This window comes from Thamnophis sirtalis, unplaced genomic scaffold (genome assembly GCF_051295495.1).
Source record: "Thamnophis sirtalis isolate CommonGarterSnake01/CBP01778 unplaced genomic scaffold, rThaSir2_p1.2 scaffold_3, whole genome shotgun sequence".
NCBI classification, from domain to species: Eukaryota; Metazoa; Chordata; class Lepidosauria; order Squamata; family Natricidae; genus Thamnophis; species Thamnophis sirtalis.
The window spans coordinates 16,424,661-16,485,608 of record NW_028261383.1 but is presented as its reverse complement, the minus strand read 5'-3'; the positions used below and the strand labels follow the sequence as shown (position 1 = coordinate 16,485,608).

Below are 60,948 nucleotides of genomic sequence, written 5' to 3'. Positions count from 1 at the left end.
TCTACCTGCTCAGGGGGAACTTTTGCTCTGTGTTCGGATGATCCATTTGGGCTCCGGGCAGGTTGTGTGAATCTACCTGTGTGTCAGAGGTTGACTCGGCCACCCTTAAGAAGAGAAAAGGGCATTTCCTGGCATTTCGTGGGTTATGAACTGATCTTTCACAGCTCATCTGTTTTGTGTTCGGCAGGTTTCCAATTCTCGGAATATATTTTCCAGGTCAGATCTACAAACTGCAAGTTATTTATACATCTTTGCATATAGAGACAAAATTGTCCCTTGTACAAAGAGGACCAAATGGGTTGCCAGTGTCAGTCCTGGGATAATAGAAACCATCTGAAACCAAAAACTAAGAAAAACAATCTATTTAAATAAAATTAAATAACAATGATGTGGCATGTATTAAAGCCCCTTTCTCTTTGGTTGCATCAAAAATTACTAATGTATGAAAATATTTGGAGGATTTTTTTTGGGGGGGGGGAAATGACAATTTTCAGGATTTCAGAAGCTCCTGCTGGGATGAAGCTGTGGAAGTAAATTTGGTCCGGATTTCAAGCTGTGAACGCAAATATGCTGGCTATGCTACTTGAAAGGTGGTTTATTTTTCAGAAAATCAGCCTCTAGAACAGTGGTTCTCAACCTTTCCAATGCCGCAACCCTTTAATACAGTTCCTCATGTTGTGGTGACCCCCTACCATAAAATTGATATCTCGGTTCCTAAGACCATCAAAAATGTTTTCCGATGGTCTTAGGCGAACCTTGTGAAAGGGCCGTTCGATCCCCAAAGGGGTCCGGACCCACAGGTTGAGAACTACTGCTCTAGAAGCTAGGCTACAACATGGGGAAAGCTCTAGTAACAATTTTCCTTGTTTATCTTTAGCATTCTTATGGACCTGGAAAAAGACTTCATTAAATTAAGCGATGATTGAATTTCTTCCTTTAAACCAGAGGTGTCAAACTCATGGAGTCATGTCATCTCGACAAAAGGCACATCGAGCTGGCCACGCCCCTCCCCAGGTCAAACACAATCTTTATATCAGTCTTTTTTTCCACTTCCACCTGGCTCAGGAGGAAACCTTCGGCCAGGGCCACTGCCTGAGAACTGGTCTCTGCTCCACACTCCCGAATCCAACTCTCAATTTCTGGGGGCAAGATGGCCAGGAGCTGCTCCAGGGTAACCAGATCCAACATCTGAGCTTTAGTGTGTCTTTCTGGCTGTAGCCACTGAGGGCAAAGCTGGTGAAGGTGGCTACAAAATTCTCTGGGAGCCTTAAAATCTTGATACTGGATGCTTCCAAAGACCCTGTGCTGGACTTCTGAACTGATAATGTCCTCCTCTAGGACCTTCTGCTCAGTTTTTGCCCAGATATCCCTACAGGTCCCAGAATGAATATCTGGAGGGTCTTTTCCACCTCCATCGCATACTAGATGTTCCCCCATTTTGTCTGTCCTTTAGCACAACTTCAAATATAGTCAAGAAATCTTGTAGTTCCCAGTAACTACACTGTGCAAAACTCCTGGAGAAGACTCAACAGCTTCTTCACCCTCTCTTTTCTCACAAGTTATTTTGGCACCTGTATGTGGATGAATGGAATATAATACTGTAGGAAGTTAGCACCCACCCGTCCTAGAAAAATGAAATATCCTGGGAAATATTGAAAAGGCAGAATATTATATTTACCCAGATCATAAATAGAGAAACAGGTAGGAAACAAACTCACTAGAGAGTTACCCCTGCATGGCCCTATGGGAGCCTGACAACCAATCAGAATACATTTCTTACATAGGAACAGGAAACAGAGAGGTGGGGCCGATCAGAGAGTATAAAGCCAGGAACTTTCAGCTTCTTCATTTTCTTCACTCAACATCTGGAAGCATGTGATCCCCCTTTTCTGTTCAGGAGCTCAAGCCATGTGATCCTGTCCAACATTAAAACCATCTTTCCAAGCAGCCTCCATGTTTCCAGTGTCTTTTCCTCCCACTTGGAACTGAACCCTGAAGGACATTTCTTCCAACAATACTTTATTTGGCTAAGTGTGATTAGACACACAAGAAATTTGTTTCCAGTGCAGCAGCTCTCAGTGTATATGGGAAACAACAGAGTAATAATCATAACCATACTAATAAGAAATTGGGTACGGCCAGCTTAGAGAAAAGAAGGACTGGGGTGACATGCTAGAAGTTTTCCAGTGTTTGAGGGGCTGCCGCAAAGAGGAGGGATTCAATTTATTTCCCAAAGCACCAGAAGACATACAAGAAACAATGTATGGAAACTAATCAAGGAGAGAAGCAACCTAGAATTAAAGGGAAACTTCCTAATAAGTGAGAACAATTAACCAGTGGAACAGTTTGCCTTCAGAAGTTGTGGGTGCTTCATCATTTGAGATTTTTATGAAACGACTGGACAGCCACCATCTGAAATGATATAGGGTCACCTGCTTGAGCAGGGAGTTGGTCTAGAAGATCTCCAAGGTCCCTTCCAGCTTGGGGAGGGTAGGGGCAACATGACTGGTCTGGAGTTTCGATTCTCACCCTTCAACTCGCCTTGGGTGATCCCAGTGAGGTCGTACTTTTCGGTGGTGTCATTCCTCTCCTTTTGTACCAGGAGAATCTTCAGAAAGGAATCGTCCCTTTCCCTTTGTAAACCGGGCAGGCGCATGCTCAGTTGCCCACTGAAGCTGGGAGGCTGCAAGAGGGAGCCCCCTAGCGAGCTCTCTGCAGAATGCAGGCGAGGGCGGGGGGGGGGGAGTGGAAAGGGGGATTCTCTTTCGCCTCATAAAATGTTTTTCCACGATGGTCTGTGGAGTCTTAAAGCTTATATCGACCGACTGAAGAAATTGAAATAATCATATATATGAACCCCCCAAAGGCTTCTTTTTCACTCACAAATCCGTTTCTCTCGAGGATCTTGTCAAAGAGAAGGATGGACCCAGATTAAAAAAGTTGATTACTGATGAGCCGTCATGGCGCCAAGAGGGGGGACAAGATGGTGGCCGTGACAGGGGAAGAGTCACGCAAAGGCTAACATTCCCAGAGGCGAACGAATATTTCGAGAAAAGAACCTTGAAACGCGAAAAGGACTCCCAAGCAACGAAGCTCTAAAAGTTTTACCTCAGAAATGTCAGAATTTGTGCACAAGTTATTTGCCATAGCAGCACATTTCACTTTTTAGCACTATCGGGATAAAAAGAAAGGGAGGCTGGACGTTTGGTGACGTCACTCCTCCCCTCCCCCACCCCAGGGGAAGTGGATCTTTCATCTCGCTCTCGGTAAAACGGGAGGGCGCATGCTCAGTTTCTTCCCTCGCGTAAAACGGGTGAACGCATGCTCAGTTCCTCACTGAAGTTGGGAGCCTGCCAGATATTCTAGTAGGTACAGAGGGAGCCCCCTGGTGGGCTCGCTGCAGAATGTAGGAGGTCCTTCTGTGGATAAGGAGGAAAGATGCTTTTCCCTCATAAAACGTAATTTGGTTTCTCCATGTTGTTCTGTGGAGACACATATATTGATAAATTGAAATAACTAGGCTTAAAGAACAATTGCATAGGTATAGAAGGGGTGGTACCTGCCTCAAAAGCACGAATCCTGAGAAAGATCTTGGAATCCTAGTGGACATTCACTTACATATGAGCCAGCAGTGTGTGGCAGCTGCCAAAAAGGTTAATACAACCCTTGGTTGTATAAACTGAGGCATAGAATCAAGATCACATGAAGTGTTTGTACTGCTTTCTAATGCCATGATAATACCATACTTGGAATACTGCATCCAGTTTTGGTTGACACAATCTAAATAGGATGCGGAAACTTTTTTTTTTAGATGGATGGGGAAACTCATCCAATTTGCAGATGACACCAAGCTGGCAGGAGTAGCCAACACACTTTGGAAAATAGGCTTAAGATACAAAAGGATCTTGACAAACTTGAACATTGGGCACTATGTAACAAAATGAAATTCAGCAGTGAAAAAAATAAGGTGGTGCATTTAGGCAAAAAAACAAAATGCACAAGTACAGTATAGGTGGTATCTCACTCAAAAGTAGTAACTGAGAGGGATCTTGGAGTCCCCTAGCGGACAATCATTTAAATATGATCCAGCTGTGTGCAACACCTGCAAAAAAAAAACACCCAACACAGTTCTAGGCTGCATTAACAGAGGAATAGAATCAAGATCATGTGAAGTGTTAATACTACTTTATAATGCCTTGATAAGGCCACTCTTGGAATACTGCATTCAGTTTTGGTCACCATGATGTAAAAAAGATGTTGAGACTCTAGAAAGTGCAGATACGAGCAACAAAACTTATCAGAGGATTGAAGTCTGAAAGATACAATGGTTGCAGGAATTGAATATGTCTAATATAGTGAAAAGGAGTGGGTTGACATGATAGCAGGGTTTCAATATTTGAGGACTGCCACAAAGAGGAGAGTGTCGTCAACCTATTCTCCAAAGAACCTGAAGGCAGGACAAGAAGCAATGGATGGAAACTAATCAAGGAGAGAAGCAACATATCCAAGGTCACAGAGTGCCAAGGACCCATGTTCCACAGCATTAGATCCACCACTGTTTTTTGCCCATATTCCCATTTGATATAGGTATGGTACCCTAACTAGGTCCTTTCTTGGTGGCCTAATAAATGGGCTGACACATTTTAGATAGTGATTCCTAAAATAACCCTGGGCCATTCTGAATTGGCTTTGTAGGTAATAACCCACACCTTGAATCAAGCCTGACAGTCTATAGATCAGGGGTGTCAAACTTGATCGAGTCATGGGACATGTTTTTTGCCTTTACGGAACAGGGGTAGGTATGCCCAGCACATGATGTAGCTGTCCAATGGTCCGCCAGTTTGACAGGCCTGTGGTAGATTTACCCCCACCTTCCAAGAGTCATCATTCAGCAAAAGCTGCTTTCACTTGCTAACAATCTAGCCAAAGTGTTCCTCAACCTTAGCCATTTTAAGATGTGTGAACTACAACTCCCAGAATTCCCAGCCAGTCCAGAATTTAAGTCCTAGAATTCTGGACTGGCTGGGAATTGTTTCCACATGTCAAAGCAGCAAAGGTTGAGCAAGTTTTAAAGAGGAGATTGGACAACCATTTGTCTAAAATGGTATAGGGTTTCCTGCCTGAGCAAGGGGTTGGACTAGAAGAACTCCAAGGTCCCTTCCACCTCTACTATTCTGTTAAACAGTGGCTCTGAAGTAGCTTCTGAGTTATCTTCAAAGGCATCTTTTAGTTGGAGGAATAGAAATTGTTCAAAGCAGTCTGCCTCAATGTGAAATTTAGCTCTAGCTGGCACAACAAAGACTACAAAAGGAGTGTCTTTTTGAAAAGCAAATGAAAAAAGAGGAAGAGAAAAAGGAGAAAAGGAAAGAAAAAGAGGTAACTGATCAACTTTATGGGAAACCTATTAGTGTATCCCAGTGTTGCCAATTCTGGGAGTTGAAGTTCACACATCCTGAAGTTGCCAAGGCTGAGAAACATGGATCTATCCGGATTCTTTTACAAATATATATTTGTCTTGCAGTGGTGGGTTGCAGGTGGTATACCCCGGTACGGGCGTACCGGAGCCTGCCTGGAGCACCGGGTACCATTCCGGTACGGTGCTCCAAAGGACCCACCCGCCCGCCCGAGCTCCTTGCCTGTCCTTTAAGCCTTTGGCACTTCCACACATGTGCATGGCGCGTATGGCACCTGTGCAATGCTCTGCCGAGCAGCTGGAGCATTGCAGAGGCATCACAGGCAGGTATGACACATGTGTGCGTCTGCCACGCTCGTCCATGTGGGTGATACCAGGGGGTTCCAACTGGTACAGGAACCCACCAGTGGTCTTGCAGCAGAGGTGTCCAATCTTGGCAATTTTAAGATCTGTAGACTTCAACTTTCAGCCATGCTGGCTGATGAATTCCGGGAGTTCAAGTCCACAAGTCTTAAGTTGCCAAAGTTGGACACATGTCTTATATATCTCCTATCATATAGTATCAGTCTTGTTAACTCTCAAGACATTTTTCTTCTATGTATTCAAAATGGACTGTGATTAATATACATATATACATGTGCTGATCTATACCATATGTATGTGTACACATATGTGTATGGTTATATGTTTTTCTTTTGTGAATGGGCATCAACATTTCATTTTTAAATGTGTTCCAGTGTGTTCACACAAAAGAGTGACAATAAAGGTTACCCTATCCTATCCCACCCCATCTGCAAAACTGATGTAAGCTTCCTTCTTTTATAGAAATGTTGTAAATCAATGGCTAATATCGAGTTTATGGTCAGAAGAAATTCCTTGACCATTTAGGAGTGAAGATCTGATTTTCTTGATTTTTATGTTATTTTATTTATGTTGGGCCCATGGATTTCCAAGCATCTCTTTTTCTTCCTGCTTGATTATTTGAAATACCAGCATACTCAACCCTTTAACCTTTATTCACCTGTGCATCAGAATCAAACTCATGAGAAATTTAAGGCACAAACCCTTCAAGGCTTGTAAGATTTGAGTATGTACAATTGAAGAAAATAATCCTAGTACTTCTATAGATTAGTACTCAAGTGGATCCTTGTATGTGATTTCTTGGCGGAATATCTTTCCACACTTCATGCACTTTTACAGTTTTTATCCTATGTGGATCATGTATGCGAATTAAGGTTACTACTATTCATGAAGCTCATCCCACACTTTCTCCCGTGTGGATCTTTTTATGGGAAATAAAGGACCCATTTTCATGGAAAGCCTTTCCACATTCCAGGCATTTTTATGGTTTTTCCCTGTGTGGATTCTTTTATGGATATTGAGGGTCCTGTGTTCATGGAAGGTCTTTCAGCATTCCAGACATTTATATAGCTTTCCCCGTGCGGGTTGTTTTATGAGAAATGAGATTACTTCTGTGACTGCAGCTCTTTCGACACTCCAGGCATTTGTACAGCATGCCAGAATGGATCCTTTTATGGGAAGTAAGCTGAGTGCTCCCCCTGAAACTCTTTCCACATTCCAAACATTTCTCCAGGGTGGATACTTTGGTTGGAAATAAGTGAGCTGCTTTGTTGAAATATTTTCCCATATTCCCCACACTGATATGATTTCTCCATTGTATGGATTTCTTTATCAGATGTAAGATGACTATTCCACCAGAAACTGTTTCCATATTCAAAACATATGTAGTTTTCTGTACTCTGCGGGACAGAAATGAGTGTAGAGATTTGACTAGAAGTGTTTCCACGCTCTGTGCATTTATAAGGCTGCTCTCCTGAATGGATCCTCATATGAATTTTAAGGGACCTATTTTCGCTAAAGCTCTTCCCGCACTCCATGCATTTATAGGGTTTTTCTCCAGTGTGGATCCTTTTATGAGATATAAGGTTGCTGCTCCGACTAAAGGTCTTTTCACACTCGGTGCATTTATAGGGTTTCTCTCCTGTATGGATCCTTTTATGGGATGTAAGGGAACTGTTCTTGCTGAAGCTTTTCCCACAATCTGAGCATTGGTATGGCTTCTCACCTGTATGGATTCTTTTATGGGAAATAAGGTCACAGTTCCAACTGAAGGTCTTTTCACACTCCGTGCATTTATAGGGTTTCTCTCCTGTATGGATCCTTTTATGGGACCTAAGATAACTGTTCTGGCTGAAACTTTTCCCACACTCCATGCATTTGAATGGTTTCTCCCCTGTGTGAATTATTTTATGGCAAACAAGACGACTCCGCTTAGTGAAGCTCTTTCCACACTCTGTACATTTATACGGTTTCTCCCCTGAGTAAATTCTTTTATGGGAGATCAATTGATTGCTTTGACTAAAGCTTTTTACTACACACTCTGTATATTTATAGGGTTTTTCTCCTGTGTGGATCTTCTTATGGGAAGTAAGGGACTTAATTAGCTGGAAGCTTTTTCCACACTCTATGCATTTATATGGCTTCTCCCCAGTATGGATTCTTTTATGGGAAATAAGCTGGCTTCTCTTTCTGAACATCATTTTACATTCTGTGCAATTGTAGCCTTTCTCTCCTGTATGGATCTTTTTATGGAGAGTAAGGGTGCTCCTCCGACTGAAGGCCTTGTCACACTCCGTGCATTTGTAGGGTTTCTCTCCAGTATGGATCCTTTTATGATATATAAGGAAACAGTTCTTGTTGAAGCTTTTTCCACACTCTGTGCATTTGTATGGTTTGTCACCTGTATGTATCCGTTTGTGGGAAATAAGCAGACAATTCCATTTGAAATTCTTTCCACATTCTGTGCACTTATAGGGTTTATTTCCCATATTTTCTTTTCCAGGTAAGGGAAGAACAAGGGTTCCACTGTAACTGTTTCTGCCTTCCTTGTATCCATATTGTTCTGTAGAGTGAATTTGGTAATCATTCTTTATATCTGATTTCTCTTCGAATGTTTTCACTCTGTTCTCAAAATACTCTTCGTTTTTCCACCCAGTTTGATTTTGTCGTGCAGTAAAATCATTTATACACCAAAAAGGCTGGGAAATTAAGCTTTTCTGATTTCCAATTTGTGATAAATTTCTTTGGCGGCATTCTGTTTCCTTTTGATTTGCCATTTTTTCTACTCCCTTCATGGGCCAACTTGTCTGTTGTGTTATCTCACAAGTCTCGAACTGCTGCTCATTCGCTCCTTACAAGGAAACAAAAGTAAGATGTGGTGAGATACAAAGAAATAAAAGTTAAGGACTAAGAAGTGATTCTAAACATCTGGATAGAAGGTTGACATAAGCAGCATTTTCAACATCAGTCATGTTGACCAACAATAGTCTAAAATTTACTGAACTCCGACTTCTGATAACAGATCAAATTCATAAGTGAAAATTCTGAACCGGTAGCAAAGGTAAGAGGATTTCATGCCTGATCCAAACCAATGTTTCTCACCCTTGGCAATTTTAAGATGTGTAGACTGCAACGCCGAGAATTGAAAGGAATTCTGGGAATTGAAATCCATGCATCTTAAAATTGCCATGGTTGAGAAACATTGATGTAGCCCTAACCATAACTCTAACCTAAGCTACTGGCCTCATTTCATTCTAATAGAATAACAGTTGGAAGGGGCCTTGGAGATCTTCTAGTTCAACCCTCTGCTCTGGCAGGAAACCTATACCACTTCAGACAAATGGTTGTCTAATCTGTTCTTAAAAACCCCCAGCATTGGGAAGCATTCACAATTTTCGGAGGCAAATTCTAACTGTCAGGAAATTTCTCCTTAGTTCTAGATTGCTTGAACAGTTTCCATCCACTGCTTCTTGTCTTGCCTTCAAGTGCTTTGGAGAATAGCTTGACTCCCGCTTCTTTGTGGCAACCCCTGAGATTTTGGAACACTGCTATCATGTCACACCCACTGCTTCTTTTCATTAAACTAAAGTAAAGGTTCCCCTCGCACATGTGTGCTAGTGGTTCCTGACTCTAGGGGGCCCTGCTCATCTCCATTTCAAAGCCAAAGAGCCAGTGCTGTCCAAAGACGTCTCCGTGGTCATGTGGCCGGCATGACTAAACGCCGAAGGCACACGGAATGCTGTTACCTTCCCACCAAAGGTGGTCCCTATTTTTTCTACTTGCATTTTTTACGTGCTTTTGAACGGCTAGGATTGTCAGAAGCTGGGACAAGTAATGGGGCTCACTCTGTTACGTGGCATTAGGGATTCGAACCATTGAACTGCCGACCTTTCTGATTGACAAGTTCAGCATCTTAGCCACTGAGCCACCACGTCCCTTGATTATTATGTCCCTCATTAAACTAGACGTACCCAATTCCAGCAACTGTTCTTTATACGTTTTATAATATATATACTTCTCTCTAGAAGTAGGGGTGCCTTTTAACCAGAAATAGCCAATTTCATCCCATCACAAAATGTCTGCTCTAAAGGCCCAGCAGAGGTCCTTACCTAGAGAGGCCACATTCTGGGAATTTTCCTGCATGACTTCTCTATGGAGGGCTTTTTGGTGGGGGTCCAGCTGAGACCATTCCTCTTCAGAGAAATACACCGCCACCTCTTCGAACGACACAAGACTCTCCTGAACATGGAAAAAACAGGGACATGTTAACCAACACCTCAAGGAATTACCTCTAGTTCTCTCCTTTGGCAACCAATTTTGAAAGCAGAGATTCGCACATAGGTGTTTCTGAAAGATGAGACCAAGAAGTCAATAGGGGCGTTCATAAACGCACCAGCGTGCCTAACGCCCATGTCCTACTGTCCCAATTGATTTGTACTCATTTCCTGTGTTCTTATTCATGTAAATTCTTATTCCTGTTATCTTGTACATGAGTGACAAACTAAATAAAATAAATAAATAAAACATTGTATGTGAAAATGGCATGGATAGCATGAAACATTTGTGGCAAAGATGATGGGACTTGTGAAGATGGCTAAATTAACTTGCTTGATTTGAGTAAAAAGAACCCCTATGTTTATGGTTAGCTGGAAACTCATTTTTTATATAACATGAAAAAAAAGTGCACTTGATTTGTGCTTTGGATAAGTAGAAAAAAACTGGATATTAGAAAAGAGTGAACTCTTTTTGCAATTTTTTTCTTTCTTTGCTGCTTTTAATTTTTCAAAACACAAAACTAATTTCAGTGAAAAAAATATTTATATTATTCTGGATCCCTCTCCAAATCCGGCCACTTCTCAGTGGCTCCACTTTTCCTTATCGTTTGCTATTTTGATTTATTCAGACAACTATCTCAAATGCACTTGAGGCCGTTTGCAACAATTCTGAGTTGATGAATGAAATGCCCCAAGATTACTGTGTGACATTTTAGGTGGAGACAAATGGAAAGATGTGCTTAAACCAGATGAAAAATAAAGGAATTTGGTATTCTAAAGTCTCTATACAGACTAGGTTTTGAAGAAAATAAAACATCTGTGAGGAACTCCTTTATATATCAGATCAAAACTCAAATCAATCTTCATTATGGTCATAAACAAGCATTTTTACTCTAACACATATGTGCTAGTCATTCCCGACTCTAGGAGGCGGTGCTCATCTCAGTTTCAAAGTTGAAGAACCAGCACTGTCCGAAGACATCTCCGTGGTCATGTGGCGATCATGACTAAATGGCGAAGGTGCACGGAACGCTGTTACCTTCCCACCAAAGATGGTTCCTATTTTTCTACTTGCATTTTTGCATGCTTTTGAACTGCTAGGTTGGCAGAAGCTGGGACAAATCACGGGAGCTCACTCCATTACGTGGTGCTAGGGATTCAAACCGCCGAACTGCCGACCTTTGTGATCAACAAGCTTAGCATCTTAGCCACTGAGCCACCGCATCCCTCTATGTCCCTCTTATGACCCTGTAGACATTTAATTTGGAGTAGAGTGGAGGAGACTGGATGGAGGTGAGCATTTACTGGCCAGATCCCCTTTGTGACGCCTACATGGAATTCACAGCAGATATTTTTCTTTGTGCCCTAACAGAGAAACAACTGCTGCTACCTAGGACTGAACTCTTAACCTTCCAAGTGGGAGGCGAGTGTCTTTACCACTAGGCCACCTCACCGCTCTTTTACAATATCATGTGATAATTTTAAGTAATGCCCCAAAGCTAGCAGGAAATAAACTGTACAGAAATTATTGAAATACTGAAAGAACAGAACAAAGAATCTACGGCAAAAAAAATTCAGAACCAAATTAAAGCAATATAAAACCATTAATGAGCCATATCGAAGACATTAAATGAAGAATTTCAAAAACCAAAGCAAAGATGTGTCTTACAGCAAAACTGGGTAACAGGTAGAAGTGATAATCAGCCAGTTCTGACAGGTTCTGGAGAACCGGTAGCGGAATTTTTGCGTAGTTCAGAGAACCGGCAAATAGGCTGGACCCACCTGCGCTGCCTCCCAGCTGATCTTTTTTTGCCCTGAACAGGAGAACGGAGCTGGAAAGCAGGTTACTGGGGTAGGGAACGAAGGGGGATTTCACGGTAACCTTACCCTAGTAGTGGGGAGGGAATGGGGATTTTGCAGTATCCTTCCCGAAATGCCCACGAAGCCACGCCACACCCAAAAAACAACAGCCACAAAACTGGTAGTAAATTTTTTTGAATCCCACCACTGGTAATAGGGCATTTGAAGGGGAAGGGCAAAAAAGAAATCAAAGCCCCAATCTTTTCGATACACGCATCACATGTGGCCTGTGGTATCTTAGCTGGGATTATCTCTCTCCTCACTCAAAGAGCTACATGAAACTGCCTAGGCAGCCCCTAGAGCAGAGCTTAACTTTTAAGCCATCTGGATTTCAACTCTCAGAATTCTGCAGATCTAGGAGATGGGTGGAATGCTGTCAGTACTTCCCAACAGAACTTCTGATGATTCCCAACAGAGAATTGGGTAACTGGTCAAGTACTGAATTCACATTTTCTCTTTCCTTGTTGAGTAGAAGCAACAATGTTATACGTCAACCCCACAACGTATCAGGAGGCCTCAAAACGGCTCTTTGTAGCTCCTTTGAAGTGCCTCCTCCTACCTGAGCAGCTGGTTCAGTTACTTTTACAGCTCCACCAGTACAAGGAGGGGATTCTAGGAATACCAGTGGAACTGTTCTATCTTCTGCAAAGGAGACAAAAATGACGAAAGAAGAGTTTTTAAAAGTTGAATTAATGGATGAGAAGATTCAGACCATGAGAGGTACTTGCAATCTTTCTGTGGAGTTTCGCAGTGCGTGGACGGAATACATTCTTACCCGGTGAAGTGTCCTCATGTTGAATTTCCTCGGAGAACTTCCTAGAAAGGTGGTTCGGAGAGGAATTGGAAGGATCTTGCATTCCCTTGGAATCGTCAGAGACTATGTCCAAGAATGACTTCTGGAAGGGAAGTAGCAAGTAGAAAGAAAGAAAAGAAGGAAGGAAGGAAGGAAGGAAGGAAGGAAGGAAGGAGCAAGCAGCGGAAGAACCACTGTTAGGCATCTCTTCATATTATCCTAAGGAGACATTTAAGGATTCCAACATTGTAACATTAACACCCCCTTTTACGTCTCAAAATGAAGGCCTCTCACCTGCATCTCCGTCTTTTTCTTCACTTCCACCTGGCTCAGGAGGAAACCTTCGGCCAGGGCCACTGCCTGAGAACTGGTCTCTGCTCCACACTCCCGAATCCAACTCTCAATTTCATGGGGCAGGACAGCCAGGAGCTGCTCCAGGATCACCAGATCCAACATCTGAGCTTTAGTGTGCCTTTCTGGTTGTAGCCACTGATGGCAAAGGTGGTGAAGGTGGTTGCAAATTTCCCGGGGCCCCTTAGAATCTTGGTACTGGATGCTCCCAAAGAGCCGGTGCTGGACCTCTGAACTGATAGTGTCCTCCTCTAGGACCTTCTGCTCAATTTTTGCCCAGATATCCTCACAGGTCCAAGAATGAGCATCTGGAGGGCCTTTTTCATTTCCATCAAATGCTAGATATTCCTCCATTTTCTCTATCCTCTAGCACAACTTCAAAGGTAGCTAAGAAATCTTGTGGTTCTCCAAGGGTCTTTTCATTCCAAGAAACTACATTGTGCAGAAGCCCTGGAGATGCCTCAACAGCTTCTTCATCCCCTCTTTGCTCACAAGTACCTGTATGAGGAGAAATGAATAGAATAAAATACTTCGGCCAAAACAGTAGGGATTTTTCTCCAGTGCTGAAGCTCTCAGTGTACAGGCAAAACAACAGAGTAATAATAATCCACAATGATACTAATAAAAGGAGAAAAGAAGAATTAGGGGTGACATGATAGCAGTATTCCAGTACTTGAGGGGCTGCCACAAAGAGGAGGGGGGGTCAACTTATTTTCCAAAGCACCAGAAGGCAAGACCAGAAACAATGGATGGAAACTAATCAAGGAGGGAAGCAGCCTGGAATTAAAGAGAAACTTCCTAACAACTGAGGACAATTAACCAGTGGAACAGTTGGCTTTCAGAAGTTGTGGGTGCTTAATCATGGGAAGTTTTTAAGAAAAGACTGGACAGCCACCTATCTAAAATGGTATAGGTTCTCCTGCTTCAGCAGGGGGCTGGACTAGAAGACCTCCAAGGTCCCTTCCAGTTCTATTCTGATTGATCGATAATAATAATAAGGCGTTAGAGGTGAAGATACTTCTTGGATGAGAAGCGAAAACGCCTTCAAAAAACAAGAAAATCTAGCTGCTTCCTGAAAAAGCACCTTTGGGACAACCATGACCTGGATGACCGAGAATCTCTACAGACACAGCTTCGAATCTAATTTACATCTTAATTGAAATTTTGTTTGTTCTAAAAGACAGAATTTGGGGGGAATCTGTCAATTTTAATAGCTTGTCCAAATTCACAATTCAGCTCTGATGGCACCTGAAGTCCTTTTAACCAACCAAGACACTTCTCAAATGATCTGATTATGCCACCGGTAGCCTCCCACCGTCCAGTGCGATCCCACAGAGTTGGCCTCCACAGGATGCCGTCGGCCAGACAGTGTCGGCTAGCAACCCCCAGGGGAAGAGCCTTCTCTGTGGGAGCGCCTTCCCTCTGGAATGAGCTGCCCCCCCCGGAGCTTCGCATAATCCCCGCCCTCCGGTCCTTCCGACGCACCCTAAAAAGTTGGCCTTTCCAGCAAGCCGGCCTGGCCTGAACAAAATAAAATAAATGATTATTTAATTGTTAATTTTAATCTATTTTTTAAAATGTTATTGTTAATATTAATTGGATTTGTTTTGGAATACTCTATCTAATTTCTTTTTTAACTTTTGTAATATGTGGTTTTTTAAAAATGTTGTATGCCGCCCTGAGTCCTTTCGAAGGGCGGCATATAAATCCAATAAACAAACAAACGAACAGACAGTTCTTTTAAGCCCCAAGCATCTGTTCCACATGAGAGAACGGGGATACCTTGGCCAGATATATATTTTATTATTGGGACTGAATGGTTATGAGTTTTTCATTTAAGCAATACATTCACTTACACTCTTTCTCTAAGATCCAGTCTCAGAGAAAACTACTCCTAGGTAAAGGAAGATGTTAACTTGCATATTTATGACATAATAGCAGTGTTCCAACATCTCAGGGATTGCCGCAAAGAGAGAGTCAGGCTATTCTCCAAAGCCCCTGGAGGCAGGACAAGAAGAAATGGATGCAAACTAATCAAGGAGAGAAGCAACATAGAACTAAATAGAAATTTCCTCACATTGAGAACAATTAATCAGTGGAACGGCTTGCCTCCAGAAGTTGTAAATACTCCCAACACTGAAAGTTTTTAAGATAACCATTTGTCTGAAGTGGTGTAGGGTTTCCTGCCTAAGCAGGGGATTGGACTAGAAGACCTCCAAGGTCCCTTCCAACTCTGTTATTCTATATTCTGAAGGCAACTTGGTTGATTGTTCTCACTGTCAGAAAATTTCTCCTTAATTCTAGGCCGAATCTCTTCTTGATCAAACCCTCGGAACACCACAAGACAATTAAAGATGCTGTTCCCAGTCTTGGCAACTTGATGATGTGTGGACTTCATCTCCCAGAATTCGCCAACTGTCTATGTTGACTGGGAAATTCTGGGAATTGGAAGTCCACATATCTTTAAGTCACCAAGGTTGGGAAACGCTGATTTAGGAAACTCTTCTTCTTTGGCTCCAGGATGATAGGAAGCTTTCCATTTTTTTTATAATGGACACACTGACATTTTCTCTCTCACACGCACACAACTAAAACCAAAACACAGGATGACAAACCACCACGGATGAATTCATGCAATGCAACCTCAGCTCCATCAGCAGCTGCTTTCCTTCAATGCTTCCTCCCTTTCCAGCTGGAGTTTTGCAATCTCTCTCTCCTTCCCTCCCCTCTTCCTCCCTCCATGCAGCGTTTCCCTCCCCCCGCTGGGAAATAGAGGAGAAATGGCTCCCCTGATTGCCTTCTTTTGGGGAGGGGGATTCTGCATTTATTCCTGGGGGGGGCATGGGTAGTCTGGAGCTTTGATTCTCCCCCTCGCTCCTCCCCCTGCCTTGCCCTGCATGCAAAGGAGTGGCAGTGCAACATGGGACCTTGGGCTCCCCCCTCTTCCCAGGATTCCGATTCTGGATGAAGATTTTGCAAGTTTCCGCTTGCACGCTTTTGCACCCCCAACTCACAGCTGAGACGCGTCTGGATTGCTCTCCTTGCAAAGCGGGGAAGCTCCCGTGAAAGCTTCCAAGGCGAAGAATGCAGGGTTCTTAAAGAGGCCCGGACGTCCGGTTACGTCATTCCCATATTTTCCCTCCCCCGAAAACCGATAGGAGAAAGGATTCTTCCCTTTCCACCATGCAAAACGGGGAGGCGCATGCTCTCCCAGTATGACGCTAGGAGGCTGCCTGCCTTTATAACGAGGGCAGAGTGTGCCCCCTGGTGGGCTCTCTGCAGAATGCAGGCTTTGCTTAAGAGAGGGCGGGGCGTGGTGGAGTGGAGAAAGGACTCGCTTTTACTTCATAAAATGTAACCTGTTGGTTTGTGGAGACCGTGTTTGTCTGTGGAGAGTTAAGACATGTTGACCGACTGAAGGAATTTAAATAATAAATCATAAATATGATCCCTCAAAGACACTCTCTTTCATGCACAAACTCCTTTCGCTCCAGGATCTTGTCAAAGAGAAGGATAGACCCAGATTAAAAAAGCAGATTATTGAGGAGCCGTCATGGTGCCAAGTGCAGAACAAGATGGTGGTGGTAACAGGTGACAGTCTTGCGAAGGCCACGAAAATTCCCTCAGCGGCGAAGTAATATTTCAAGAAGAGAGCCTTGAAGCAGGAAAAGGACTCCAAGTGAGACAACGCCAAACGTTTTACCTCAGAAATGTCACAGTTCGTGCACCATTATGCACTGCAGAAACCTAGCACCCACCCCTCTCAAAGAGTAAAATATTTTGAGAAATATTAAAAAAAATTTAATTATTATTTATTTATTAAATATATTTATATGCCGCCCAATCCCGAAGGACTCCGGGCGGCTTACAAAAAATATAAGAAAAACACATAACAATAAAGAAAACAATTTAAAAACAACAAACACCCTCATACATTCATTCTAGTCGGGGCTGGACCTCAACAATGAGGTCAACAGCCCCAGGCCTGCCGGAACAGCCAGGTTTTTACAGCTTTCCTGAAGGCCATGAGAGTGGGTATAGTCTGGATTTCCGGGGGGAGCTGGTTCCAGAGAGTCGGAGCAGCCACAGAGAAGGCTCTCCTCCGAGGGCCTGCCAGCTGACACTGTTTGGCTGACGGCATCTGAAGTAGACCCAATCTGTGGGATCTTACTAGCCGCTGGGAGGTATGTGGCAGCAGGCGGTCTCGAAGGTATCCTGGCCCTAAGCCATGTAGGGCTTTAAAGGTAATAACCAACACCTTGAATTGAGTCCGGAGACCAATTGGTAGCCAGTGCAGCTCACTGGCAGACTATTATATTTCCCTGGATGAGAAATGGAGAAAAATGTTCTTGGAAAGCAGCTCCCAACTTCCTTAATAGCCAACAGCAGATGTCAGCACTTAAGAGATAAAGAGATAGATAGCTCTATTCATAGACAAATACCCTCACCCAAGATCCAACAAAGGTAGTGTAGAAAGTTAGCACCCACCTCTCTCCTAGAAGGATGGAAATATTAAAAAGAAAAAATATTATATTCCCATAAGGGAGAAACAGGCTCTTGGAGAGCAGCCCCCCACCTTTCTTAATAGCCGTAGCAGGACTGGACCAGCCTATCTACAAGAGAAAAGACCTTCAGTCCTCACTCAAGATCCAAACCAGGGCCAAGTCATTGAGACACAATAGGAATTACTCAACACCCTTTCAGACATTTGTGGGATTCAAATAATTTAGCAACTGGCTCTGTCCTAATGACCGGCTGGGTAGGTGTGCCTGGGGTGTGTGTCATATGACAGGGTGGACATGGCCAACTCGAAGTCATGCACCTGCCCCCACCCCTCCCCGCCACTCCTTGCCACTGGAGAGTGTCCCATTGGGGACAGACAGCTAGCCCTGGCTGGATTCCTAACCACAGCCAGATTGATATGCAGCTGGTCTAGCTTCGTGCCTCTATTTGCGTGTTAGGCTAAGCTCAAAAAAGTTGGGAAACCAGCTGTTTTGGCTTAGAGGGCTGCACCAAACCACAATCTGGCTGCTTTGGGGATCATGCATTAGCCGGTCTGCATCCTGTACGACCCCCCCCCCCACTTCATGGAAACAAATGAAAACCGATTTTGTGCTCCAGGGCAACGCCAAACTCTCTCGGGCACAGCTCCCCCAGATGTTGCAATGCAGGGAGTATGCAAAGGAGGAAGCAGACTTCAGCTGCTTCCAACCATGGAAAAGGAGACTGGCCACCTGCTCTCTTCTCTGCCCTGCTTCTTGCCCCTTCCATCTCCCCAATAAACTGGGGATCGGTGAGAGTGAAGCTCTCCCAGGCCACCCTCTTCCGTCACAACTTGCCTCCCTGGCCTGTGTGTTTTTGCGCAACGCTTCCCTGTTGCACCCTGCTTCAGGGAGAAGTTGTTCTGCCACAAACGGGCAGAGAATGGGCCCAGTTCTAGGCTTCTGCCAGCCCTCTGAGCAACTGCCACCCATTTGCCCTCCCCTCCGCCTCAGGTTCTGCATCCATCACAATTCTCGTAGTCAGAACAACTTGTGAGCTGTGATGGCAGGCAAGTGGGTGAGGAGCAGGTGTGAGCAAAGAACAAGAGAGCAGCTGGGCCGCGGGTGTTACTCTAGGCAAGTGGCCAAGATGGGCAAGGTAAGGAGTGGCTGGGAGGGACAGGGCGGAAGGAACATGGTGGGGAGAGCCAGTGGTGTGATTAGCCACCGAAGTGGGCAAAAAGTTAACAAACAGTTTGGCCAAACAGGTGCGAACCGGCTGAATCCAGCCTCCGATTAATATATGGATATCTAATTGAAAAGTGAATCACAAACAGGTCCTATTCTTAACATTAGGCAGGGTTCAAGGTTACAGATTTCTTTCTTAGCATTAGTAGACAGGCAGCACTAAAACTAAACTTCAACAATCTAAGGTGGCACCAACGTAGTGTTCTATAGTTCTGGGTGACCTTGCCCAGAAGTCTCTGGAGACAAGAGAGTACATTGAAGGACAACACCCAATTTCCCGAGTGTTGAACTATCTTCTTTCAGCATCACTTTCTAGACATGTCCATAAAGGAAGGACCACAACTCCTTCAAACCAATGCCCTCTAGGGGTATATCTATGATTTTTCACCATGTTTTTCTCCAGCTTCTCCTCCGCATATGGAGACCCAGAAGTAGTTCAGGTTCCCCAGAGGAGATGTTGCTTCTTACAGTAATTATGAAAATCCTGGTCTGTGATATCTCTCCTGATATTTCCCCAGCGATCGCCCTTGACGTAAACATCAGACTGAAGCAACTTGAAAGGGATCTTGCAACAGGAAAGGATACATATCTCAGGTCACACTCCGTGTGGCAGAAATTTTGGGACATTCAGGGACTTCTTGAATCTACCTTTCCTTTCTCTCTTTTCCAGGTGAACGTATCTCTCTCTCAGCCAAGAAAGTCACTCTCATTTCCATCTTTAAATGGTGTTTTGAATTCTTCGAACTCTCTTGTTCTTCCTTAGAAACAGGAAGGGGATTGATTCACCCCATGAATTATGGATCTCCTCCTTCTACTTCTGCTGCTGCTGCTGATGTCCCAGCCAGTCTCTGGGAAGCTGAGAATGAAGTGCTTGCTGAATTTGGAGGAGCAGGAGGGAAAAAAACTACGGAGCTATTACAGGCCAGGAGACCACCTCATTGGCATAGTCTCCATTGCCACTGTAATATCCCACATAATGCTGTCTTTCAACACAGCTCCTTATACTCAATCTCCCTCGTAAGTCATTCAGTGGGATGGAGGTGCATTCTCTCCATTTGCACTCTTCTTCTTTTCTTTCAGTTCCTCCTATATTGCAGGACCTGTTTAATTTCTTGAATCATTTGGTTTTCCATAGCTTCTCTCTTATGTCTGATTTTAAGACAGTCAAATGCAACCCCCCCAAAATATAAACTATTTTCCTCCCTTGTACAATCCTAAGTTAATCACAACTAACTTATTGAAAAGTTTGTAGCTGTCCCAGCCCAACCCATTTCTCTATTTTAATAACCATTCATTGATATGAATGGTTATCAAGGGATCTTGGAGTCCTATTGGACAACCCTTTAAATATGAGCCAGCAGTGTGCAGCAGCTGCTGAAAAAGCCAACACAGTTCTAGGCTGCATAAACTGAGGGATAGAATCAAGATCACGTGAAATGTTAATATCACTTTATAATGCCTTGGCAAGGCCACACTTTGAATACTGCATTCAGTTTTGGTCTCCACGATGTAGAAAAGATGTGGAGACTCTAGAAAGAGTGCAGAGAAGACCAACAAAGAGGATTAGGGGACTGAAGGCTAACACATATGAAGAACGGTTGCAGGAACTGGGTATGTCCAGTTTAATGAAAAGAAGGACTAGGAGAGACATGATAGCAGTATTCCAATATCTCAGGGGTTGCCACAAAGAAGAGGGAGTCAAGCTATTCTCCAAAGCATCTGAGGGTTGAACAAGAAGCAATGGATAGAAACTAATCAAGGGGGGGAAGCAACTTAGAACTGAGGAGAAATTTCCTGACAGTTAGAACAATTAATCAGTGGAACAACTTGCCTCCAGAAGTTGTGAATGCCCCAACACTGGAAGTCTTTAAGAAGATGTTGGATAGCCATTTGTCTGAAATTGTGTTGGGTTTATTGTATTGTGTTGACATTCAATGCCCGATCCTAGTAAGAATAGAGAATGGCTTGTTTTTAGAATTGCTTTTCTGGATCATTTATAAGTCCTCTTTGCTGATGATTCTATTTTGAATCTTGGTCATTGCACAAATGAAAAACGAGCACTATTACAAATAATGATATTTTTGTGAATATAAAATCTCCAAGGAACAAATGAAAATATGTTTTGTTGTTGTTAGAGATGATGTTATCATGAACATTTTTTGCAGTAGTTCATTTAATTATCCAGCAAGAATCCTAAGCTTCATTTTTGCCATTCAACAAGTCAACAAGAATTCTCAGCTTTTGTACAATCTCACCCTTGGCTACAATATCCACGACAACTATATGAACACCCTTGGGACTTCAGATGCCTTGCTGGACATGTTGTCTACTGGAGAAGCCAATATTCCCAACTACAGCTGCGGAAAGAAGGACAACCTAATGGCTGTTTTTGATGGATCTCTGGATGACATCTCCATTCAGATGTCAACGTTAGTAGGCACCTACAAAGTCCCACAGGTTTGTTTTTGTGTTTCTCTATCTGTTGGTGGTTGGGTAATAGATTCAATCATATATTTTCTATGGAATTCACGAGTTGATTTTCACCAGGGCCATTGACATGGCTAGGGATTGGGATCCACAGTGGGGAGGGAGCCTTAACATTGACTTGAGTAAGACTTGAGCAACTGGACACAACGTTAAATATGGAACATTTAAGCAAATCTCTAAAATGAACTGATTTGCAATTGCAGTGCTCTAGAGATAGAAGATAGGGATTGGTGGCTAAGTGTCTAAGACACTGAGCTTGTCGATCAGAAGGTTGGCAGTTCAGCTATTCGAATCCCTAGCGCCGCGTAACGGAGTGAGCTCCCTTACTTGTCTCAGCTTCTGCCAACCTTGCAATTTGAAAGCATGTAAAAATGCAAGTAGAAAAATAGGGATCACCTTTGGTGGGAAGGTAACAGTGTTCTGTGCACCTTCGACATTGAGTCATGCCGGCCACATGACCACGTCTTTGGACAGCACTGGCTCTTTGGCTTTGAAACGGAGATGAGCACTTCCCCCTAGAGTCGGGAACGACTAGCACATATGTGTGATGGGAACCTTTACCTTAGAGATAGAAGACGTAAGACGCCTATTATCTGAATGTCAATTTTATTAGAAAAGAGAAAGGGCAATATCTTAGACCCCGGATTAGACAAATGATTATATTCAATCTTACTAATATTCCACATTTTGTATTCTTTATTTTGATACAGCTTAACAGTTAAGAAAGATAGAATATTCTAATGTGTTCGTGAGAAGTGTTAAAAGCTTACATTTTGGACTTGATCTGATCTAAATATAATACACTGTTCTTCATTGCTTCTTCAGATCAGTTATGGAATTGTTTCAGAGGCTCTGAGTGATAAAAGACAAATTCCTTTTTTCCATCAGATACTGCCCAAAAGAGGGTTCCAATATGCAGGAATTATCCAAATTCTCCTCCATCTCAGATGGACTTTGATTGGTCTCTTTTCAACAGACACAGAGGAGGGAGAGAGTTTCATGAGGACTTTCACTCCTATGCTTGTCAGGAATGGAATTTGTGTCGTTATCTCACAGCAATTCTCAATGGCTGGAGGTATAGAACTTCTCAGAAGTGCCATTTCTAAGTGGAAACAAGTCAATGTCTTTGTTCACTTCATAGAATTTGTTTCCCTTGTGGATAGAGTTCGCCACATCCATTTAACAATTGAAGGTTTGCCGGGACCCATTGAAGGGAAAGTCTGGATCACCACAATCGTGGAGAAAGTGGCAATGACAAGGAGCACATTTTTCAAACATATCCATAGTATTTGGACCTTTGCTTTTCAGGAAAAAAAATGGCCAAATGATGATGCTTTTCCATCCAGCCTTTTTAGGAATTCCAAATTTGAAGAAAAAACTTTCCACTGTTTTTTTTCAAAGCATGTCCTTTCGGTCAAGGCCCGGAGACGATGTACCCAGATAGCCCAACTGGACACACAAGAGAAAAAGAACAGAATTCCAATGAAAAGCGACCACCATTTTTACAATATTGTTAAGACTCTGGCCCATGTCTTGAATGTTGCCTATTCCTCAAGATCTAGGAGGAGAAAAACGGACAAGAAAGAGAGATTGGGAGTGCCAAGGCTAGAGCCATGGCAGGTAGGGGCTCCTGACAAGGATCCATCAAACCTGGTTCCTACTTAGAAAAAAAAATCCAATGCCCATGTAGGGGAGCCATTACAACATACTTGTTCTTCCAAACACCAACAAGTTTGCCCAAGCTGAGGCCAGATTTAGTTTGCAAGAGTATGTTCCAAAGAGCAGGCACTGTGAGGATTATATTTTGATATTAAACAGTGCTATTATAAAATCATTTAAAATATATACATTGTAAATAAATTCCTGTACTTAAGAGTTTTTAATTAGCATGATAGAATTTTATATTCATCAATTTCAGCCAGACCTGGAAGGATTAAGCCTATCTCCTCCTCTCTCTAGGAAACTAACTAAAGCTTTCCAGGCTGATGGCTGCTCAGACTTTGCATTCAGCCGTGGTGGCGCAGCAGTGCTGGGATTCAAAAAAATTTTCTACCGGTTCTGTGGATGGTGGCTTGGTGGGCATAGCAGGGAAGGATATGGTAAAATCCCCATTTCCTCCGGATCAGCTGGGACTTGGGAGGCAGAGAATAGATGGTGGCAGGGCCAGTCAGAGGTGGTATTTACTGGTTCTCCAAACTACTCAAAATTTCTGCTACCGGTTCTCCAGAACTGGTCAGAACCTGCTGAATACCACCTGTGAGTCGTAATGGTTAGAATGCAAATATTGCTGACTAACTCACTGCTCACTGCCAGGAGTTCGATCCTGACAATCTCAAGGTTGACTCAGCCTTCCATCCTTCTGAGGTCGGTAAAATGAGGACCCAGATTATGGGGGCAATATGCTGATTCTATAAACCACTTAGAGGGCTGTAAAAGCACTGTGAAGCAGTATGTAAGTCTAAGTGCTATTGCTATTTAGGCAAATAATGAAGGCGTTCACAGGCTCAGCTTTAAAATTGCTTCTTCTTGTAGGATGTTTCAAGTTGCTTTCAAATTTCCTGGATGTTTCCATTCTAGTTCCATCCCTTTCTGGAGAAGAACGAATTTTGCAATTTTTCCTGGGAGAAACTATACTTGGACCAAAGTGGAAATGTAGCAGCAGATCTGAATATCATAAGTTGGTTGCATTACCCCAAGGAGGATTCCATCAAAGAGCAACTGGGGAGTTTTGAAAGACAGAGGCTTATTATCAACCAAGATGCTCTTTCACGGCTAAAGTTGCTCAACAAGGTGGTTGAAAATATTGGCAACTTTTCTCTGTCTGTATAGATGGTGTCAGTATCCCCTGAAAGAGCAGGCTCCGGTATTTTTAAAGAGCCATTATTTGACCAGTTATTTATGCCTCTGTCTCACCTGACTGGGCTAGGCCTCCTGCTGCTAGGAAAGTGATCCAAGATGTTCAGGCAAAGAGGAACCATAATGATGTCAGGATTCCAAATAGCATCCAAAAGTAAATCAGAGTCAGAGGCAAAGTATTGCTCAAAGTTCCAATTTATTAAAAGAGCCATGTTGGAACATCTGGGAAAACCGTCTGACATGAGATAATGCCTTTTTTTTTTAATTACATTTTTTTTAATTTTAATTTGAAACAAGTACAACATCTTTCTTTACATGCTATAGAAAGTGTATCAGTCAGTCACAAATAAACTTTGGTACATCTCCTCCTCAGTCAACAAACATAACTCATGTTAACTCAAGCATTTTAACTCAGATATTCATACATATCACCATTGTCATATATCCATTTTCATTTGACTGTAATTATTATTTAAAGATATTGATAATAATAATATTCTTAAACAATACATACCCACACCAGTGGGGAAAAAAAAAAGAAAACACACAAAAAAAAGAACAAAAAAGACAAAAAGAACAAAAGACAAGGCAGGGAAAAAAAAGAAAAAAAAAGAAAAAAAAACGAACACAGGTATATATTATTAAAAAAAAAGTATATCAGCTGGTTACAACATGTTTTGGTGCATCTCTTCCATTATTTCATATTAATTCAAATATCTTAACTCAAATGTTTACCATATTAACATCATTATATCTCCACTTTTAGTTGACTATAGTTATTTAAACATCCTTCATTCTTAACTATGCCAAAGAATTAATCCATAACCACATGCTGACATTTCATTTACTTGTTTGTAAAATCCTCTATTAACATCAAATCCTCATATCCTATTTTAGCTGAACATCCATAATATTTAATACCAGAAATTCCATCTTCCATGCAGTATAATTTATTATCATTCTCTCTTCTTTATGTAGTTATATCATATATCATAACATTTTCCCCATATTAGTTAACATTTAACTGTATATATTTTATTTTATTTTTTAATAGTGATAATTATTGTGATTAATACCCTTTGTATATAATCCAAAAATATTTCCAACCTTCCTTTCTCATATCCAATTATTATTTACTATCAATATCAATTATTATTCAGCTATATCTATTGCAAATAAGAGTAATTAGATTTAGCTAATTTTCAATTATATTCTTCAATCTATCAGCCTATGTCTCTCCAATAGCAAAGTCCTCTTACCATTCTTAAAACAAGTTCCCCAAACGTTTTTATAGGCAAGTCCAAACAGAAATATCTTCGCACCTTTTTGCTTAGGGTGCCTCTGATGTAATAATGTTGTCCTTGGCTTGTTCCACTCAATTTGTCCTTGATTTTCAAGGGTGGTGTCGAAAATTCTGCAAATAATGTTTCATAAAGTATAGATTCTTTAATGCTTCTCATTCCTTCTGCGCTCTGTCTTTTGAAATACATTTTCTGTATGGCTCCCCCTCTTGCATGAGATAATGCCTTAATCTAGAAAAATGAAGGACTGAAAGTTACCTTGACCCCTCCAAAAAACTTTCTTGACTCTTGAAATAATGAGATAATGAGAGTTAATTTGTAATGAAATGCTACTTAGATTTGATCTTTGGCTTCTAAGCCATCTAAAAACCCTTTGAATGTAATTGTTTATTTTGATTGTCAGCTACCTTAAGTCTTCCACTGAAACAAAAATGATCTAAATTTAAGTAATAAATAAATGTGGGTCTGTCTTTCCATATCACCTATTTGTAGTTCTAATTTTGAGAGACGGTGGAGGATAAGTGGTTCTGCAGTGCTGTAGTTCTTGGGCAGAGATGGGATTCAGCAGGTTCTGACCAGTTTTGGAGAATGGTAGCAGATTTTTGAGTAGTTTGGTGAAGCAATAAATACCACCTCTGGCTGGTCCCGCCCCCATCTATTCTCTGCCTCCCGAGTCCCAGCTGATTGGGAGGAAATGGGGATTTTGCAGTATTCTTCTTCTGCCACACCCACCAAGCCACACCAACAGAACTGGTAGTAAATTTTTTTGAATCCCACCACTGTTCTTGAGGGCTCAAAGAGTTGGACACAATTAGCAATTAACAATTAATTCTTTTTTTTTTAAGGTTTAAATGTTTTATTCATTTTCATTTTCAATTTTGTACATTCACTTATATACTGAATATTTGCAATAATAATAATATAATAATAAGAAAAGAAAAACCCCAACCTGAACACAACTCATCATAAACCCAGCCTATCACTTTCATACACCCCTTCTTCTCCCCCTCCAACTTTCCTTTCTCCCTCCAACGATCACCCTTCTTACTTCCCTTTCCCCTCCTATCTTCCTTTCTCGCCTTCCTCACCCTCCTTCCCCTCTCATCCTCAATTAGCAATTATCAATTAATTTTTCAATGGAAAGGACATTTTCTTGAATACTTCACTTGGCCTTAGAAATATTCCCACACAGGGCTCATACTCATGTCCCATGTGCTGCAGAAAAAGGTGCCTGACCTACCCTTTTTGAAGGACATGTTCTCATGACTCACCTCCACTTGTCCTCACTATAATTCCAGAAACTAGATAGTAATCTTTAGTCTTTTTTCACCAGCATGCCAACTGCATGAATTGAAAATATAAACATACAAATGTAACTAAATGGTACTTGATTTGAGGTTGACAGCCCTAGTTTGGGAGGAATTTTTTTCTTTATTTTTTTAATTGGAACAAGGATTTGGATTATTTTCAAAGGGAAGTGGCTTTGGAGTGGTGCAATGGCCTAGAGGTGAAGCTCTCACCTCACAATCAGGAGGCTGTGAGTTCAATCCTAGGTAGAGGCAGATATTTCTCTCCCTGGAAACACTGAGAATATATCTGCTGAACAAAACTCAGCATTGGCAACAGGAAGGGCATTCGGCCATTAAACACTTTGCTAGCTCCATTAAGTTGACCAGACTCCACCCTGCAGGGGATTATGGGTCATTAAAAGAAGAAGTAGCTTTGAAGTATTTTATGTAGTACAGAAGAAACCTTTTCCTCATCTACTGCTCAGAAGTTTCTTTCTTAAGCACAGCTTCATTTTATAAAAATTTTGGCAGATATTTTGGAATGATTTTGGTTTTTTCTGCTTAGTCTCTGCCTCAGTCCAAATGTGTGGACAATTGTCACCCTGGATTTGTAAAACGGGGTCGGAAAGAAGAACCCATTTGCTGCTACGATTGCATTCCTTGTCCGGAGGGGACTATCTCCACACAGGAAGGTGAGTGTCACCAGAGAAAAGGGCATTGGATTCAACCAGAGCATTTGGTAAAAGTGCATGTTAAAAGAACGTGTGAACGTGACTCTTTTATTCTTCATTGCTCTTTTCAATATCTCCAATTTATTCCATAATGGGAGGAATAAGATCTTGAATAAGATCCAATCCATTTCTGTATTTTTCTAAATGCTCATTGATATTTAATGCCTGATCCTAATAAAAATAGAGACTGAATTCTTTTTAGATGATAAATAGTAAATAAAAAGCAATAAAATAAGGGGCTGTCACAAAGAAGAGGCAGTCGACCTATTCTCCAAAGCACCTGAGGGTAGGACAAGAAACAAACGACGGAAGATAATCAAGGAGAGAAGCAACTTAGAACTAAGGAGAAATTTCCTGACAGTGAGAATAATTAACCAGTGGAACAATTTGCCTCCAGAAGTTGTGGATGCTCCAACATTGGAAGTTTTTAAGAAGATATTGGATAACCATTTGTTTGAATTGTTATAGGATTTCCTACCTAAGCAGGGGGTTGGACTAGAAGACCTCCACGGTCCCTTTCATCTCTGTTATTCTGAATTGATTACCTGGCACTCTCTTCCTTTTATGGTGGTTCTATTTTAATGATTGAATGATTTTGAATCCTAGTTACTTGGCACATGAAAATTTGTATGGCTCAAATTGTTGCGTTTCCTACATTGTTCCATACTATACCACGACTGTCAGGTTTCCTAACAATGCCGTAACTGATTCATAATAATCGAACCAATGTTTTAATACAAAAACCAATGATTTATTGATAGCTTCATTAGGGAAGATTTGTTCGCAGCCAAATCTTTGCTATGTTTATCTGCTTCTGGACTTTACCCCTGTTCCTTCCCTCCCCTCAGTCTGTGTCATAAATCACGTTACCCAATAGATTTGAATTTGAATTTGAATTTGAATTTGAATTTATTAAAATTTATAGGCCGCCCTTTTCCCTGAGGGGACTCAGGGCGGCTTACAATCACAAGGGAGGGAAGTGCAACATCAAAAACAAAACAAAATGTGAACAAAGAAAAAAAATAGTAAAACACAACTTTCGTTCAACAATCAAACACTCGGGCGGGTGAATTAGGAACCTATCCCCAGGCCTGCTGGGAGAGCCAGATCTTGATACACCCCTCCCAACCAGGCAGCAGTAATCTGAGATCTTATTCCAGCCGACAGTATGTGTGGAATTCACTCCCACTCATTCTGTCCCCATGACAACATGGAGAGTTGACAACTGCTATGTAAGCTACACAGGCTCTCAGTTTCTCTCCAAGTGCAATTAAATTCACTTTGAAAGCCCTACTAGGTGTAGGAGCAGGTATCTCTGGGGCCTCTTCTCCCTGAGGATATCTACTTGTCCCACCATTGCAGATATAATAGACACTCTGTATGTTCCCTAAAACATTGACACCATACGGTTACTCCAAAACCTGTCCTTATTTGTTGCAGCTCCTGCCCTATTGAACACTCTCCCCATTGAAACCCTAACCTCCACTCATAAACCTCTGGAGATTGTTCTTCCAGGCTTTGGGATGAAGTGATTACAACAAGGCATATTGGTTCAGTGAAGAGTGATTGTGGTGTCAATGATTTCTCTTTTATCTCTTTTATTTATTGTTGTTGATATTTTTATAGAATAATATTACTTACTGTTTTCTCAGATACTGAAAAATGCACCAAGTGCCCAGATGATCAATATCCAACTGATGACAGAGTCCAATGTATCCCCAAAAGAATCGCCTTCCTGTCCTATGAAGAACATCTGGGCATCGTCCTAGTCTCCTTTGCTGTACTCTTGTTTCTAACAACAGGCTTTGTTTTAGCAATATTCCTTAAATATCTAGAAACTCCCATTGTCAAAGCCAACAACCGTGACCTCTCCTACATCCTTCTGGTTTCCCTCTTGCTTTGCTTCTTGTCCTCCTTTCTCTTCATTGGGCAACCAAGGAAAGCCACCTGCCTTCTCCGACAAACAATCTTCAGCATTGTCTTCTCAGTAGCTGTGTCTTCTGTGTTGGCCAAAACAATCATGGTAGTGCTGGCCTTCCTGGCCACAAAACCAGGGAACAGGGTGAGGAGATGGTTGGGGAAGAGCTTGGCCAACTTTATCATCCTTTCTTGTTCTGCTGGAAAAATTGTAATTTGCTCAATCTGGCTGGGAGTTTCTCCTCCATTTCCTGATTTTGATCTGCACTTGCAATCAGGATTGATCATCCTTCAATGCAATGAAGGCTCTGTCACCATGTTTTATGTTGTTCTCGGCTACATGGGCTTCCTTGCTGCCATTTGCTTCACAGTGGCTTTCCTGGCCAGGAACCTGCCTGGGGCATTTAATGAAGCCAAGCTGATCACTTTCAGCATGCTAGTCTTCTGCAGTGTTTGGATCTCCTTCCTGCCCACCTACTTGAGCACCAAAGGGAAATCCATGGTGGCCGTGCAGGTCTTCTCCATCTTGGCCTCCAGTGCTGGCCTGCTGGGCTGCATCTTCTTCCCCAAGTGATACATTATCATTCTGAGACCAGATCTAAATACTAAGCAACATTTAATGATAAAAGTCGGTATCTGACCATGAAGCAGTTTCTTAGGTTCATAACACTTGATTATTTATTGCAGTTATTATTGAGTTTGTATGCTTGTTTTGACAATTTAAAATAAAAGGAAATAAACATACAATGAATGTGTTTAACTTAAGATAACCCTCAAAGTGTAAAATGAATTAATAATTTAAATTGTCATGAAATTAGGGAAGGATAAGACAAGAAATAAGATTTTATTATTATATATATTATATAATATTAACATAATGCATCTGCAGAGGAGACAAGACTTCCCAGATTAGGGTGAGGGGGAGATATACGACATCATCTATCTCCAGTCAGCAGTCCCAAGAAGGCTTCATAACCATTTGCACTACTTCGGTGACTTAGAGGACACAGATAAATCTCCAAGCAGCCTCAATGACTCTCTAAAAGAATGCAAATGACCAGCTGTTTGCAAGGACTATAAATCCTTCCATTCCCCACTCAGAGCTGAAGAAGCTTCTTAGATGAGAAGTGAAATGTCTTTAAATAAAAACAAGAAAGTCCAGGTACCTCTTGAAAAAAGCATCTGTGGGACATCACCATACTACAAAGCTACACTTCAACTGTAGTTTCAAATGATGACGAAATTGAACAAAACGAAGCACAGGGTGAGCAGACAGCCCTTCATTGCAAGGGGTGGAACTTCCAAATCACTGTGGACAGTACCTCAAATTTTGGATATTATGCACATCAAATAAATATGATCTTTTGTTCCTTAAGCCTTAAGATATGTTTCTGTAGATAGCTTCAGATCCCAATGATGGACCATCACAATGGAGATGGTTGATGAACTAAGAGGGAACCCCCTCCCCCAAATATCTAGCTCCGTGATGATGAACACATGGCACGCATGCCAGAGGTGGCACACAGTGCCCTCTCTGTGGGCACATGAGCCATCTTCATAGTTCAGCTCTGCCATGCATGCACCTGTGCCTCCCACTAGCCCGCTGGTCTCTGCCATGCATGCGTTGGGAGTGGAGCACATGTGGGGGGCACATGCGCATGTGCAGGGATCATATATGGGGGATGCACATGCATGCACAGGGGGCAGGGCATATTCAGGGGGCCACATGTGCATTGTATTTTGGGGGAGTTCAGGTGTTCGCATTTGCGCATGTGCATATACTTTGGGCACTCGGTCTGGAAAAGGTTACCTATCACTGATCTAGCTCCTTCCCTCCCCATCGTTTAACTATAATTCTATTTTGAATGTAGTTTCCATTTTCATTGTTTTAGAAATATTTTTCTTTTATGATTTTAATGTTTTTAATGGCGTAAGCCTCCCAGAGTCGTTTCGAAACAAGGTGAGTGGCAAAGAAGCCGAATGAGTGAGTGAGTGAATGAATGAATGAATAAATAAAAAAAACACCCAAATGTTTGAAACAAACTTATCTGTCAGTCAGTGGGATCCTCTTCTGTCTATTTAAAAAGAAAACATCACATCTTTCTATCTTGGTAAAAACTTTTATGTTTTTTTTAAAATTTAATTTTATTTTTTATTACATAGACAACATCACATGACAATAGAAAAAAAAAACAATGGGAAAAGGAGAAGAAAAAAAAAAGGGGGGGAACCCCCCATCATCACATACAATATGTCATTTGACCACAGGTGCATCCCTACTAAGTTTATACATCCCGTATCTCTCTGTTGTATATTTAATAAACACCACAATAAGCTAGGGTTTTTTTTTTAAAAAAAAGGGGGGAGGAGGGGGAAGCCAAAAAAGACAAAAAAGACAAAAAAAAAATCATCACATGCAGCATGTCGTTTGGTTACAGTTGTTTTAACCTCTGCATCTTCAAATGATATATATTGTAGAATGAAAATAAGGCCTTTAGTTATATTAGATGAAATATTTGAGATGGTAAATATCATTTGAAGATGCAGAGGTTAAAACAACTGTACCAAATGACATGCTGCAAAACTTTTATTTTTTTTTGTAATCTTTTGTAATGTACAGCAAAGAGGTGAGTTGTATTTGGAAAACTTTATAAATGCTTTTTGAAACTATGAAGCTAATTACAAAGAATTTCTGGTGTGGGGAAAAAATTGTTCTTGTTTGCTAATCAATTGAAAAAAACAAAACCTTGAAAGTGGATTACCAGAACACAAGATGACTACTTTAAAGGGATCGTGTGATTTATGGTCCGGTAAAGTGCTTGAATTTTTTAACACTTTATTTCAACCAGAAATTACTAGTGAAGGCAAAGAAATCCTTTCGGGGACAACTGGAATAGATTTACTGGAGTTAGAAATGCACTTGGATGACCACTTAAAAATTGAACAGGACATTACAGATTACCCTTACAGACTACACACACACACACATACACACACACACACACACATATATATATGTTTGTTATATTTGTGCTGATAAATAAATAAAGGGAGACTAGTATAGATCTATTTCAAGCTATTTAGCTCTCATCAGCTACCCATACCCTTGCTGGGAATCGAACCTGTGCTCTATTCCCAGCAAGGGTATGCCTAGCTGATGAGAGCTAGCTTGAAATAGATCTATACTAGTCTCCCTTTATTTATTTATCAGCAAAAATATAACAAATGTAACAAAAAGGCAACAGTAAAAAATATTGGGTTTCTGTCTGGATGGTCTCTTGTGACAAGCCGAAGGACAGAGAATGGAAGTGTGATCTTCCTCCCATATTTGGGCATACCAGGGGTTGTGACTTTATATATATATATATATATATATATATATATATATATATATATATATATGTATGTATGTATGTATGTATGTATGTATGTATGTATGTATGTATGTATGTATGTTTGTTTTATTTGTGCTGATAAATAAATAAAGGGAGACTAGTATAGATCTATTTCAAGCTATTTAGCTCTCATCAGCTAGCCATACCCTTACTGGGATTCGAGTCACATATATATATATAAAGTTATTTCATGGAAAGTACAAGTGGATTTAAAGATAATAAGAATTTCAAAAAGAAGAAAAGATGATAGAAGAAAACAGGAGGCAGAATTATTTATTTATTGGATTTAAGAATGGTTGGGAGAAAAAAGGAATATAATATATACAATATATTCACACATACACACACATATACATGTGATGAATGGCAGAGTTCACACAGGCAGCTGCCAGTTCAAACTGCCCTTTTATTGCTCCAAACCAATCCCACGTTTCTGGCAAGTTCCAGACCAAAGGGCTCACACCCACCCACACACACACACCTCAAGCAGCCTCAGGTTGCAAATCGTCCAGCCCAATGCTGTGAACACCATGGCTGCAAAACAAGCAATCCAGCAGGGCAAATCAAGGAGTCCAGGAAGCAAAGGAGCAAGGCAAGGAATCCAGAAATCCAGAAAGAATGCAGAGTCAGGCTCTGATGAGGGCATGACAAATATACACATACATATATTGATGTGGAGCTCTTTTATCGGCTGCAGAGATCTTTCCGGAATGCCACTGATGGTGAAATGGAAGCCAGGGGGCGCCAGAACCGGCTTCTCAGCTGCAGAGGCACACACCCACACCCATCCATCCACCCACACACACACCCCATATTTTTCAGAGTATAAGATGCACCTTTTTCCCTCAAAAAAGAGGCTGAAAATCTGGCTGCGTCTTTATACACTGTATACAGCATTTTTTGCCTCCTGAAACCCCACCCCCTTCACCAAAATGGCCGTGCATAGACTTTAGGAGGCTTTCAGAGTGCTTCTGGGGGCTGAGGAGGGCAGAAATGAGTGAAAAACTGGCTGTTTTTTGCTCAATTTTGTCCCCCCCAGCCCCCAGGAGCACTCTATAAGCCTCCGAAAGGCTATACATGCCCATTAAAATTTTTTCGTGAAAATGGGCCATTTTTTCTTGGTTTTGCTCCCTCCCCCAAGGAGCACTCTATAAGCCTCCTAAAGGCTATTCCTGCCCTTATTTTGAAAAAAAACCAACAGGCTCATTTTCACAAAAACTGGGCTGTTTTGGGGAGGTCTGCAGAGTGCAAAAACTTCTCCCGTTTCCCACATTGTCCCATCTTCAAAGTTTGGAACCACAACTTTGAGTTCTCCCTTTGAGCACCTCCTATTGACCCATTCAGGACTCAGGTGGTCCCCTTCCTTGCAATTGTCCAAATTATAGTGATTTTGTTGTTAGGACTCTAGAGACCTTTCTGCAAACTTTCAGAACGTTTTACACAAACATGTCATAAGTTGGTTTGATACCAATGATATCAATTGGGTGGAGCCCATATTAGAAATACTAGATGCATACTTGACTCTGGAGGAAAAAAGAATCTGGAGCTGGATTCAGTACAGGCAGGTGCTGTGTTTATGTCTCTTGGCTGGATCTGAAGCTACTTCCCTGGAAGAGCTTAAAACTCTTCTGAGGTTAAACTGAGGTTAAAACCAATTTCGTTGTATTTAAGTACAATGACAATAAAGATTATACTTACTTATACTTACTTTCTTCCATCTCTTCATCTCATTCATTGTTAAAAACCAGGTGCCACAGAGAAGGCTCAAATCATGTTGCTGCTTCAACTCATCCTGCTTCTGTGGCCAAGAGGAGCCTGTGAGATACGCAAAGCCAAATGCCTCCTGACTCTGGAGCAGAGTGAAGTGGACCCAGACAACCATTACAAATTGGGAGATTATTTCATTAGTGGCATAATCTCTGCAAGGGACACTAGGTTTGAATCATTAAGCTTTGACCAAAGTCCTTCAATAAAGTTCCTTGAGTAAGTCCCGCACTGCATTAGAGCCACTTCATTTTCTTCTCTTTCTTTCTTTCTTTCTTTCTTTCTTTCTTTCTTTCTTTCTTTCTTTCTTTCTTTCTTTCTTTCTCTCTCTCTCTCTCTCTCTCTCTCTCTCTCTCTCTCTCTCTCTCTCTCTCTCTCTCTCTCTCTCTCTCTCTCTCTCTTAAAAAGTCAGATGCATTTATTCTTTCATCTTTTGGCTGAATACCAAAAGAATCTTTCACATGCTTACGTTAAATGAGTGCATGCATGTCTGTCTGTCTGTCTGTCTGTCTGTCTGTCTGTCTGTCGGTCGGTTGGTCTGTCGGTCTGTCTCTCTTTTAAAAAGTCAGCTGCATTTATTCTTTCATCTTTTGGCTGAATACCAAAAGAATCTTTCACATGCTTACGTTAAATGAGTGCATGTCTGTCTGTCTGTCTGTCTGTCTATCTGTCTGTCTCTCTTTTAAAAAGTCAGCTGCATTTATTCTTTCATCTTTTGGCTGAATACCAAAAGAATCTTTCACATGCTTAGGTTAAATTAGTGCATGTTCATTATTCCTTCACATTTCGTGCCATAAGCAGAGACAGGTATTTTCCAAAGGCTGAAGCAGCAGCTTCAAAGAGAGCCGGAAGCTTATATCTGTCTGGCCCTCTTCCGTATTTCCATATCTAAAATGAACAAAAAAACATAGAGGTTTTAGTTGTTGTTGTTATTTCTGGAGTTTTTTTTTTTCCTTTTAATTGTAAGCTATCCAGAGTCACACAGTCTATGAGCAAACAAACCAATATAATAAGAGCCTCCCCATCTGAAAGCAGATCCAGAAATGTTATTATCCAGAAATAATAACAACAACAACTAAAACCCAACAAATGTCCACTCAACATGGCTCAGTTTTCACTCTGCCTCAGAGGTGAACAGAATAATCTGGTCTTTACAAGCTTCTGAACATCATCCAGGTCGAACCATTCTCAGTAAGTTTGGTCCAACTCCACAAATATTTATCATATGAAAAATAAACAAGAGCTAATAGTAAAGATTTTTTTTACCCATTCAGTATCTTAGAATGTAATATTATTTGATAGAATCCTAGAGCTGTACCAAAACATGAAAGCTATCTGAGTCTATCACCCACCTTCACTCCGAGAGAGGAAATAGTCCATCAAATATGGGATAAAATGCTTGAAGACCAAATAAATGAAATAGAAGTGATGCTAGGGTTAGGATAGTTCCTAAAATTAGTATGGGATTCAAAATTTTCAATTGCTTTTATCCCCTCCTTTCATTGTAATAGTTTGAAAGTTTGCAGATTGTTTGGAAGAAAAATGGTCATGAGTGGATGAAAAGTACAATATTATCATAAAAGAAACTTGCATGCTACTTTCATCTTTTTTTCCCCTGCATCTGCAGACCATCGTCCAATCATTATTGGAAATTTCTGCCCTTCCTTTTTGCCACTGAGGAGATCAACAAGAATGCCCATCTCTTGCCTAACATCACTCTGGGTTACAATATTTATCAAGTTTTCTTCAAGGTAGAAATGACTTCAGATCCATTGCTGGATCTGCTTTCGGATGGGGAGGCCAACGTTCCCAACTACAGGTGTGGACGGCAGAGAAACACGGTGGCTGTTCTGGAAGGGGCTGAGACTGGCATCTCCATCCAGATTTCAACCTTGTTGGGCACATACAAAATCCCTCAGGTATGTCTTTCATGGGGGAACTGTTAGAAGGTCAATCAGAATAGAGCTGGAAGGGACCTTGGAAGTCTTCTAATCCAATCCCTTGCTCAAGCAGGAGATCCCATACCAGTTCAGACAAGTGACTGTCCAGTCTTTTCTTAAAAACCTCCAGCGACGAAGCACCCACAACTTCTGGAGGCAAGTGGTTCCACTGGTTAATTGTCCTCACTGTTAGGAAGTTTCCCCTTAATTAGCAATAGCAATAGCAGTAGCCTCTCTAAGCGGTTTACAGAGAGTCAGCATATTGCCCCCAACAATCTGGGACCTCATTTTACCCACCTCGGAAGGATGGAAGGCTGAGTCAACCCTGAGCCGGTGAGATTTGAACCGCTGACCTGCTGATCTAGCAGTAGCCTGCAGTGCTGCATTTAACCACTGCGCCACCTTGGCTCTAATTCTAAGTTTCTTCTCTCCTTGATTAGTTTCCATCCATTGTTTCTTGTCTTGACTTATGGTGCTTGGGTAAATATGTTGACCTCCTCTTTTTCATGCAATTTGGAATCAAACACCCTCTGCTTGCAACCAGAAGTTGTGAATGCTCCAACACTGGAAGTTTTAAAGAAGAGATTGGACAACCATTTGTCTGAAATAGTATGTCAGGCCTGCAGCCATCTTTCTTTTGAGTCTTTGGCCTGCCACCAATGTTCCCTCTAATTTTTTTTCAGTGTGAGCGGAAAAATATAGTGTTTGAGCGGCACATTTTCATGCCTGAGCACCTGAATTTTTTTCACAGATGTCACCCAAGACCATTCTAGTTTAAACTTCCAGCTGCACTTTTTCTTCGTAACAACATTTACTCCAGCTTTACGTTTTGACATCATCCCTGACTGATGATGTACCTATAGGGTTAGGGTTTATCAATTATTACAATTATCTTTTCAAATTCATTTTGGATTAAATAAAAAAGAGCTTTGAAATGAATATATAAATGGCACTTAATACCACTAATATTAAAATAGTAAATGTTTGATATACTTCATTTTAATGAATTTCCCTTGATATACTTCATTTTAATGAGTTAACATTCAATTGCAAAAGTTGTCTATACACTGTATGCTTCTGTGAATGTATTATATGCAATTTGCTATTTTAAATGAGTAAAATTATTAAAATCACCATAATTTAAGTCTCATTCACCTCTAAGAGTTTTCTTCCATCGTTAATTTGCAAACTCAAGGATTTATTGCCTGCATGTTCAACAATGCTTGTTGATTGTTTAAAAATTTGTGGGAATTTGCTCCTTTCTGTACAGAGGGTTTCAGTAACCTACTACTACTGCAAAACTAATTTCTAAACTGCATACTACTTGCAAATATAGATTGTTAAAATGGCTCCACCATAACCAAATAAGAGAAAAAAACACCTTCCTTTTGTTTATAAAGTAGTGATTTTAGTTTGCTCTATGGAAGTCACTATTTTAAACTGACAGATAGGAAGTTTAATTAGATTAAAAACAAAAATATTCTCAATGACTTTGAAAATCCCAATGAGTTATCAAATATAGGTACTCCTTCGTTACAACGTGGGACTGGAATTTTTATTACTCAGCAATGTGGTCACAAAGCTGATGTCGTGTCATGACTCATGTGACCAGGCTCTCTCGCCTCTTTCCAACTCCGAGGGCATCAATCATGTTAGCCAAGGGATCTGCAAAAGTTGGCTCTTTTAAGACTGGTGGACTTCAACTTCCAGAATTTTGAGAGTTGAAGTCCACCGGTCTTAAAACAGCCAACTTTGCAGACCCTTGCGTTAGCCCAAAGCCTGGCGCTGGGCTTTGCTCCCCCATTGGTGGAGCCCCGAGAAGCGAGGAGGGAGAAAAAGAGCTCAAAAGAGCTACATTGTTGCTAAATGAGCCAGCCCAGGCAATAGCAAATTAGCCGATCTCGCAGCAGGTCTGAAAAGGGGGGGGGGAGCAAAACTCCAGGCAGGGCTCTTTGAGTCTGTTCTAATTCCCCATGAAAACTGTTGTTGCCTCTGAAGCATTAGCTCCAGAGTTTTAAATCTTTAAGATCCCCCTCCCTCCTCCTTCCTTTTTTCTTTTTGATCTACACAGAATCACAGAGAATCCTGAAGTCGGGCGGGGCTGAGGAGGGAGAAAAGGAGCTCAAAAGAGCTACATTGTTGCTAAATGAGCCAGCCCAGGCAATAGCAAATTAGCCGATCTTGCAGCAGGTCTGAAAGGGAGGGGGTGGGAGCAAAACTCCAGGCAGGGCTCTCTGACGGTTCTAATTCCCCGTGAAAACTGTTGTTGCCTCTGAAGCATTTGCTCCAGAGTTTTAAATCTTTAAGATCCCTTTCCCGTTTTTCTTTTCAACCTACACTGATTAGAGAATCCTGAAGTCGGGCGGCAATGTGCTGCAGTAGAAAAGGTTTAGCTGGAGGAGGTTTTGATTGCGATCGCTCGCTCTGTAGTTCGTGTCCAGATACCTGCCCCACGTGCCTCTGCGCGGCAATTAGAAACTACTGCGCGGGGAATTGCAGCCATGTACGCGGCCGCGCAGCTGCGCACCTTAGAGGGAACAGTGCCTGCCACACTTTCTATTATTCTACTATGCATTTTCCATTGTGGGAAAAGGGGAGGGGGGATTGTAAGGAGTTACATACTATGCAGCCATAACAACATTATTTCTAGAAAGCCAAGGTCATCCTTTGTCTCTGCACCTCTGCACCTGACTGGAAATGGATGGGTGGAACTGCCAGCATGGCAGTGGGAGATTCGACCATGTGATGGATTTGTGGGTGTGGGGGCAAGATCTTAAACTTTCAACTGGGTGGGGAAAACCAGGAAACCTTCAGATTTAGGTTTTCCCAGATGTGGCAACATGGCTCTCTTAATAGATTGGAACTTTGAGCAATACTTTGCCTCGGACTCTGATTTACTTTTGGATGCTACTTGGAGCTCTGACATGGTATAGGGTTTCCTGTCTGAGCAGGAATTTGTACTAGAAGACTCCAAGGTCCCTTCCAGTTCTTGTTCTTTTCTGCTATAAATGACAAGCAGAGTTTTATTAAGGAAATGAGAGGAATTACATTTTGCTTGTTACATTTAAAAGAACATCGTTTTCAATTCAATCTTTAAACAAGGTGAAAAGTTACCTAGAAATAAGGAGAAATTTCCTGAGAGTTAGAACACTTAATCAGTGGAATGACTTGCCTCCAGAAGTTGTGGGTGCTTCACAGTGGTGGGATTCAAATAATTTAACAACCGCTTCACCCAGGATCAGGTTGGCTGTTGTGGGAGGCATGGCTCAACCCAGTGGTGGGTTCTGGATCCTGTTGCAACTGGGACGGTGCAACGGGGCTCAGCATTCATCACATGAACACGTGCAGCAGGCATGCACATATGTGCAGTGCACGCATGCATCCTTACCTCCTGCGACACTCAGTGATGCCTCCGCAACATTGCAGCTGCTCAATGGAGCATCGTGCAGGCTGCGTACGCTCCGTGTGCATGTGCAGAAGTGCCAAAGAGCTCAAATACAGGTAAGGAGGGCGGGCAGGCGGGTGGGCCCTCTGGAGCACCATACCGGAACGGTATTCAGTGCTCCCGGCAGGCACCGGTATGCCCGTACTGGGGCGTACTTGACGTTGGGTGAACCAGTTGTTAAATTACCTACCTTCCGCTATTAAAGTGGATCCTGGGTGCTGTGCTGCAAGCCTTCTCCTTCCCTGGCACCAGCTGCTCTGTTGCCTATTTCTCCATTGCAGTGCAGCACAGTGCTCACAATCCACTTTGGTAGTGGGGGATGGGTAATTTAACAACTGGTTTGCCCAAACCAGTGTGAACTGGCTAAATCCCACCACTGGTGCTTCACCACTGGAGGTTTTAAAGAAGAGATTGGACAGCCATTTGTCTAAATTGATATAAATTGATATATACATTATATCAATCCGAGCTGAGCAGAGGGTGGGACTAGAAGACCTCCAAGCTGCCTTCCAACTCTGTTATTCTGTTAATTCTTTTCAGATCAGTCACAATTTGGCTTCCCAGATTCTGAGGGATAAATCCCAGTTTCCTTTCTTCTACCCGATGCTCCCTGATGAAGGAGTCCAGTACCCAGGGATGGTCCAGCTTCTCCTCTATTTCAAGTGGACCATGGTTGGTCTCGTTGCTCCAGAAACTGACCAGGGGGAGAGGTTCATGAGGGCAATGTCTTCTTTGATGTTAAGGAACAGCATTTGTGCAGTTGTCCATCAACGCTTTCCACTAAATCTGTATCGGCTAGTTTTAACCTTGAGCAAATGTTACAAGTGGAGAGAAGTCAACGTCGCTGTTTATAGTTCAGAGTTAATCTCCTTCCATCTTGGATTGTTGATTCTAGAAGCAGTATTTCAACAGTTTCCTGGACCTTTTGTAGAGAAAGTCTGGATCACCACAGCACACTGGGACCTGAGCCTCGAGTTAATGATGACTAGAGCTTCCTTTAAATACATTGGTGCCTTATTTTCCTTCCTAATTCAGAAAAGTAAATGGGCAAACTATGATGCTTTTAGCCTCTTTATTGACTCAGTTATGAACTTTTCAAAGAAAACCTTTACGTGTTCCGCCACTAAGGATGACTTTTCGGTGAAGGTCTGGAGACGGTGCAGACAGAAAGAAGAACTGGTGGCCCTCAGGGAGGAGGAGATGGATCAGATCCTGGCTATGGACAGTTATCTCACTTACAGCACCATCTGGGCTGTGGGAAGGGTCTTACATTCGGCTCATATCTCCACAATCAAGAAATCAGTGAAGCACAGAGGCATGAAGGTGGAAGCTCCAAAGCCGACAGCTTGGCAGGTATTTCTTTTCCATCAGGCCATTGGTGGGTTCCTACCGGTTTGGACCAGTTCGGCTGAACAGGTACCGTGTTTCCCTGAAAATAAGACAGGGTCTTATTTTCCTTTGACCCCCAAAATAAGCACTTGGCCTTATTTTTGCGGAGGTCTTATTATTATTGAGGTGCAGGAGGTGTTAAGCGTGGTCACCTCATGGCTGTTGCTGTGTTGCAATATTTTCGGCAGGGCTTATTTTAGCACATGAGCTCAAAAGCCTGATTGGGCTTATTTTCCAGGGGGGTGTCTTATTTTGGGGGGAAACAGGGTAGTAGTTTGGCAGCCTGGGTCACTGGAACTGGCAGCGACCCAGGCCCGCCCCACCCCGAACTGGTTCCCCAGGCACCGGCCACCATCTTGTTCTTCAGTTCTGTGTACGGTCAGAACAATTTTAATTGTACTACACATACGCGTGCAGGACGCATTAAGTGTGCACACGCAAAGTACACACAAGAGCGAACCGACAGTAGTGCCTGCTGGAACCCACCTGTGTATAAAGCTTGTACCATATCTTCTGCAGATGTATTATCAGTTTTGTAATTGGGTGCCTTGGTTACTTATTCTGAAAAATTAAATTATCCTGTAACTCAGATCCAACCTAATTGCAATATATCTTTCCTTTCTTTTTCCTTTCCGTCTTGATCTGCGTTTTTGCAATAATTAATACAATACAATAGCAGAGTTGGAAGGGACCTTGGAGGTCTTCTAGTCCAACCCCCTGCCTAGGCAGAAAACCCTATACCGTTTCAGACAAATGGCTATCCAACATCTTCTTAAAGACTTCCAGTGTTGGGGCATTCACAACTTCTGGAGGCAAGTCGTTCTACTGATTAATTGTTCTAACTCTCAGGAAATTTCTTCTCAGTTCTAAGTTGCTTCTCTCCTTGATTAATTTCCACCCATTGCTTCTTGTCCTACCCTCAGGTGCCTTGGAGAATAGTTTGACTCCCTCTTCTTTGTGGCAACCCCTAAGATATTGAAACACTGCTATCATGTCTCCCCTAGTCCTTCTTTCTATTAAACTAGACATACTCAGTTCCTGCAACCGTTCTTCATATGTTTTAGCCTCCAGTCCCCTAATCCTCTTTGTTGCTCTTCTCTGCACTCTTTCTAGAGTCTCCACATCTTTTCTACATCATGGTGACCAAAACTAAATGCAGTAGTCCAAGTGTGGCCTTACCAAGGCATTATAAAGTGATATTAACACTTTACATGATCTTGATTCTATCCCTCTGTTTATGCAGCCTAGAACTGTGTTGGCTTTTTTGGCAGCTGCTGCATAATTTCCTTTCTTTATTTTTTTTAAGACAATACTCTGATTTCTTTTTTATTTCCATTCTTTAATCCAATTTCATAATATAGAATACAAATAAAAATAGGGAGATGTGGAAGGGAAAATGGAGGAAAGAAAAGTTTAGAATACAAACAAACACACAAATAAACACTTCCGATGTCCTTTCTAAAGTCTTCTTTCCCTTCCCTTTCCAGCTTCACCCTTCCCTTCAAAGCCCTCAGTTTCGCAATAATTCCATAGTTGGGGTATATTTGGATGAGAAAGGAGATCTGATGGCTGACCTGGACATTTTGAACTGGATTGTTTTCCCAAACAAATCTGTTAAGAGAATGAAAACTGGAAGTCTAGAAAAACAGACAACGCAGGATTTAAAAGTTACCATTGACCAGAAGAGTATTGGAAAGGTAGAAATTCTGACAATCTGGGACTAATATTTTTTTATTCTATTAAATGTGGCAAAAATTGAACTACAATTTTTGAGGTAGGTGGGTGTTTTCTTTCATTGCTTTTGAGTTTTCATGTCAGCTGATCTGGTTCGCAAGGGTCCAAATATCATCTTTATGAGATATTCAGTTGGTCATGAAAAATAAAATGTTCAATTTTCATTACGTACACACACACACCTCTTTCTAGATGTACCATAGTTTTCAGAGTATAAGACGCTCCAAAGTATAAGACGCACCTAGCTTTTTTTTGGGGGGGGGAAGGAACAAGGGGAAAAAAATCTGGCTCTGCCTCCCAGAAATTTGCCTCCTTGTGGTGTTACATTTCAGACTATACTTGTATAGATGCTGTTAAAATTGATGTGGCTTTCTGGAAGTATAGTTTTTCTCTGCTATTTAAAAGGAGATACAATAGCACTGGACCTCTTCTTATTTTAAAAAGCTTTTTAATTTTGTTAAGTTGTCTAGAACAATAATAAAGCAGTCTTTAAAAATAAGTCTAATAATTTGAACATTTTATAGGCATTTATTGACTTACCTCCTTGCAGCAAACAGCAAACAGCCTGATTAGCACAAGAAAAAAAAATCTGCTTCTGCTTCCCAGCAATTTGCCTCGTGCAGCAAACAGCCTGTTTCACTTTCAGTTTCAGCACAGCCTCCCAAAAATCAGCTGTTTCAGGCTGCAGGGATTGCCATAGCCTATTGTCGCCTCCACAAGCCCCATTTTCCCTGTTTGCTTGCAAGGAGGTAAATTGCTAGGAAGCAAAGGCCAAAGGTTGGGGGCCGGTAGGTGGGTGGAGCTACATTCAGTGTATAAGACGGACCCAAATTTTCACCCTCTTTTAGGGGGGGAAAAGGTGCATCTTATAATCTAGAAAATATGGTACTTCGTTTCATTCCTCAGACCTTACCGACTTCCAGGTGTGTGGAAAGTTGTCGTCCTGGATTCATGAAGGTGGTTTTGGAAGGGAAGCCCATCTGTTGCTACCATTGTCTTCCTTGTCCAGAAGGAACCATCTCCACCATGGAAGGTGAATGATAGCTGAAAAGAGAGAAGAGGCACACTTTGGGGAAGACCATGGCCTTTGACTTGCTCATGGAAGCATGTTTTAAACTTGACTTTAAAAAATATTTTCTTTTAATACGTATAATTTTTAGGGAGTTACAAGAAATATTTTGGTAATTTAAATAGAGAGCAATATATTAAAAACAGCAGATCAATCAAGAATTAGAATTAAAAGAGAAATTTCATTTCTTTTTCTTTATCTTATTTATTGGTGAACCTCTGGCATTTTTCTTGGTGTCTCTGCATAAAAGGAGAACTCCTTTTTGAAAAAGTTTTTTTTAATTTTTATTTTCAAACATGTAGCCACAAGTATACCATTTCATCTTAACAATCACTATTTTGTATTATCCAGTATTATACCAATTCTCCTTGCCATCAATCCACAACAACTGTTGTTTGCTCTTCTGCTTTCCATACACCATATTATACCCTATTTCACCTCCACCCTCTCTCTCCTCCCCCACCTCCTTTCTTCCCTCTACCATCCCTCTCTTCTCTACTTCCCCTTCCCTTTCCTCTCTCCTTCTCCTCTCTCCTCTTCCCATTCCTTCTCTCTCTCTCCTACTCTTTCTCTCCCTTCTGTTTCCCTCTCTCCTCTCCCCCCTCTTCCTCCTTTCCTCTCCCTTTCTCCTTTCCACTCTCTCCACTTAGTTTGCATGGTGTATTTCAGCGTTCAAGCAAGTTTCATTCAATATTGATGGTATTAATAATTGCATTCTAATAAACATCTTTCATATTAATTGCTTTATCTACATCCCCATATAAAAGGAGAACTACTGATGCTTTCTCCTTTCCTCTCCTCCATAGATGATTGTCCTTTGCAATAGATTGCTTAAACTTGCTAACCATTGCTGCATACTTCCTTTCTCTGCAGACAATTCTTCCAACATTATCATTAGTTTTATTCCAACTCTGCATCTGATGGAAGAATCTGCTTTATGGTAGATGTTAATCTTGCTCTTTTCAGATGCCGAGAAATGCACAAAATGTCCAGTGGATCAGCATCCAAGCATCAACCGAGATGGCTGTATACCTAAGATTGAGACTTTTCTATCCTACCAAGAAATGTTGGGGATCATCCTAGCTTCCCTTGCCTTGTTCCTGTCCATGGCAACAGGATTTGTCTTCGGAATGTTCATTAAATTTCAAGCAACTCCCATGGTCAAAGCCAGCAATCGTGATCTGTCTTGCACCCTCCTCCTCTCCCTCCTGTTTTCATTCTTGACCTCATTCTTATTCATTGGCCAGCCAAGAGTAACCACTTGTCTTGTCCAACAAATAGCATTCAGCAACATTTTTACAGTTGCCATTTCTTCAGTCTTGGCCAAAACTGTCATGGTGGTGTTAGCCTTCTTGGCCACAAAACCAGGGAACAAAGTACAAAGATGGCTAGGGAAGAGCATGGCCAACTCAATCATACTTTCTTGCTCTGGGGTCCAAGTGGTCATCTGCAGCATCTGGTTGGGCACCTCTCCCCCGTTCCCTGAGTCGGACATGTACTCAGAGTCTTCTCAGGTCATCCTGCAGTGTAATGAAGGCTCTGTCCCCATGTTCTACCTTGCTCTTGGCTACATGGGCTTCCTGGCTGTCATCTGCTTCACGATGGCCTTCCTGGCCAGGAATCTACCTGGGGCCTTCAACGAAGCTAAATTGATCACCTTCAGCATGATGGTCTTCTGCAGTGTCTGGATATCCTTCGTACCCACCTACCTGAGTACCAAGGGGAAGTATATGGTAGCTGTGCAAGTCTTCTCCATGTTGGCTTCCAGTGCTAGCCTCTTGCTATTAATTTTTCTCCCCAAATGTTACATTATTTTCCTAAGACCAGATCTGAATACAAAAGAACATATGATGTCAAAATAAAATAGTAAAATTGAGTTCTGTGTATGTGTTTCCCAGAAATGTCAGTTAATAAATGCACCAAATGATACTTTAATGTTTTTTAAATTAAATAAAAAAATGAGTCATTTCTTTATATTGGTAGAAATGGACTCCCAGTTATAATAAATGTGTTTTCCCCCTTTCTTTTTTCTGTTCAGTGTATGGGAAAGCGTATGGGGAAGTAGTGGGTTCTGGCTTGCTTTGCGCGCATACACAGTACAACGAAAACTGCTTTGCGCATGCACAGAATAGCAATAGCAATAGCAGTTAGACATATGCCGCTTCATAGGGCTTTCAGCCCTCTCTAAGTGGTTTACAGAGTCAGCATATCGCCCCCACAGTCTGGGTCCTCATTTCACCCACCTCGGAAGGATGGAAGGCTGAGTCAACCTTGAGCCAGTGAGATTAGAACCACTGAACTGCAGATAACAGTCAGCTGAAGTGGCCTGCAGTACTGCACCCTAACCACTGTGCCACCTGGGAGAACCAGTTTGGGGGTGTAGCAGGCCTGGGCCACTGTCGGTTCTAGCGGCCCAGATTGCCAAGCTACTACCAGTTCAACCAAACCAGTCCAAACTGGCCCAAATTGGAAGAAACCCACCACTGGTATGGGTATGCATGGATGCTATGGCTGTGTGTGTCTGTATTTTCTAAAGATACATTTGAACCAGAGACCAGGACAACTTTCTGTTGAAGCACATTTTTTCTTATTGATGTTCAGGACAAAAGGATGGGCCTAAAGAAGGGAGGATTCCCCACCTTTTATATTATGTAAATTGATGCATATTCTTCTGACCAGGGCTTCCCAAGAGCATGAAACAAATTCCTTGTCCCAGAAAAAAAACTTTTATTAATTTACAGTCTCATTCACAGACAGCAAAGTCTTTCAAAGGAGGATTTACAGTCACAGACCTTATCTGGCTTGGAGGCGGATATCTGCAGAACCTGGCAAGGAATCTCGGAGAGTCACTATCTGATTAGCGAACTAATTGTCTCCTGCAAACTCCACTCCCCTTTCGCTCCTCTTTTATGTCCTCTGGGAGGGGCCATTCATTATCTGGTCTTACTCCAAATTTGACCTCTGTTCTTTAGTAGTTCCCTCCTCTGGTAACTCTGGGCATGTGCACACTGGGAACAGGCTCCAGATGTTCATCTGCCTCACTGATGCCCTCTCTGAAGGCAGCTGACAGCTGGCATATGGCTCTGGCCCTCTCTCTGCCTCCAACACAGTGCTCTCACGAGAGCCTTCCCCAAACTCCAGGACTGGCCCATGTTCCTCCCCAACCTCCTCACTGTCCGAACCTGCTGCCAGCTCTGCTGGCTGCTGGCGGGCCACAACACATACAAGGGATTGAGAACAGAAGCAAGTGAAATGATTGGGTGTGGGCAACAGCAAGTGTGTGATTGACATCAAGATCTAGTGAGGTCCACGAGGCAACTAGTTCATAAATAAATATAGTAATGACTCCACATCCCCAAAATCTTACACTGCCACTGAAGAAGCTTCTTGGATGAGAAGCGAAATGCCTTAAAGAAAAATTAGAAAGTCCAGTTGCCTTTGATATAAAAGCACCTTTGGGACAAACGTGATGTGGATGAATGACAACCTCCATAGATCTCTGCACATAGGTCCCCAAAAGAACTCATGATCCCCAGAGAAGAAATTGCCTCTCAGTGTAATTATCCCATCCTGATTTCTGGAAACTCCTCCATCATTTCTCCAATGGCTGCCTTTGCTGTAAACATCAGATTGAAGCAAGTTGCAAAGGATGTTATCTCACAAAAAGGTGCATGAATAAACTTGTACTCTCTGTGGGACAAGTTTTGAGACAGATAGGGACTGTGCTTCTTGAATGGATCTATTTCTCTTTTCCAGACGGAGCTCAGTTTCTCTCTGTCTGAATCAGGAAAGCCACTGATTCATTTCCACCTTGGGAGAATGCTTTGAGTATAACTCTTCTAGTTGTTCTTGCTTAGAAATGGGAAGATGATCGATTCAGTCCCTATGCATTATGGACCTTCTGCTTCTGTTCCTGATGCTGCTGGTGTCCCAGCCAGTCTCTGGGAAGCTAAGAATGAAGTGCCCGTTGAGTTTGGAGCACCAGGATGGAAACCATCTATGGAGCTATTACAGGCCAGGAGACTATATCATAAGTGTGATCATCAGTGCAACAAAAATATTCTATGTCACATTGCCTTTCAACACGGCTCCTTCTAGCCAGTCTCACTTGTAAGTCATTCAGTGGGATGGAGTTTGATTCCCTTCATTTACAGTTCTAACACTCTTCTTTTACTATTATTTTAATTTTTTCCTATAATCCTATTTTTTTTTGGTATTGTTTTGATTTCCATGGTTTTCCTCTTTTGTATTTTTTTGTGGAAGAGATTCAGATCCAAAGATTGGGCCAAAGGGGGAGGGGAAACATGAAAGAAATCCAGATTATTTCCCCCTCCTGATCCAATCCTGAGTGTCATTTGAATACCAATGTTTGTTTAAAGTACAATAGAATAACAGAGTTGGAAGGGACCTTGAAGGTCTTCTAGTCCAACCCCCTACTTGTGCAGGAAACCCTACACCACTTCAGACAAATGGATATTCAACATCTTCTTAAAAACGTCCAGTGTTGGAGCATTCACAACTTCTGGAGAAAAGTTGTTCCACTGATTAATTCTTCTCACTATCAGGAAATTTCTCCTTAGTTCTAAGTTGCTTCTTTCCTTGATTAGTTTCCACCCATTGCTTCTTGTTCTACCCTCAGGTGCTTTGGAGAATAGCTTGACTCCCTTTTCTTTGGGGCAACCCCTGAGATGTTGGAACACTACTATCATATCACACCTAGTGTTGCATTTAGGGTTCCCGAGGCTGAGGATGAAAGGAATGTCCACTCACGGATAGCTGAATCAACCAAAGTTTATTGAGCATCCAGAATTAACATGAGAATCCACAGCAAACTTATTAATCATGAAACATCATTCTTATAGTGTTTTCAGCCTCTTTGAGCTCTACGTATTATCTCATTATTGGCTAACAAGTCTCCAAGGCACAATAATTGGTTAGTCCTTACATCATTGGTGTTCGTGAGAATGTTCACGTTGTAATAGCTAAGCAAATCAAGTATTATCAAATGAGTGAATAAAATGTTGCAGGTTATTACTTTGTATCATCCCGTGTCCTCGAACATCCCTGGGAACACTGCAAGAGCAAAGATTAGCTGACAGGCAAATATTTTCTGCAGATTGATGCAGTTTCTACTTACACGTGTAACCTCAGTTCTAAGGACCATCCAGATGATTCACTGTAAAAACCCTACATTTCCTCTCTTTTTGTTTTTAATGACGATAAAAGAGATTTTTCAAGAGCATGCATTTGAATCATATTCAAAGTAGGTGCAGGAGACTTACGAAACATAGCAAAAAACATAGCAAAAAATGAAGGAACACATTGCATACAACAACAGCAAAGTATAAGTAATACAATTATGCTCACACCATAGAAAAACAATTGTTTTAACCAAGAAATATTAGGTAACCAGCTAGTTAACCAATCAAAAGGAGAAAATTCATAATGTACATTATTTTTTATAGAAGCTTGTAAATTAGCTAATTCATCTTCAATAGTTCTATTAAGTGAATGAAAATGCACAGCACAAGCACGTTGACCAACTAAAGTACAAAATCCACCTTGACGAGCTAGCAAATAGTCTATAGCAAAACGTTGTTGCATTAAATCTTGATTAAGTTCTTCAATTTCATTTTGCAAGTCTCTAATAATTGCAGCAGTAGCATTAATAGATTTCTCCAATCGGCATGTGAGACCTAAAATAGAATGTCTATTTTCTTGAGTTAATATTCCTGGGTATGATCCCAAAGAAATAGTTCCAGTTATTGCTCCAACTACTGCACGTCCAAAAGTATGCAATGAAGAAAATTGAGTATCAATAATAACTTCATCAGAACATTTTGATCCCAAAGGCTGCACGTCTTTTTCTAGTTGGTAAACTTTCATAAGCACCCACTTGTACAGGTAACGACAAATATCCAATGGCAGCACATTGATAGTTTTGAGGGTGTACGTTAGTTGCATATTTATCAAAGAAAAACCACATTGTAGGATCTTTTAATTGCCATCCAGCACAGATTGATCCACCTGTGTCAGTATTAGAAAAAACAGTTTGAAAAATAGGAAAATTTTCAGGATACATTTCAGGTATGATGTTATGACCTTGTGATGTTTTAATAGTACCCCATAACCAATATTTTTGAGTACAATAACTATAATTCCCTACTTTATCTAAAATACGTTTAGCTTTTGAGTAATCAGACCATTGATTAAACCAATTATGACGAGCATAACAACAAAAACATAAGCCTCTAGTAAATTGGTTAATGCGAATATACTTCCATCTAACTGAATTTAATTCATTTGGAGGAGTAGAAAATAGCCAAGAAGAAGAAATATGTTGAAGTTGCGAAACAATGAAAGCAGAAGAATTAATTAGATTAGGAATAAAAGCAACTTGACCAAGAGCCATAGGAGGTTCATAATATAAAGTTATATTATGACCATGAATCAAAAACATATATTGAGCGTGACGAATCCAAAGATTAGGACTAAGAGGAAGAGCAGGAATTGTTTCCGAGTTAGTAGAAACCGGAAAAGAAAAGAAAAAGAGAAAACAACACATGAGAAAAAAGGATTTTTTCAATTGATGTTGATCTTCAAGGTGATTCCAAGGCAATATTGGAGGACGTTGCATCCTTGGATGTTTCATTTGTTTTTCCATGATAAGGACGAACACACCGGCCTGGAATCCACACAGCTTGCTTTGTTTGCAAATCCTCAACTGCAGCGTAACCTCGTCCCCAGGTTATAAGTTTTGTAGGTCCACGCCAGGCAGGATCAGGAAGTTGACGAAAAAGCACCAAAGGACGTGCCACAGGATCCTGAATATGAAAATGTAAATTCACTGGGAGGTCTGAAAAGGAATCTAGAAAAGTTAAGTAATTCCACGCATAAAGAGCAATAGAGATCAAATTTTGAATTTTTCTCAAATTGAAAGGACCAGATTCAGATTTTACCAATTTAGTTAATGTAGCTTTGAATGTACGATGAGCTCGCTCAATTATAGCTTGCCCTTGAGAATTGTAAGGAATTCCATGTATCAATTGAATGTTCCATTGTTGACAAAAAGAATTAAAGTCCTTGCTAGTATACGCAGGACCATTATCAGTTTTTAATTGAATTGGTCGTCCCATTACGGAAAAAGCAGAAAGACAATGAGACATGGCATCAAAGGTGCGCTCATGTCTAGCAGCAGTGACCCACAAAAAATGAGAATATGTATCAATGGATGCATGTAAATAAGTGTATGGTTTAAAGGTAGCAAATTGTGTAACATCCATTTGCCAAATTTGATTAGATTTTGTTCCTCGAGGATTTACTCCCATAGGAAAAGGAACAGCAAATTGTTGACAAGAAGTACATCCTCGAACAATGTCACGAGCCTGAGACATAGGAACAGAAAATTGTTTAGCCAAAGATTTAGCATTTTGATGAAAATATGAATGACTAGCAACAGGATCTGAAAAAAGAGTTGTGACTTCTTTGAGAGTCTCATCAGCTCGTCTATTTCCTTCCGTCAAAGGATTCTGAAAAGGAGAATGGCTCCTAATGTGCTCAACATATAAAGGAAAGACACGTGCTTCCAAAACATGTTTCAAAGATAAAAATAAAGACAAAAGATTAACGTCAAGAGAAACAGCACAATAAGCATGAGGAAGAGATTGCATTGCAAGAAAAACATATTTGGTATCAACAATCAAGTTAATAGGTTGATCAGAAAATAATCTCAGAGCCAAAATAACAGCTGCCAACTCAGAACGTTGGGCAGATGTCTGAACAGAAGTGAATTTAGAAAACCATTGTTGACCATCCGTCCAAACCACAACTCCACGAGTGGGTGATCCGTCTGTGAAAATTGTTAATGCTTCAGGAAGAGGAGAACGAGTAAAAATAGAAGAAAATGAAAGATTCAATGTATTTGTAATAACTATTCTAGGATCTTTAGGTAAAGAATATTGAATATCACCAAGGTAGTTGGAAAATGCAATTTGATATGAATCAGAAATGGTCATCAAATGTTCATGTTCAAGTTTAGTACGAGTGAAAGCTATTCCATCCAGATCATGACCTATTAATTGCAAAGATCTTCGTCGTGCTTTCATAATCAATTCTTCTAAAGCCTGTTGATAAGGAAAAATGTTTCTAGGAGGAGAAGCAGACAAATTCAACCATTCATGAATATGAATCACTTTTTCATCCAAAATAGAATAAAGACATCCAGTAGGTAAAGGTGATGTAGGAAGAATTGCTAACCACAACTTTTTGGTTATAGAAGCAATTCTATCAACATATCCCAATTTAAATTTATTTAGAATTTCTTGGAGACATTTCTTTTGCAAAACAGTAAGTGAAACCAAATCTCCAGGTTTTTTGGAACCTTTTAATAGAGAGAAAAGACAATAAGCAAAACCATGTTACCTCTTTTTCTTTATCCTGTGACTATAAAGGAAAATTAAAACAAACACATCCTGTTTAAAAACAGGCTAATAGTCAACCACCACTAGATGTCGTTGAATGACAATCTTTCTGAAAATGCCCTAATTTTCCACATCTAAAACAGTTTCCTGGAGGCTTCCTCCCTCTTTGAATCGCTGCAGCCAACAAATTCATTTTATATGATTGAGAACCTACATCCTGACAAACACGTAACATGTCTGCTAACGTGTATTGATTTGTAGCTTTTAAAGGCTGCAAAGCACGTTTACAGTCCACATTAGCATTTTCAATAGCCAACTGACGAAGCAATTCTCCAGCCGCTTCCTGATTATCCAACTGTTGATGCAAAGCTTTTGAAAGTCTCTCCACAAAATCAGCATAAGGTTCATTCACTCTCTGGCGTATGTTAGAAAAGCTAACTTTAGGTTCTCCGGCTTGAGGAACCTTGAGAAAAGACCTGAATGCACATTCAGAAACTACCGCCAAAGTTGCAGGAGGAAGTAAAACCTGATTAGGAATGTCTGCAAACTGACCTGACCCAAACAACTGTTCCACTGTGTAAAGTCCACCACTACCTAAAGCAGCTGCCTGAGAATGACGCAAATACTCACTTTCCCAAACAACATACTGCATAGAAGTCAAAATCATTCTAAACAATTGTTTCCAATCCTGCGGAATCATAGAATAGCCATTCTTAATTCCTTCCAAAAGACCTTTAGTAAAATTTCCAGTGATACCATAATCAGAAATAGCCTTCTTTAACTCCCTTAAAATCTGAAATGGCAAACCTTCCCACTCAGCAATCTGCTGACCTGGTTGTGGCCCTGGTTGATATTGAACCGGACACACAGAGAACAAATCAGCTAACTCTTCTCCAGAAATATTAACATCTGATTTACAATTTTCTACCATTTTCTGAAAAGCAGACTTTGGAAGAATATTAGTAGAAGGATGAGGAATAGGAGGAAGAGAAAGATGAGAGGGAATAGGAGGAGGGGGAGGAGGAGGAGGAGGTTTTAACACAATGTCAGAAGAAGGAGAAGAAGGTATTATTTCAGACTCAGATTTAGGATCAAAAGAAGAAATTTCTTTTTCAGACAGTGGAGGAAAAATCACAGTATTAGAATGTTGAGAAGGAGGGGATGATAAGGAAGAAACAGAATCTTCTTTCTGACCAAATATTTCTACAGCATGCCGACACAAATGCCAAGCGTGCAAAACATCTACATCTTTCCTAGGCTCAGAATGCAAAACCTTGCCAACTTTTTCCCAATCTGACAACTTCAAAGAACCTTGTACAGGATAGAAAGGACAACTTAAAGCAATTTCACGGACCAGCCGAAAAAGAGCCTTTTGTGACACACATAACTCAGACTTCTTAAGAAGATACCCTAACTCACTAACATGCTTCCTTTGCTCTAGAGAAAGCGAAGACCCCATACTTACTAAGAAAAGCCCTTGGGCTGACGACGCGTCTGTCCTCCTCTGGACGAAGTACGGGTCCCTGTTCGGGCGCCAAAATGTTGCATTTAGGGTTCCCGAGGCTGAGGATGAAAGGAATGTCCACTCACGGATAGCTGAATCAACCAAAGTTTATTGAGCATCCAGAATTAACATGAGAATCCACAGCAAACTTATTAATCATGAAACATCATTCTTATAGTGTTTTCAGCCTCTTTGAGCTCTACGTATTATCTCATTATTGGCTAACAAGTCTCCAAGGCACAATAATTGGTTAGTCCTTACATCATTGGTGTTCGTGAGAATGTTCACGTTGTAATAGCTAAGCAAATCAAGTATTATCAAATGAGTGAATAAAATGTTGCAGGTTATTACTTTGTATCATCCCGTGTCCTCGAACATCCCTGGGAACACTGCAAGAGCAAAGATTAGCTGACAGGCAAATATTTTCTGCAGATTGATGCAGTTTCTACTTACACGTGTAACCTCAGTTCTAAGGACCATCCAGATGATTCACTGTAAAAACCCTACACCTAGTCCTTATTTTCATCAAACTAGACATACCAAGTTCCTGCAACCGTTCTTCATATGTTTTAGCTTCCAGTCCCCTAATAATCTTTGTTATTAAGTAGTTATTGAAAGGGGTAGTGCATTCTTCCCAATCAATTTCCATATTTTTTATAAATGTGCATTGGTATTTAATGCCTGATCCTAATAGAAATAGAGACTGAATTCTTTTTAGATGATAAGAAGTAAATAAAAAGCAATAAATTAAGTTGCTGCCACAAAGAAGAGGGGAATCAACCTATTCTCCAAAGCAGCTGAGGGCAGGACAAGAAACAATGGATGGAAGCTAATCAAGGAGAGGAGCAACCTAGAACTAAGGAGAAATTTCCTGACAGTGAGAATAATTAATCAGTGGAACAATTTGCCTCCAGAAGTTGTGAATGCTCCAACACTGGGCGTTTTTAAGAAGATGTTGGATATCCATTTGTCTGAAACGGTATAGAGTTTCCTGCCTAAGCAGGGGGATGGACTAGAAGACCTCTAAAGTTCCTTCCAGCTCTGTTATTCTGGATGGCTTCCCTGGCACACTCTTCCTTTTTTTGTAGTTCTACTTTAATGATGGAATGATTTTGAATCCTAGTTACTTGGGACATGAAAAATTGTAATGCATTTGTGATTCTTATCCCTGGTGGAAGACTATCTCCATCCCATTTTTTCAACTCTCACAAAAATTAATTGATGAGTGGGTGACTCATTTGCCTCCGGTTTTGGAACAATATTGGCTTTAGGCTCATCATACCTATTGCTATTATGCTTATGGAGACAAAGAGCAATAGATTTTAAAAAAAATTGCTGGTGCTATTGTTGTTGTTATTGTTGATGGTTGATGATAACAACACAAACATTTTTAAAAATAGTAGGTTACCTTCCGGTGTGCCAAATATTGTCCGCTTCATTTTTGCCATTCAAGAGGTCAACAAGAACCCTCAGCTTTTGCACAATCTCACACTTGGCTACAACATGCACAACAACTATTTGAACGCTCTTGGCACTTCGGATGCCTTGCTGGACATGCTCTCGACTGGGGAAGCCAATGTTCCTAACTACAGGTGTGGAAAGAAGGACAACCTTTTGGCCCTTCTTGATGGAGCTCTTGAAGACATCTCCATCCAGATGTCAACATTAGGAGGCACCTACAAAATCCCACAGGTTTGTGTGTATGTATAGCTATATTTTCAATGGTTAACAAATTCTAGGTTTGTTGAAAAAAAATTCCAATGGATTATCTTAAATCCAGTTGATAAAATACATATGATTATGGTCTCATAGTGACCACTAACATTAAATTGTGGTGGCACAATAATTAGAATGCAGTATTGCAGGATAATTCTGCCAACTGCCAGTAGTTCGATTCTGATCGGTTTTTCCATCCTTCCGAGTTTGGTGAATGTGGATCAGATTGTTGGGGGCAATATCTGTAAACTGCTTGGAGAGGTATGTAAAGCAGTGTGAAGTGGTATATAAGTCTAAGTGCTATTGTTGTGTGCAGCGGCAGCCAAAAAAGCCAATGCAATCCTAAATTGCATTAACAGAAGAATACAATAAAGATCAAGTGAGGTTCTAATGCCATTCTATAAGACCACACCTAGAGTACTGCATCCAGTTTTGGTCACCACACTATAAAAAAGATGTTGAGACTCTAGAAAGAGTGCAGAGAAGAGCAGCCAGGATGATTAGGGGACTGGAGATTAAAACATATGAAAAACAGTTACAGGAACCGGGTGTGGCTAGTTTAGTGAAGAGAAGGACTAAGGCAGACATAACAGCAGTGTTCCAATATTTGACTGCCACAGAGAGGAAGGGGGCAAGCTATTTTCCAAGGCACCTGAAGGCCAGACGAGGAATAATGGACAGAAACTGATCAAAGAGAGATTCAACCTAGAAATAAGGAGGAACTTTCTGACAATGAGAACAATCAACCAATGGAACAGAGGTTGTCTTCAGAAGTTGTGGGAGTTGATCAAAGAGGCTTTCAAGGAGAGATTGAACTGCCATTTGTTGGGGATGGTGTAGAGTCCCCTGCTTGGGTGGGGGGTTGGACTAGATGACATTCAAGGTTCCTTCCAACTCTATTAATCTATGTTATTCTGTGCTATTGAAAATACTGATGAATTATTTGTTGAATATCAGTTTTATAAGAAAGATGTGCTGTATCTTGGATCGCCCATTAATCATCAAACAACCTTTTGGGAGCCTTATATTAAAACAACATATTTCCTGTGCAGTCATAATTCAAAAATTACATACAATAGGGCTCTTTATTTAAACACAGCTGTTCAGTTGAGATTCACACATGTGGGTTTGATTGTTGGGGTGAGAGAGAAATATGACTTGCATTTTTTAACCTTATTGTTTTGTACGTTGTTTCTTTTCTTTTTATATATGATCTTATTAATATTCTATGTCTTATCTGTACATTAATGTGGCCTAATCGCTTATCGACAATAAATTATTTTAGTATGTTCATGAAAACCAAGCTGGATTTATTAAAAGCTAATGTTCTGGATTTGGATGAGCCGCAGTGGCGCAGTGGTTAGAGTGCAGTACTGCAGGCTACTTCTGCTGATCACCGGCTGCCAGCAGTTTGGCAGATTGAATCTAACCAGGCTCAAGGTTGCCTCCCATCCTTCCGAGGTCGGTAAAATGAGGACCCAGATTGTTGGGGGCAATACGCTGACTCTGTAAAATCACTTACGGAGGGCTGTAAAGCACTGTGAAATGATATATAAATCTAAGCGCTATTGCTGTTCGATATGATGTCAGATACAACTCAGCATTCTCCATTCCTTTTTCAGACTGGTTACAAAATTGTTTCGGAGGCTCTGAGTGATAAAACTCATTTCCCCTTTTTCTACCGGATGCTCCCCCGGGAAGGATTCCACTACCCGGCGATTGTCCAAGTGCTCCTCCATTTTAGATGGACTTTGATTGGTCTCTTTGCTTCAGACACAGAGGAAGGAGAGGATTTCATAAGGACTTTCACTCCTATGCTCGTCAGGAATAGAATTTGTGTTGTTATATCACAGCACTTCTCAAAAGTTAGTCCCATAGGACCTATCAGGGATGCTGTCTCTAAGTGGAGACAAGTCAATGTCTTTGTGTACTTTATAAAATATGGTAGCATCCTGGATGGAATTGGCCCTGTTGATGTAACACTTGAAGGTTTGCCAGGACCCATTGAAGGAAAAATCTGGATCATTTCAGTCTTGGGAAAATTTCCAAAGAAAAGGAAGAGATATCTTAAACCTATCCATAGTATTTGGACCTTTGCTTTTCAGGAAAAGCAAAGGCCACAAGGTGATGCTTTTGAAGCAAACCTCTTTGTGGAACCCCAATTTGAAGATCAGTCTTTTCACTGTTCTTCTTCAAAGCATGCCTCTTCTGTGCATGGACGGAGCAGATGCATTGAGAAAGCGCCACTGGAGTTCCGAGAGAGACGGAACAGGATCCAGATCCGAAATGACCACCATGTGTACAGCATTGTTAAGACTTTGGCCTATGTCCTGAATAATGGGCATTCCTCCAGATCCAGGAGGAGGAGGAGGAGGAGGAAGGAAGGCGAAGAGAGTTTGGGGGCTCAAAAGCTGGAGCCGTGGCAGGTATGGAGTCCTGAGAAGGATCCATTGAACTTAGTTCCTTTGAAGAAGGAATCTTCTAAGGAGAGGGAGGAGAATTAATCTCAACCCACATGCACCACAAAAGGCCTACAGGTTTGGCCAAATTTATTTCTCATGGCATCTCATGCTCCAAAGAGCGAGGACCATGAATTATACATTTTGATATTGAATACAGCTTATTTTATTTTTTTATTTTAAAAATATTTTTAATTGTTGTATATCATAGATTTCTATGGTGAGCAGTGTGCTCTCTAGGCATCCAAGATGTTACACATAGAAACATACAATCATCATCATCACCACCACCACCACCATCATCATCATCAATCATCATCATCGTATCTCTCTCTCCCCCGCTCTCCCTCTTCCTCTCTCTATCTCTCCCTTTCCTTCTCCATCTATCTATCATCTCTATCTCTGTTTCTGTCTCTGTCTCTGTCTCTATCTCTATCTCTATCTCTATCTCTATCTATCTCTATCTCTATCTCTATCTCTATCTCTATCTCTATCTCTATCTCTATCTCTATCTCTATCTCTATCTCTATCTCTATCTCTATCTCTATCTCTATCTCTATCTCTATCTCTATCATCTCTATCTCTATCTCTATCTCTCTATATAAAAACAAATATGTGCTAATATATAAACAAATATGCACATGGATGGATGAATTTTTAAATGAACACATTGGAACCTTGGGTCATAAACACTTCTGACCACGACCAAATTGGGTACCAACCAAAAAAATCCGCTAAATGTTTCACCCTGTTCACGAATACATCATTGGGTGCAGTGGAGGGTTGCTAATTTTTTTACTACCAGTTCGGGTGCGCAGTAGCATCTGGGTGGTGGGTGGAGCCTCCCACCACCGATCCAGGCCGAACCGGCAGCAACCCACCTCTGCTTGGGTGGCAATCAAACACAGCTGCAGTGATTTTCCTGGCTCCTGTGATTTCCCCTTCCGCACCTATTTTTGTGCGTGCATGCGCAGTCAGTCTTGCTTCCAGTCATGACCAAATCTGGTGCCAACCAAAGTTCTGGAATGGATTATGGTTGTGACCGGAGGTTCCACTGTACATGTATCAGTGGCGGGTTGCAGATGGTATGCGCGTACCAGTACCTGCCGGAAGCAGCAGCCACCGTACTGGAACGGTGCTTTGGAGGGCCCACCTGCCTCCCCGCGTTCCTTACCTGTATTTGAAGGAAATGGGTTATCTGTGCATGTGTGCGCAGCGTACAGCGCCTGCGAGATGCTCTGCTGAGCAGCTGGAGCATCGCAGGCAGTGAGTGAGCATGCGTGTGCAGCACGTGTGCTCGTGGTGCACGTCCAGCTCCCGTTGCAGCATACCGGTTGCAATGGGAGGCAAAACCCACTACTGACATGTATGTATAGAGTTGTAAGGAGCATCATAGAATTTTACCTTCATACATTCTTCTCTGGTGGAATCAATCTCATTCAGCCAGGATCTCCACTTTTTGTGACTAAATTCAGTTTTCCATTCATGGTCCGCCGGAATAACAGTGAAGAGATGTTAAGCTTTTGTATAGCAACTTTCATTTATTGGAAGAATACTGTATCTCTAACTGAGAAATTGGTGCTTTCACACACCTTCTGCGGTTCAACTCCCCTAGGCCAAAATGGTTCTTCTCCTTGCAACTTTTCTCAAAACGAAGAACAGCTTCTTTGCTCTTGTCCTTGGTTTCCTTGCCTTTTCCTAACCTGATCTAGTTTTTGTGCTAGGCTTTCTCCAAATGTGGGACCTGCAAGGGGGTCTGGAATTTGAGTTAGCATCTTCCCAGATCAGAATGTTCACTTCCTGAGATTCTTATTGATGTATTTACCTTCTTACCATTAGCATGATACTGCTAAGTCTGAACAACTACTACTTTCACAAATATTCTTATCACGTTTGACATTCGTCATCCTTTTTCCTTTCTAATGCCGTTAAGGGCATTATCAGTAAATTAAATATATGGTTATTATCAAATCATTAAATACTATTATTATTTACTGCTATTAATGATTATCACTGTACGGACTTGCCTCTCCTTTCACCTCAAGAAAGCAGAACTCTTGAAACAGGCATTGTTTCAAAAGGAAACTTTTATTGAGAGAAAGTGATAGCAAGTCAAAGGAGGCAGGATCTGAAGATTCCCGTGCATATTCGTTAAGTTAAAAGAGATGAAACCCCTCCCCTCAGTCTGGAGCAGGGCAAGACACGAAGGTATGAAGTTGCTTTGAGAACCATTGATTGTGTGTGTACATGCTTTCTAGCAATCACCTTATTGTTTTTACCCAGTTTATGAATAACCACTGTCAACTCTCAGTGTTGTCATGGGGGCAGAATGAGGGGGAGTGCATTCCACAGGTACTGTCAGCTGGAGTTGGATCTCAGATTACTGCAACCAGTTTGGGAGGGGTGCATCTTATAGGGTAATGTGATTTATGACACAGACTGAGGAGGGGAAGGAACAGGAGTAAAGTTCAGAGATAAATCAAACAAAGCAGAATCTTGACTGCGAACAGATCTTGCCTAATGGTGCTCCTAATAAATGACTGATTTTGTATTGAAAACTTGACTCGGTACTTATGAATCAATTAGGGCATTTTTAGGAAATCTGACAATTTGTTTGTTCAGTTTATTTGTAACCTGCTCTAGCATGTTCCCTATAACTGACCAATTTTGTCAATTATAATTTTTTCATTGTATATTTTGTCAATATATATTTTTGCTGAAGATCTTCATAGCGCTTGTTCTCCCAACTGAA

At 41.3% G+C, this 60,948-nt stretch overlaps 3 protein-coding genes across 3 annotated transcripts; 1 reads left to right on the top strand and 2 right to left on the bottom strand.

Moving 5' to 3' along the window:
* Positions 1–6,411: 6,411 nt before the first annotated feature.
* Positions 6,412–16,134, bottom strand: LOC148047286 (uncharacterized). The gene is made up of 6 exons (XM_087711421.1): positions 16,066–16,134; positions 12,995–13,549; positions 12,683–12,803; positions 12,467–12,549; positions 9,883–10,012; positions 6,412–8,624 (listed from the first exon to the last, which is right to left on the bottom strand). Exons 2-6 carry the CDS (start codon positions 13,403–13,405, stop codon positions 6,946–6,948), a joined length of 2,424 nt encoding a protein of 807 aa, XP_087567547.1. The 5' UTR covers positions 13,406–13,549; positions 16,066–16,134; the 3' UTR covers positions 6,412–6,945.
* Positions 16,135–42,779: 26,645 nt separating this feature from the next.
* Positions 42,780–46,026, top strand: LOC148047285 (vomeronasal type-2 receptor 26-like). The gene is made up of 3 exons (XM_087707768.1): positions 42,780–42,991; positions 43,935–44,061; positions 45,064–46,026. Exons 1-3 carry the CDS (start codon positions 42,860–42,862, stop codon positions 45,957–45,959), a joined length of 1,155 nt encoding a protein of 384 aa, XP_087563894.1. The 5' UTR covers positions 42,780–42,859; the 3' UTR covers positions 45,960–46,026.
* A 3,065-nt stretch (positions 46,027–49,091) lies between these two features.
* On the bottom strand, positions 49,092–51,618 carry LOC148047284 (uncharacterized). The gene is given in 2 exon segments (XM_087708360.1): positions 49,092–49,947; positions 49,949–51,618. Coding segments are annotated over 2 exon segments (1,476 nt in total). The 5' UTR covers positions 50,762–51,618; the 3' UTR covers positions 49,092–49,284.
* Between the last annotated feature and the right edge of the window lie 9,330 nt (positions 51,619–60,948).

Excerpts from the sequence above, each read along its gene's own strand:
- LOC148047286 (XM_087711421.1), bottom strand. The coding sequence starts at position 13,405 with ATGGAGGAATATCTAGCATTTGATGGAAATGAAAAAGGCCCTCCAGAT. Across the intron at positions 12,804-12,994 it reads AGAAAAAGACGGAGATGCAG|AAGTCATTCTTGGACATAGT; the intron begins GTGAGAGGCCTT and ends CTTCCCTTCCAG. Across the intron at positions 10,013-12,466 it reads TAACTGAACCAGCTGCTCAG|GAGAGTCTTGTGTCGTTCGA; the intron begins GTAGGAGGAGGC and ends TTCCATGTTCAG.
- LOC148047285 (XM_087707768.1), top strand. The coding sequence starts at position 42,860 with ATGGCTGACCTGGACATTTTGAACTGGATTGTTTTCCCAAACAAATCT. Across the intron at positions 42,992-43,934 it reads ACCAGAAGAGTATTGGAAAG|ACCTTACCGACTTCCAGGTG; the intron begins GTAGAAATTCTG and ends TTCATTCCTCAG. Across the intron at positions 44,062-45,063 it reads AACCATCTCCACCATGGAAG|ATGCCGAGAAATGCACAAAA; the intron begins GTGAATGATAGC and ends TGCTCTTTTCAG.